This window comes from Coffea eugenioides, chromosome 5 (assembly GCF_003713205.1).
Source record: "Coffea eugenioides isolate CCC68of chromosome 5, Ceug_1.0, whole genome shotgun sequence".
In the NCBI taxonomy this organism is placed as follows: Eukaryota; Viridiplantae; Streptophyta; class Magnoliopsida; order Gentianales; family Rubiaceae; genus Coffea; species Coffea eugenioides.
Window position 1 is genome coordinate 13,503,347 of NC_040039.1, and position 72,089 is coordinate 13,575,435.

The 72,089-nt window shown below is 37.7% G+C and overlaps 2 protein-coding genes across 2 annotated transcripts; one reads left to right on the forward strand and one right to left on the reverse strand.

Annotated features, from left to right (window-relative positions):
- Positions 1-1,482: 1,482 nt before the first annotated feature.
- LOC113771196 lies at positions 1,483-1,959 on the forward strand. Its single transcript, XM_027315808.1, has one exon. The coding sequence runs from the start codon at positions 1,483-1,485 to the stop codon at positions 1,957-1,959; it is 477 nt and encodes a 158-aa protein (XP_027171609.1).
- A 16,400-nt stretch (positions 1,960-18,359) lies between these two features.
- Positions 18,360-19,790, reverse strand: LOC113771197 (anthocyanidin 3-O-glucosyltransferase 2-like). Its single transcript, XM_027315809.1, has one exon. It carries the CDS (start codon positions 19,788-19,790, stop codon positions 18,360-18,362), a length of 1,431 nt encoding a protein of 476 aa, XP_027171610.1.
- Between the last annotated feature and the right edge of the window lie 52,299 nt (positions 19,791-72,089).

Sequence of the window (72,089 nt, forward strand, 5' to 3'; positions counted from 1 at the left end):
AGTGGTAGTAAATTCATCGACTGATGTATGGGTATCCTATAGCTCGCGTTTTGTGTGTTCTATAATAGGAAATTCTACTCAGCATATCTCACTATAAATCCATCATCCTTTGATGGCCGGCCCTTTATTGTTTTCATTTGTACATTCCAATTGCTCACTGGAGGAACGAAGGGAGTTATGGTAGGCACTACTTGTTGATAAACCCAGTTCAATTCCTTGGTTTGCCTGTGGTGACTTTAATGCGATCATGGCTCCTCATGAAAAATGTGGGGGTCGGCCATTTAGTAGTTCAGAAGGCTTAGAGATAATGTCTTTTATGGATGAAGCTGGAGTTTTTTATGCAGGATTCTCTGGATCTAGCTTCACGTGGTGCAACGATCGGAGGGAAAGAGCAAGAATATGGAAGCGTTTGGACATGTTGCTAATTAATGGAGAATGCTCAATGATTACACCATCCTTTTCTGTGATCCATTTGACAAGGTACCTGTTTGACCATGCACCATTGAAGATTTCATTTGTGACTCGTTTGGATAACAAGCTACGACCGTTCTATTTTTTAAATGTTTGGGCTTCTAAGCAGTCACTCTTGGATGTGATTCGAAGTGCATGGAAATTGGATGTCAGTGGTTCCCCATTGCGAATGTTGTGTTCCAAATTATTGAATACTAGACGGGCAATTCAAGAGTGGAATAAGCAATTCTTTGGGAATGTGTTTGATGCTGTTCGAAGGGCGGAGTAGGAACAGTGATACGAGTGGAGAGTGATGATTTAGAGAAAGCTCAAGCAGAACTACGTCAAACACTTTTACTTGAAGAAAGATTTTGAAGAAAAAAGGCTCGAGTCAAATGGCTATGTCATGGTGATTGCAACTCCAAATTTTTTTCATACAACTATTCAGCAGCGGAGAGTGCAAGGGGCGATCCATCGGGTGAAGGATACGAATGGAGTTTGGGTGGAGGACGATGAGGGAATAGCAAATGAAGCAGTATAGTATTTTTCAGATTTGTTCTCGAAATATGTTGGCGTATCTTTGGAGATGTTGCATCTAATCCCAACTATTGTTATGGGGGAAGATAATGCAATTTTAGAGGCCTGCCTGTCCATAGAGGATGTGAAATGAGTAGTGTTTGAAATGGAAGGGGATAGTGCAGCTGGTTCAGATGGATTTATGGGTAAGTTTTTTACCTTTGCATGGGATATTCTTGCCTAGGATGTATATAATGCAGTGTTAAGTTTTTTCTGTGGGACAAAGTTGTCTCGTTTTATTACTTCCACATCCATTGTCTTGATTCCAAAGGTTTCGAATCCCCAGGATTTTTCTAAGTTTCGGCCAATTAGTCTATGTAATTTATTTAATAAAGTTTTGTCTAGAATTTTGGCCAACAGAGTAGCTGTTATTTTGCCAAAATTGTGTCTCCACAGCAGACGAGTTTCGTCAAAGGTAGAAATATAACAAAAAATTATTTGCTCACCTAGGAACTTATGTCGGGGATCGGGAAAAAGTCTAGAAAGGGTAATGTGGCTTTAAAGTTGGACATGTTGAAAGCGTATGATCGGGTATCCTGGTTCTTTACTGATAAAGTTTTGCATAAATTTGGGTTTGAGGAGCATTTTATTTACATGGTGTGGAGATTGGTTTCTAATGTTTGCTTCTCGATCCTTATTGATGGAGCGTCATATGGCTTTTTTAAATTGATCAAAGGTATTCGTCAGGGTGATCCGCTCTCACTAGCCTTATTTGTCATTGGAGCTGAGGTTCTATCGAGAAGTCTGAATAGTCTTAATTCACACTTTGGCTTTGTGGGGTTCAGAGTACCAAGGGGGTGTCCTCCTATGACCCACCTGGCTTTTGCTGATAATGTGCTTATTTTCGCTAATGGTTCTTCTTTCTCCTTAAAGAACATTATGCAGGTGCTGATGCTATATCAGAAATCATTTGGACGATTGGTGAACACCTAGAAGTGTGGATATTTAGTGCATCCATCAACGTCACCAACTCACCGAATGGTGATTGAACGTCTAACTGGTTTTTCAAGGCAGCATTTCCCGGTTTGTTATTTAGATTTTCCTTTATATACTGGAAGATGTAAATCATCTTATTTTGGAGTGGTGTGTCAAGCTATTACTGGAAGAATTCTCTCTTGGAAGTCAAGGTTTCTATCTTCTAGGGGTAGGATGGTTTTGTGAGAACCCGAAAAATTAGGTGATATTTATTTATTTCTTTAAATGCATTTTCTTACTTTAAATTATTGCCTTAATTTTTTAGATATTTTTATAAGTGAGTCAAGCTTTAAATCATTTTCTTGGTATAAGTTAGTACACGTTAAGATTGAAGTGCATTATGGACATGGGACCCACTAGTGCGGTAATTGCTATAAATTTTTGACGACTAGGTGGAATTTTGCATGAAGGGATATTGTTTATAAGGTGCTAATGGATAATTAGATGTTAGCTAGATATTTAGCCTTTGGAAGACAATAAGATAAGGGTTAATCTTGGCTAAACATTTGTCTTAAAATTATTGGACTTTTGACCTTGACCAAGGACTTTCTTACCTCTTTAATAAAATCAAATTTTGACCACAATTCCTTCTATTTTGCTCCTAGCTTGGCCGAACCATTGAGAGGGAAAAAGGAAAGGAAACTTCATCTTCAACCACCAATTTCTTGCTTAAATATTGAGTTCCAACCATAGATTTTGCAAACCACTCTATAAGAAGTGATATTTTGGTGATCCTCAAGCTTGTGGTGGAAGGAATTAGAAGGCAAATCTCTTGTTCTTGCACAATTCTTTTAGGATTTTGAGGTAACTTTGGTCAAGAAACCCTCTTTCTTTTATCTTGCTATTGGGAGGATTTAAGGCATGTTTATGCAACTCACTTGGAGTACTATCTATTTGGTGTGCTTGATTGTGAAAATTTCAGCTTTATAGTGTTAATTTGCAAGACTTGACTTGAGAGTTATGGCTATGATTAACCTTGATATGTCGTGTTTAAGCTGTGGTATGAAGTTGATGATGATTATTGAGGCTTTAGTAGGTGATTTCTTGTTGTTTTGCATGAAGTTGTGTAATGTGACCAAAGCTGGTACGAAACAGGGTAGCTAGAGCAGTGTTGGGAAATCTGTTGTATCTTGGTATAGGAAGGTCAAAATTGAGTTCTGTTTAATGCATTTGAAACTAGATTCATAGGGCTATAAACTGTTAAAATTTCAGACCCTGATTCTGTCTGTGTGATTTATGGTGATTTTGTAAAATTTGATAAATTTCGAGACTGTTCTGCCTTAGTTTTGTAGTTGCTGTATTGTATAGTTAAAATCTGACTGATTTGTGGTCCGAATCTTGTAAAGTGACCTTCTAGATATATGTACCTCTTCAAATATACTTTCTTGTGTCAAAATGTGGTGATTTTTGGACTTACAAAATCCCTGTTTTGATTTTTCCAAAGTTGATTGCTGGAGTTGAAAACTTTCTGTTCAGAGAGGTTTTAAGAGCCATTTGAGCAGCGAATTTGTCCATTGTTTAAGCCAAACCAGCTCTTTCTCAAAACATGAAAGGTGTAGAGTATTGAGCCAGCTTTCTACCTGCAAAATTTTAGATCAGTCAGATCATCGTAGCCTCTGAAATGACCAGGAAACCTTGCCTGCAGTGAAAACCCTGATTTGCTGTAATAATTTTCCTTATACTTCTGAAATGTTCATTTTTGACCCCAAAGACGTCTGATTTTGAACCTGATGTCTTCATAAGAAATGTAGTCATGTGTCTTAGCTTCAAAATGATATAGAAATGATATCAATCGGATTTCCATAGCCTCAGTTATGATCAGAATACCAACACATGACAAAGCTGTCACCTATACATTTTCTCTTTAGTATTTCCTTTCTTAGTTTTCTTGATTCCATTCATTTTTCTTAGTTCAAATTAACATTTGTACTCCATATTACACTCAAACCCTTGTACTTGATGTTTCCTTGGATTTAAATGAGAAACCTTAATGTTCTTTATTATGCTTAACTCTTGACCCAGAACTTAATTTCTCATAGTTCCATTCTTATTTTTGAACTTTGAATTTGAAAAGGCTTGATTCAAGGCTATAACGACTCGCTTTATTCTTTAGTATACATTTGGGAATTATATACCAACCTCTTGTTTCTTTACTTCTTAAGTGCGAAAACCCTAAGGTTTTGTTTTTCACTTTCATATAAACTTGTTGGTTCTTACCTTAGGACTCGAGGGTAATCAAGCGTGTTATCCAGGAACCGAGACATATCGCACGTAACAGTGAGTGTTCCTTGCATGTGTATGTGACTTGAATAGTTTTGCTACATGTTTACTTCATATTTATTGTGTGTTTAAGTGTTAAGTACTCCCTATAATTGCTCCTATGTAATTTTCCACCATTTTAAAGCGAGTGTATACTTTATCACACTCGACCTACTAAAATAATAAATTTCTATCGTTTAACCGTGAATTTCTACCATTTACTGGTTTATTTGATTATTTGCGCATGTTGTAAGCTCTTAGCTGAACTGGGCTCTGCCCTTGGTTGCTAACCTGCTCGAGCCAGGACTGGACTCGGTCAGGTAGGTTGGAACCCTGGGTCACCGTTTCGGTATACTCGAGTATTACCATTAGAGGAATAAGGTGATGGCCAGACAAACCGAGGGAATTATTGGAGTTATAAGGTGAAACCGACCGAAATAGTTCCACGTGAACACCGTATCCTTTTAATGTGTGTTTATTTCTGTAAAATGATAAATGTCTCATTTTAATGTGCTAATAACCTTGAACCATATGTGCGTTATGCTTAATTTACTTGATTTATTAGAGCTGCTTGTGTGTTTTGGAATCTCACTGGGCTGTTTAGCTCATTCCACTCCTTTGTTTTCCTTAACAGGGCCCTCCTAGTATATTCTATCAACTGGGGTCTTAAACTCCTGTTTTTCAGTAGACACATGACAATACGCCCTATAAATAGGTGAGCTCCTAGCTCTTAGCTACAAGAAAGGACCGCTACCCCCCTCGCTTCGCTCTCCCCCTCGGGAGGAATAGTAGAAGGTCGGCCCTTCAAGACCGAGAGTGTTCACGAATAGTACTAAGTTATTTTTTTTGGAGATTTTAAGTTGTATTATAGCAAATGATTGTAGTACATATTCTTTTGGGTTGTATTTAAGCTTGAAGGTTAACTAATTTTAGGTATGAAATGTTTTGGAGTACTTTAAATGTATATTGAAAATATTTGAAGTATTTCCAGCTTTTGAATTATGGATTGTAGTGAGTCTCGGCCAGAGTTGGGCAGACAGTTCGCTGACCCCTCTGGTTCGCCTTTGGGGAAAGTGGGGCTGTCACAGGTTTTAATTAGGCATGTACTCTCTTCTATTCCAATTCATCTCTTATCTGTTGCGGTGTTACCAATCTCTGTTTTCAATGTTGCAGAAAAGGTCTATTCCAATTTTTTGTGGGGTTCTTCCGATAAGGTCTCTAAGTATCATTAGATTCGTTGGTCCGATTTATATTATCTAGTTGAGGAGGGAGGAGTTGTTTTTGAAATGTTAGGGATGTATATACTACATTTTCTTATAAGTTCTGGTGGAATTTTCAAACAAGCTCGTCTCTTTGGTCGACTTTTATGTGCTGAAAATATTGTAGTGAATTTATCCTTGTCAGGCAGACATTAACCCGTATGCTTCAGTAACTTGGCGACGCATGGTAAATGTTAGTCAACAAGTTGAGCTATCTATGTTGTGGATGCTACATGAAAGGGCGTGCAGTTTTGGTATGATAAATGGTTAGGCAATGGAGCTTTGTTCCTGAGACTTCCTATTGTTCTGAATCTCTCCTTTGTGGATTTCATATTTAATGGGAGTTGGGATGGTCAGTGGCTATCTCAAATATTGCCTCCAGAAATAGTTTCCTTTGTGGTGTAAATGCCGGTACCGGGAGGTGGGTGAGAAGACAAGGTTGTTTTGCCAATGAAGTCTGGAGAATTTACTTTATCAACTGCGTTTCAAGAGGTAAGACAGGCTTGCAATAGCTCTATTGTCTTCTCCCAACTTTGGCATTCTCGCATCCCATTAAAAGTCTCATTTTTCATGTTATGATTGTTGACACATAGTCTGCCTTTAGATGATATTCTAGGTGAAATGGGTTTTCATTTACCTTCCAAATGTTTTGTTGTTCGTGGAGGAGTCAGTTGATTATGTCTTTTGTATGGGACAAATTGCTTCAGAGGTCTGGAACTATTTTTATTGCATATGTGGTTTAGTTTCTTCAGCTTCCAATTTAAGGGCATGCTTGGTTCCTTGGTGGTTTTCCTCTACTTCATCTGACAAATGACGGTTTGTGTTTACAATTCCTCCGAGCATCATTTGTTGGAATATTTGGAAGGCAAGAAATAAAGTAGTTTTTGAAGGTATCAAGCCGCAAAGTCAAGATATTTGTCATGCAATTTTCTAGGATGTCAAAGTAGCTTTCGAGATTTAGTTTAAGCAGGAGATTGAAGTGCAGACTTTTCCTCAATTCTATGATGTAATTTCTCACTCACCGAGCTTATATGATTTCAAAATTTTGCATTGGAAAGTAGGCACAGTTGGAGAGATGACGCTTAATACTGATGGGTGTTCTAAGGGAAATCCTGGAGCGTGTGGTAGGTGTTGTGCTCAAGGATTCTAATGGACACTTGGTTGTAGCATTTTCCAGTCTACGCGCAGAAGCTCTGGTGGTTTTGCTAGGACTTAAACTATGCTTTGAAAAGGGGTTTGATCATGTTTTTGTGCAATCTAATTCTTTACTCTTGGTTGGTATTCTTCAACGGCTCTTTCACTATCCTTGGAATATTCGAAGAGAGGTGGAACAAATATGGCAAATGGTGTCGGATGCTTCTAGATTCTTGCATTGTTTAGATAGTTGCATAAGGTTGCAGATATATTGTCCAATGTGGGCGTTTCTCAACCCTAGGACCATGTTCGAGTCTATGATAGTTTGCACACATTACCTCTGTTAGCTTGAGGGGAAATCTGATTAAACAAATTAGGAGTGCCTTCCATTACGAGGATTAGGGTTGGCTAAGGCCATTGCTTGAAATAGGAGGGCATAGTCCCTTGGTTTGTCTTGTAATTTGGTGATCTATAAATAAATTCTGAAGTGACATCCGTCCCTGAGGTTAGCCAAAAAAAATAATCATGGCATACCAATGGTCTAACTGAAAAGAAAAAGTATTCTATGAATAAACTTTCATGAAAACAAGCAGGTCATCAATTCGGGGAAAGAAAAGGGACTGTCTTTAACAAAAAAAAGCACTTATATACATACATACACATATACATAAATATATATAGACACATACACACACACATATGTGTATATATATATATTTTTTGTCTCTATGTGTGTATGTCTACATGATAGGAGTGGTGAAGTTTCTTTGTTTGTTAAAAAATTATTTTTTTTCATGGTTAGTTTAGAAAATTTTGGATGTAAAATGCAATTACATTGTTCTATTTTTACCGATAATGCATGTGCAAGTTTTACATCAAAGATATGTTTAAATAGATACCATATCAACTTAGATAGAAATTGTATAGGGCCAAGACATGCATATCTCTCTAAAATCATTAATAGGAAGTTCTCAATATATTTATGAACCCCAACAAATGATGTTTTGCAAAACGTTAATTGTTTGACTCCCATATTTGTCTTATTCATAACCTATATTCGTGTACTTTGTCCAAAACTTGATATTTTTTTATTAGTAATTTTTGTGCTTCTTAGCCGTTTGAATACTAAAATGATGGGAAAGACAATCTTGGTGCTTCTTTTAGTCGTTTTAGTACTGAAAAGATATGAAACAATTGAAGGTTGTGACAATGGGCATTAGTTTTATCACCCTATACAGAAATAACATTTTTTTTCTAACTTAGATCAAGGGACATAAAAAATATGTTAGATAAAAATATGTGGACTAACATTTTTTTGAGTTTCTAATTGACTAAACAAAACCACTTGTGCCATATATTCAATGTATTTTGTCCAATCTAAATTAATCTTGTTGTTAGTCTCTTGAACTCAACTTCATAACATGAGTAACTCGAGAAACTATTAGTAGAATAAAAATAATAAACTTTTGAATGGCTATAAAGAAAATGCATATAATTGATGTACGTATCTTTGTATTCTAGTGGCAATGATGATTTCAAATAAATTTTGTAGAGTGCAACATCACGCTTGTATTAAGTTTTAGGAATAGCTCGTTTACTACACGAGGTCGTGTTTATGTTATCTAACCAATTAGTTTTTCTACTATCTTTTGTACTCTCTCTTTTACTGATGAAATATTTTGGTTTTTTATTTTTGGGCAAATTACATTTTAGCCCCTTGTGGTTTTCGCAAAAAATCACATAACCCCCCCTATGATTCAAAACGCTATACATAAACCCATGTGGTTTGGGTTGAACTGTCAAATAGACGGAAATCACCAATCGTAAGGATTCGTGGGCAAAATGTCCAAATTACCCTAATATAAATACAAAAAGGAAGCATATGAAGTCAGATTCTCCCTTGCTCAGGTCTTTGTCGTGAGAAAGAGAGGGTTATCGGCTTTTACCTTTAGAGTTTGGAGAGGGTTCGGTGACTGGTGGCCAGTGATAAGGGTGGTGGGGATCTTGGCTTGCGGAATTTGGCTGCTTTGGGGATTTCTTCATACAGCTCCTTTCCTTATTTTTGTATTATTTCGCTTTTATTTTTTATTCCCTCCTTTTGAGTTTTGTGAAGGGGTTTGTTATTTATGTGTAGCATGAAGAATTGTGTTGTGAAAAGAATCTGTCAGCCACCGGGGAGATATGGTAGGACGCAGCCGAAGGACTTAACAGCTTCTTCTTCTTCTTCTGTGTCTTCTATTTTTTTCAAATATTTTTTTCCCCTGTACAGAAATTGGGTTACTTTACTTAGCAGCTGTAGAGGAGGAGCACGCAGGAGGGGAAGGAGTCCTCTTTGTGTTGGAAGATCTATATATTTTCTGACTTCTGTTTCGTGCTTGTTGTTTATGGTGAATAAGGCAATCTAGCCCACACCCACGCAAATCTTCATGACTCCTAAGCTTTCTTCAATGAAATCAAAAGGAATCGGGAAGACTAAGAAGACTTGTAAATCGGTTCAGATTTAGTATTCCTAAATAAAGGACCTGCAATGGCAAAGACTATTTAAGCTCTGTCACTCCGTTAAATAGTTACTATGTTCGGAATCATAGCAGGAAAGACAAGCTTAAAACTCCTAGGCCAAAAGTGTATTTGCAGTAACTCGAGGAAAAAACCATTCACCTTTCGTTCCCATATGCATCGGCTTTTTCTAAATCGACATATCTAGCCCAAGAGATTCCTTTCTTTCGAAGTGGCATTGCCAAAAGTAGAATAAAAGGCTTTCAGGGGAGCTCCCCTTAGCCCAGTAGGGAAGATCACAACTCTTCTTTCTCCTCCATTGAATCTTCAAATCTCGACTATGGCTCCAAAGAAGAATCACACCACTCAAAACAAGAAGACCTACAAGGTTCTTCTTGCTCCCAAGGCTACTGTTGATGCTTACGTCAGTCCTATAACCTGTAGTCAGTCTAAGGCTCTTGCTGTGCAAGCCGTTCAACAAACCATTGAGGACGTTTCCATGACTAAGGCGACTAAATCAAAATTTGTAATCTCACTGGAAAGACTCAAAACAGACAAAAGTCTTGTTGCAGCAAGGCATTCTGCCAAGTCTTCAGATTCCTCAACTGGGGGCAAAGCTTCACTCTCACTCTTTGACGTTCTTTCGCAAAGTGACTCGACTCCAATAAAAAGCAAAAAATGGAATTACCTGGCTGAGCTTCCCCAGTTCAAATGGTTGACCCGGAACCAGAGGAGAGATTCTTGGTTCCTGGTCCGGGTTTGTTCTGATCCACAGGTAAGGGATAAGGAAGGCGAAAGCATGCAGTTCATCAAGTTCAGAATTTGAGATCTGTATTTCTACATCCTCTCTTTTGAAAGATTCGGTGCATCGCCAATTCCAATTCCATCGCCAATATAAACCACCATCCATGCGCAAGCCTTCCAAATCTGAACTATCAATACTTTCGGAAGCTAGAAAAAGATGAGGAGCACAGAGCTAGGCTTTATTGGGTGCGTTAAAGTGGTCAGGTTAATATCGGAATGTTTCCTACTGATACCAGTAGTACAAGCGCGTTTTGCCCACGAATCATAATGATAAGTGCTTTCCGTCTATTTGACAGTTCAACCCAAATCACAGGGGATTTATGTATAGCTTTTTGAATCATGGGGGGTTATGTGATTTTTGCGAAAATCACAGGGGACAAAAATATAATTTGCCCTTTATTTTTTTATTTAGTCGTACAAGTGCAACTAGAAATTGGTGATTGCTTTGAATCCCCTTCTGAACTGTGATTCAGGTGACCAAAATGAGAGACACGTCATGTGTCGTGTGCAAGTGAAAATTGTACAACTCTGATCAATATTGCTTTTGCTGCATTGTCTATAACGTAGAATAATCTAAGAATTAATTCTTCTATAAGTTTTGACATTTTTTAAAGTTGCATTATTGTGGTAACACCTCTTAATTTCCCTCTCCTAAAGGGTAAAAAAAAAAACGAGCACTACTCTAATTCTATTACTTGAATACAGGGTTTTGGATCTTGGAAGATGTGCTGCACTAGAGAGTAGTAGGGAGATTCAAATAGTTCAAAATTGCTTTGACTAGGTATGAGAAAGTGAAAGGACTAAATGATCTGAACTAGATTACACATCTAATTTGTACAATATTCATGTTTCCAACAAGATGTGATAGATTATATTATATGTTAGTCGAACTCTTCATTCACTGATTATTGCAAGTACAACGCATACATCCACAACTAGTTATCTGTACACAAATTCTGATCTCAATGCCGTAATAATGTTGTCTTAAGTTGGTCCGCTTCTTTTGACTTCAGCACTATAACAATTCCTTATTCTTTCCAAACTGCGGCAATTTAATTTTCACCGCTGATTTTAATTCTTGCCCCTAAATGTGAAAATTGCATGATTTGATAAGACATCTATTATTTCCGTGAAATTGCTTTTCAAATTGTCACAGATTCTTGCTTGATTGATCAAGGCTTATGAAAAGAAAAGCAAGTCGAGTGTCATGAGTAAAATCTTGGAAAAATTGCAGAAACCTCCCTGAGGTTTTTAACACTTGCACTCACCTCCTCTATGATTTGAGAAATAGCACTGATCTCCCTTGAACTCACTGATTCTTTACATATTCAGTCCAAGCGATTAAAATATTATTTTAGGGAGTGAACTAATAAATTTGTGCCAGATTTGTCTTTTGTGCTACATGCCAAGTAGTATTAGTAAATGAATGACAAAATACTACAAATCAATTAACAATTAATAAATTTTAAGGGGTGTAGTTTATGGGTAAATAGGCATTACCTATTCAAAGTATCAGCTCTTTATGAGCATTTTACTTTGAAACATTTGATTTATAACAAATACATCAATGTTTGTAAGTAAAATTCAAAAAGTATTACAGTATTATTCTTACAAAAAGGAAACCGGTAGGTTATATATTTAATATAAATTAAATATTTTTAAAAAAGAAATGGCCTATAAAGTATTAATTTTTTATGACTTTCCTCCATTACATGAACAAAGCATTGGCTCTTTATGGGTATTTTATTCTGAATCATTTAATTTATGTTAAATACATAAATGTTTGTAACTAAAATTGGAAAAATGTTACACTAATATTTTTACGAAAGAGAAACTAGTAGGTTTTGTACTTAACAAAAATTAAATATGTAAAAGTAAATACAAATTTAAATAGAGGTTTCAGATTTTGAGGCCATATCATGTGAATAGAGGTAAAATACAAATCTTTTTTTAAATTTAAATTGCCTGATAGAGGTATCAAATTTAAATTTGTATTTACTTTCACATATTTAATTTTTGTTAAATACAAAACCAACCAGTTTCCCTTTCGTAAAAATATTAGTGTAACACTTTTTCAATTTTAGTTACAAACATTTATGTATTTAATATAAATTAAATGATTTGGAATAAAATACCTATAAAGAGCCGATGCTTTATCCATGTAATGGAGGAAAGCCATAAAGAATTAATACTTTATGGGTCATTTCTTTTTTTAAAAATATTTAATTTATATTAAATAGATAACCTACCGGTTTCCTTTTTGTATGAATATTACTGTAACATTTTTTGAATTTTACTTACAAATATTGATGTATTTATTATAAATTAAATGTTTGAGAATAAAATGGCCATAAAGAGCTTGTACTTTGAATAAGTAATGCCTATTTGCCCATAAACTACACCCTTTAAAGTTTATTAATTCTTAATTGATTTGTAGTATTTTATCATTCCTTTACTAATACTACCTGGCATGTAGTACAAAGGGCAAATTTGGCACCAATTTCTCATTTCACTCCCTAAAATAATATTTTAATCGCTTGGACTGAATATGCAAAGAATCAGTAAGTTCAAGCGAGGTCAATGCTATTTCTCAAACTATAGGGGAGGTGAGTGCAAGTGTAGAAACCTCAGGGGAGGTTTCTGCAATTTTCCCTAAAATCTTATGTCCTTCCTCTCAGGAGTCTTGTCAGTCTGCATTTTTTATTGGGATAATTTCAGAAACCTCCCCTGAGGTTTCTGACAATTTCAGAAACCTCCCCTGAGGTTTCCACAATTACACTAACCTCCCTTGAGGTTTCTGATTTTGTAACAAAATCAGCCCATGACCACAAAAGTAAACATAAAAAAGTGTTTTTAGGAAAGAGAGGAAAATTTGTTCCCATAAATGCCCTTGAGGTAGGTGTACAAGTTATATTAATGAATTAATGAAAACTAATAAAAATCAGAAATAAATAAGAAAAAGTGAGGGGATGTTAGTGAAATAAGAAAAACGAGTGGCATTAACACCAGAAATCTGATCGAGATTCTCTTGCTTCCATTTGACATAGTCTGTGCGGCTGAATTTGGTGAATTCTAAATGGCTTGCTAATAATAATCTTTTGGCGACCAGGAAACTTGAACCTGGCATGGCTCAAAGCTGAGATGAGCATGGTGGCTGTTAGCATCCTTGCAGCATGCAAAGAGAGTCCCTGACCAATAGCAACACGAGCACATGTTCCTTATGGCTTCCCAAAAGCACCCCTCATACCATATTCAAGCCTATCCGCTCCAGCAAATTGAAAACATCTTGTTAATATGCAGGACATGGAAAGGATGAACTCTAACCCTCAAATAGAATGTGTCCTTCCCAGCATACTTAGTCACGTACTTGTTGCAAGCAATACAAACAGCCTCAAGTGCTTCACAGGAGACATTCTTCTTTTCCCAACTAACCAAGTGGACATAGAATGGGAAGTCATCAACTCCCTTCTTCTTCATGCGAACATCATAGATCTTGATCTTTGGATCTGGAACACCACGGCAGTAACTTGACTTTGGATAGGATTTGTTTTTTATTTTCAACATATTATGAACCAGCATTAAGAAGTGCAGAAACTAAGAAGTGAATTGAACAAGTTCATGAGCAGTGCAGAAACTAAGTTATTTGTCACACGCTGATGTTGCAACATTCAAATCCATTAAATGAAATAAGAACTAAAATAGTCATTTATAAAACCTTAACAGTAATAAGGTGCAAACCAAAACTGCAATCCAAGAGTAATATCATTACAGATTTCATAACCATACATTAAATAAATAGAAATGCAATCCAATACTATCCAAAACACCATCTGCCTTAAAGCAATTCAGGCAGAGGGTAAGGATTGCAAAACCATTGTTTAGTTATAGTTATAGTTTCACAAAACACCGTATACAAAAGCATGAGTAAGCAGTATATTAATGAACTATACTTCACAAAGCACCACTAAGCACAAAAGAAGAGAAATGTAAGCATAACAGTAGCAATTAGAAATGCAGGCTAAAACTACTGCTGGTGCCAATATTGGCAGAGTTCAGAGTTGCAGCTGCATTCATGCTAACAGATGTAGTAGCTTGAGCATCACCAGGGGCTTGAACAGGAGCTGTTGACAGATGATTAGTTGGTTGAGCAAGTTCTGGTGCAACTCTTCTGCGAGAACCTGTTGCAGCATTTGTCGAAGTAGCATTTGAAGGCCTTCCTCTCTGCAGTTGTTCAAAATAGAAGAGTTTGTGCCTTATTGAATACATATGTAGTAGCACTAGATTGGATTTCATAATAAAAGAGCCCATACCTTTCTCTTAGAGGCAATTGTACGTGTCCGTACATTAACTTGAACATTTATGGCAGCATTTCCAGTAGAAGGATTTGAATTGCTACCTATACTTGAATGCATAACAGGCACATTCCCATGTGCATGATCCTGTCATAATAAATTTACATGTTAAAGTAATATGATTAGGTAACACTAAGGACTAATTGCATAATTGAAACATGATTTATACCCAGAGAACAGATCCTTGCAGTCCTAAATTTGCAATTCCTCTGCCTGGTTTCCCTCTTCTAGTTGGCATCTGTCATGAAGTAAACAACATAAGCAGTTGATGAGTCAAGCAAGAACATTTAATTTGTACAAATATGTGTATGATGATACCTGTTGAGCATGAGTATTAGCCGGATTCTTTCTTTGCACAGGAGCTCTTTGACATGTTCTCATGTTGTGACAAAACTGACCACAATTTCCACACTTTAAGGTACTAGACCTTTTTGGCTGAGATGAAGGTCCTTCATCAGGTTCTTTTCTTCTGTTAACTCTTGGTCTACCAGGAGCTCTTCTCAAAGGAGGGGGCAACACAACCTTAGGGGTAACTTCATGCATAGGAGGCCACATCTTTTCATGAGGTATAGGGTGAATCATAGAAGCATATGCCTTCAGGTAAATGTCTTTGGAGAACCAATGATCACAGTAATCTTCCAACTTTTCCCTTTTGTAGATGATGTCAAGTGCAGCATGTTTGCAAGGAAGTCCAACTAATTGGAAGACACCCCAGTCACAGGTCCTCTGGTTTAAATTGACTATGAACGATATGTCCATATCACCAACCTCAAATGTATTATCACTTGCCATAGTCAGGGTACAATGCCTTGATGCTTGAGCAATTTTTTTGAGCTTTTCAGCAAATTTTGGGGTGATTCTGTTAGTTAATGTGCATCCCTTTTGGTATCTCTTATGCATTTTCTTCATGAACTTCCTTCTCAAACCTTCAACAAGGGTAAGTATGGGTTTGCCTCTGAGATCACCAACCCATGAATTAAGCGATTCAGTGAAATTATTTGTGACATGGTCACATTTAATTTCTTTTAGAAATGCATATCTACACCAGGCTTTCTTGGGAATTTTGTCCAAATATTTCCAAGCCTGTATGTTGATGTCTTTAATGGTTAACATTGCTTCATTGTGGCTTTTGTGATCAAAACTCTTTGCTGCCTTCCAAAAGAAACTATTAAGCAGCATGCCTGGAAATTGCTGCTTGAAGTTGCTGCAAATGTGCCTGCAACAATATCTGCCACTAGCATTTGGAAATATCTCCTCATAAGCAAGGTTGAGCCCCTAAAACAGCATAATTCATGAGTCAAAAAAGCTATTTCAGATCCTTTAACAAGTCCAAGCAAATAGTAGATTGTTCTGAGCATTACCTTTTGCCTATCACTCATAAAGGTTAAAGGTAAGTGGCTGTTGAATGGTCCAAAAAACTCCTCAAAAAAGTGAAAGAACCAGCTCCATGTTTCCTTGTTTTCACATTCGGCTACAGCAAATGCAATTGGAAATATACTATCATTGCCATCTAAGGCCACTGCTGTGAGCAAAACACCACCAAAAGGACCCTTCAAGTGACAGCCATCAAAGCCAATGAATGGCCTGCAACCTTCAAGAAAACCAGTTTTTTGTGCTCTAAAACTAACAAATATTCTTAAAAATCTGGGCTCTACAAGGAGATTTGGCCTATCATAATGTATTTTGCAAATGCTTTGTGGATTATATTGTCTTAGAAGTACAGCATACTTTGGTAATTTGCTATAAGAATCAATGAAATTTCCTTGAATCTCCTCTTCTGCTTTCTTTTTTGCTCTAAAAAGTTGCATGTAACTCGGTTTAAGACCATACTTTGTTATCATCTCTGCTTCTATGCCCTGGCTAGATATGTTAGGATGAGCTCTCATCAAAGGCACCAACTTATTTGCAATCCAATCTGATGTGGCTTCTACATTACTTTTATCCATCACACAAGTATGTTCAGGTTGGTAAGATTTAATCATAAAGGTAACAGAATCGGCCACCGGACTCGCATGAATTCTCCATTTGCAGCCATCTATACCACAAATAGCTATCACTCTAGTTTTCTCATTCTTCAGTCTTACTATTGGAAATCCCTTTTGAATGACATAATCCTTCAAAACTGCTCTAAAGGAGTCCACATTGGTGAATAATTGGCCCTTCTCAAACTCAATGTCCTCTCTTGGGTTGTACACCCACATTTTTTATCTCATCACTTCTCTCATAGGATCAAGTTCCTGATCAGATTCGGAATCAGGAACCACATCACAATCCTCATTTTCTTCAAAATCAGAAAAATTAGTGTCACTGAAGTCACTACTCTCCACTGAAACTCTGTCATCATCTATATCACCTTCATTATCACTATCAAGCATATGTTCCCATGACTCGCCAGAGCTAGAGTCCTCAAATTCATCATCAGAATTTTCAAGGTCAACAACCACCCTTTCATAAGTTTGTTCAATGCCTAAATTCTCTTGGGTGTTCTGAACATTGTTATGGTTTAAAGGTCCATCAGGCTTACTTGGAATAATTTCCATATCATACACATGCAAATTGATTACAATTCCAGATTGATGCATTTTAAACATCTCAACTACTGCATTGTCATCATTAGCATCACGCATTTCACATGTTCCAGGAATTTCATGCCTCATATGTATCATCATATTCGCATTTCCAGGCATTTCACTCAATGCTTTTTCAGCGACATCATATAGCAAGTTAATGTACAAGTAGCCATTAGGATCAACATTCGGAATCTTCACTTTCCTTCCCTTGTAATGCACAACTATGTCATAAGCACCATTATTCACCATCCTACATTATTAACATTAATAGATCAGCACTAACAGCCATTAACATGATTCTGTGATGATGAAATACTTTTACTCAATAAATGAAGAACAGGGCACAACTCAAAGATCTAAAACTATATTTGGCAGAATAGACAATTTATCTAACTTATTGCAGATTATCAAGCATTCAACAACCATGGTCAACATAACAGATGATGAACGTAACAGGTCACTACATGTACCAGTGATCACAACTTGTCTAACTACATCATCTATTCAGCTTATCAAGCATTGAACAACTATGATCAACATAACAAATGATGATTTTTGTCATGCTTTTGACTTTAACATCTAACTAAGTTCATGGTTTTGACATACTCCCTCTTTTCTCTTTCAAATTTACATGATGAACTCTGAAAATTTATATGTTCTGGAAGTAACAGGTCACATTCGATCATATTACATTAACAGATAACAGAGCTTGCATACCTTTTTTGTTGTTATTTTTGTGATTTACAGCATTCAAAATCTCAGAATTTTCCTTCCATACTCCCTCCTTTCTACTTCAAAATCATGAAATTAGAATACTATCATCACTGCCTCACCAGTTGAATGAAAATTGCAGGTTTGTTCAGCTTCTATCTTCACTGCATTTCTTCTTATTTTTCTTTCTTCTGCCCGATGCCTTCTTCACAATATGTAAAAGACTGATTTGTTGTCTTGTCCCTGATGTCAATCAGCAAAATGGCGCCATATTGGTGAACGAAATTGGCGCCAGTTGCTTATGCAATTTTTATTAGCAAGATTCCAACTGTTAAGTTGGTTAATGAAATTGAAAGTTCTAATTTGATCCTAATGACTTAATTATCAGATTTTAGTCCTATAATAACACAAAATGTCTTGGGTATAATAGTAATTTCGCATTATATGATGTCAGCAATTGGGTCCCAAGTTCTGCCAGGGGAGGTCAGTGTAATTGTGGAAACCTCAGGGGAGGTCAATGAAATTGTCAGAAACCTCAGGGGAGGTTTCTGAAATTATCCCTTTTTTATTTTCCTTGGTGGGCCACTTCCCCATAATTAAAATATGTATTAGAGCTACAAACAACAAAGTAACATGTAAATGACTTGGATCGCGCAAGAAAAGATCCGACACGCCTAAGAAGCAAGCGCAGAACACAAACTTGCAAATATTTACTAATTATAGCTGAGTTGATAAATTTTAGACCAATGACAGATGTCAGATCGGGTAAACAGTCATTGAATATAATGTATCACATCATCTAGGAAACTTCCCAACGAAGCAGAGGATGCTCCACCTTCATTGAGTGTCAACCTGCTCCTCTCTTTCATTTCCTTTACCTTCTTTCTGATTTCGTTCTCAGGATCCATCAGATGTTTAATTGCCTTTTCAATCACATCTGCAGCCACAATCTCAGTGCTTGGCTCGAGAAATTTTTTTTTGAAATCCATTTTGATCTCCACAGCCATCCCTAAGTCTTTCAGCATCTGGAAGGCATTCACCTGCTGCTCAGCATGAAGTGGCCATGTTGCCATTGGAACGCCATACCAAACGCTTTCCAGTGTTGAGTTCCAACCACAATGCGAGACAAAACCTCCCACAGCAGGATGGGACAAAACTGCAGCCTGTGGTGCCCATCCAATAACTATTCCGACCTCTGCAGTTCTCTGCAAGAACCCATCTGGCAAGACTTCTTCCGGGTTCTCGTACTCACCTGGAGACTCAAACTTTCCTTTAGGTGGGGGCCTTCTCAATGACCACAGGAATGGATATCCACTGCGCTCGAGTGCATGGGCAATTTCCTTCACTTGGTCACCATCAAAACAACCTTCACTGCCAAAGCAAAGGAAAACAACAGAACAGTCAGGCTGAAGATCAAGCCATTTCATAATTATCTCAGTTTCTTGATTTTGGCCATTGCTTCCCTTAAGATTCAATACAGGTCCTACTGCATACACTGGTGGGATGGTTTTATCATTGGATAAAGCCTGTATTGCATGGGATTCTAACTCAAGGAAAGTGTTAACTATGATTCCTTTGGTCTCCCTGTATCTTTTAGCCTGATTAAGGAACATGTTGCCTCCTTCCTTGTCGAACAGTCCAGATGGCAAAACTTTAACTGGAACAAGATTGATGTAAGTCGGGACAGCTAATTCAACTTTGGAATTCTCGAAATCAGTGACATCTTCTTTAAAATCATCTCTCAGACTTTGCAAATGGAATACAAGACCAAGCATTGCAGCACCAGAAGTATAAAATACATAGGAGGGAACCCCAAATTCGTTGGCTACATCAATCATGGAGGTGCAGAACATGTCTATGACGATTCCAGCGAGATCAAAGGAGGCCGAACTAGATATTTCAGCAAGGACATCCCTCACCCTGTTTTTATGATCTTCAATAAACTGATACAAAAACAAACTAGGAGATGCCGTTTGTGAAGCAGACTCATCTTTTTTGAGCTCAACAAACCTTATGCGAGAATCTGAAGCTTCTGCCTGCGAATCTGTGTTGCTAATCACCTTTGTTTCAAAGGGAAACTTCATGATCAGAACTGTGATCGATAAGTGTTCATTATGATCAATAAGAAGCTTTGCAAGCTCAACAGTTGATGCTAAGTGGCCCATCCCTGCTGAAGGAATGAAAACCAGCTCTGGTTTCTTCATTTCTCGCCTCTTTTCTGACTTGACTTCAGTAAATTATTTGATTGAAGATGGAAATCAAAACTATGTAAGAGGCTTTCCACTGTCCACCTAGCTTTTGATACAAGTGTGTGTTGAATATTTTATCCTTGTACTCCAAGGCTTGGGTTTTATACTTCTATCAATCCACAGAAGTCCAAGGGAAAACTATAATATTTTGACCTGGTAATAAGCAAGTGAAGTCATGGCTCACATCACCTGGAATCGAACTGCATGTGCAAGCTGAAATGATACCGTCAATTATCATCAACAACGAAAGGAAAGGTCAAAAAAATAAAAAGTAAAAATTGGTTGCCGTGTTTTGCTGGGTTTGACTAGATTTCATCAAAAACTTGCCACGTGTCTCTGTAGTGGGCTACACTTGCCCCACTATCCTTTAGTGGGCCAGGGCTAGTTGAAGCAGAACAGATCTTCTATTCTAACCCGTATCTCACTCTCTATTCCACTCCTTCTTATTGTATCAGTGTCCTTTAATAAATCAATCTTAAAACTCTTAGAGCCACATAGCCAACCAAATAACCAAGTGGAGAAACAGAATCTATATAATCAAAACCCATTAACATAAAAATCCTCCAAAAATCAGTATTAAAGAAGAGAAAAAAAATTTCCCAATATCATGACTAAAAAAAATAAAAATCCTAACATCCTTCCCTTCTTCTCTTTTTCTCTTCTTCATCTCTTATATCCATTGCAAAAACAGCCTCCTAAAATCAATTCAAAAAAACTAAACTATTAAATTTCGATGTGCAACTTAATGAATCACTTAGGGTCTGTTTGGTTGGAAGTAAAATGTTTTCCTTGGGAAAATATTTTCCGTGGAAGTAATTTTCCATAAAAATCATTTCCCTTTCATCATTTTCAGGTGTTTGGTTAGTTTATTGAAAATATTTTCTTACTTCATTTTTTTGGTATTTGTTTAACTTTTGAAATATTTTCACTTTTATCTCTATCTTTACTTTCTACACATTATAACTACATACTTCTTCCCATGCAAAATAGAAAATTTATCTCATTGTTTAACTTTAAAAAATCTTGGAGAAATGTATATATGAATAAAAAATATCTCCTTAAGCAATAAACAAATTGCTGGCCATTTAGTGTCAAATATCAATCACTTGCAATACTTATTGTGACATATATCTTGCACTCTCACTGCTGAAAGTTTTTCTAGAAAAGAATTGCCAGGATTCAGGACAGGGAGTTCTCGAGTGTTTACACTTACTACAAGATGTTTTCACATACTATGCAGTTTCGTTTATACGATGAGTGAAAATATTTTACCAGTTTTTGTGCAATTAGGAAAATATTTTCCTGGAAAACATTTTCACCCGAAACAAACGGACCCTTAGTCCTCTTGTTTTTCTTACAATTCTTGTTCAATCCCTCTAGGAATCATCAAAGATGGCAGTTTTCTTCTTGTTTTAGCCAGGGCTAATTGCCATTCAGGACATTCTCGATGCTTGTCACATTATCAGTTTGTTTATACGTTTTCCATTAATGGTCAATCTTCATTCTATTTTTTTTTGTTTCATTTTTTGCAGTTGTGAAGTTCGTCACTTTGTTGTGCATATTCAAAATTTGCCAGCGTTTGATCCATACTTTCATTTCTTGAGGTTTTCAATTTTGACCATGCTTTTTAATAGCTTTTTTTTTGGAGGAAATGCGTATGACTGATTTTGAGGATGCTATATAGTAAAACCAACTAAACTTAAATTGAGAAGGATTGGATGAATTGCATGGAATGTTTTGGCTTTTACTTAAAGCATTAACACGATCCACTTGAAGGTAAGAATAATTGTCATATCTTGACTCTTCAATCTTGTTATGCCTCACTTGTGGTAATAAGGGAGATTGTGAGGTGGGAACTCAACTGTGAGTTTCATGCATTGATAATGAAGGAAAGAACCGCCTCTAATGAAAGTGCTCTTTGTCTCGCATTGATATGTTGTGTACGCAATGCAAATTCTTTTTCCCTTCTTTGTATAATACCCAAGTTAATTGAAATAGGCTGTCCATTTAGAGAAAAAGGAATGAAACTTTTGTTTGATTACTACTTCTCATAACCTATTCTTCTTGTTGTGTGTGCAAAATGATTCTTTGCCTAATCAAAGTCTATTACTTTCTTCTTCTTCTTTCTTTTTGTTATCAATAAAAAACTATGACTCCGATGATGAGTAATGCTTTAGATCCTGATTAATGTTCACGGTTTGTAGTTTTTTGCTGAATATACCTCAAAGCTGCAATGATTTTGAATTCCTTTGTGGCTACGTATTGGACAACAAGCTTCGAAAATGGTTTACCTGAAAAATTGAAACAGAGGAGAGAAAGAGAGTTTAAAGATTGTATATGATGAATCATGCCCATTAAAAAAAAGTATATGATGAACCACAAATCTAATTTGCGGTTGTGCCATATATGATTATCTAATTTCTTTTGCTGAGCCTTGTTCCATGTCTTTTATGTATTAATTTGCAATGGAAATATTAATCATAGCATTATGAAGGGCTTTACTATGACATATTTAATTTTGATTTGCCAATTCACTATGGTATTTATTAGATGTCAATCCGATGTTGTTTGTGTTGATTGACAATCATTTTTGTGCTTACTTAACAGTTTTGTTTGGAAATTTTTATGCCCGTTGGAAGTTGGATGCATTAACTTACCGGTATTTTCTTTAATGTATGGAATCTCGTCTGATGATTACAGATTCGACAATGCTTAGCCACTCTTATGTGATACGTTTAGCTTCTTGGTAGGGATCACTATTAGTGTTTCATTCCCAGTTAATAGTCTTTGTATCTTTTGGTCTTGAAATTGACTGTGGATTGTTCTTTCGATATGTAAATTTGTTAACTTTCTACCATGAAAATGTTGAAGATCCCTGTTGCTACTTGAACGAAGGTCCTCAGATTTTGCCAGAAATGTAATCCCCTCCATCCGGAACAGCGCATACTTGTAATCTTAACCAAGTCACAACCAAAGAAGATAACTTCCAATGATGTTCAACGTTTTCCTTCCTCTGCTCCAGTTCCTTTTCACTCGGTTCCACTGCCAAGTCAGGTCTCCTAATCATATTAAGCATCCTGTCAGCCAATAACGAAGCAAGGATTTTTTTCTTGGGCAAATTTTTCCCAACAAAATTATTTTAATATGTTACGCTCAAAATAATTTTCATCTATTTAAATATATGACATCTAAAAACATCAAATATTAATTTTAATTATAAAGATAAGTCTATTTCATAAATATGCAGCATAGTTATAATGAAAATTAAGACAAGAAATAACCTTTTGATTAAATATCTTTTTTTTTTTGGCAAATCCAATGCACGGCTTTGGGATGCCAGCTCAAAATTTTATTCTATTAAAACCGTACAAGAGGGGATAAACCTAATCTCAGAAATACCAGATAATATATGAAAGGATGAAGAACCATTCATTTAACTTTCGATCTTCTGACCGACGGAAAAGCTAATTTGTCTAGTCGAGATTTGCCCCTAGCCATCTTTGGTAAATCCGCAAATCGATGTAAACACAAACCAAAGATTCAGAATTAGCATAACCTTGATTCGCCAAAATATCCGCAACCTTGTTTGCTTCACGTAAGCAATGTTGGATCAAGGCTACCCCATGAGAAATGTCAAGAATTTGCTCCACCTCACTACATATAGACCAGGGGCACTGACAAGTATGTTTTAAAATCTGAACCAAGACCGTGGAATCTGATTCAATAACAATCCGGTTACAACCTTTTTGCACACATAACTGCATCCCTAACAACAAGGCTTTAGCTTCAGCGCGTAAACTAGATCCGAAGCCAAAAAATCCAGAAAACGCAAAAATTAAGTTCCCCAAAGATTCCCAAAGAATTCCCCCTGCACCATTCGATCATGGGTTTTCCTTTCGAACAGCAATCAATATTAAATTCACACATTCTCAAGGGCGGAGCTTCCCAATGCATGAGCCTTGTTACATGTACATCAGCCCGCTTATCAGCCAAGTCGAAAAATTGAAGCCATGACTCCACTGTCTGAAATTCCCTAAACTTGACCCAGTACACATCCCGTATATCAATAAAAATGGGTCTGCAGACAGCACGGAAATCAACAAGAACACCTTGGAAAACTGCTGCATTCCTTGCTTTCCACAAATTCCAGCATACAAAGATAGGTAACAGGCGGAGTATAACTTCATTCTGGCAGTCTTTGCAGGTTTGTACCACCAACTGGCCAAACACACCCTTAGCAACCCTCCAGTATGATGAATTTGTTAGGGTATCAAACCAATTATTTGAAAAGGAAAAGACCAACAATTTAATAGAAAACAATATCTCGCATGAACAATGAGCAACGCACAAGAATTAACGTGGTTCGGCTTAATCACCAAGCCTACGTCCACGGAGAGAAAAACTTGTTCTTATTATGAGAGAAAAGCACCACAAGATTACAACTTGATTCCCAAACCCCAACTCTTGTATAACCCTCTCACCCACTAAGAACTCTCTCATTCCTTTCTTGTGTCTTTGTAGTATGCCAATCTACCTATTTATAGATAACATTACTTGGTCAAAAAATCAAATAACAATTGAAAACCAATACTAATTTCTAAACTCATATAGAGTAGGAAATAACATCTAATTCTAAACCAAATAGGACTTTACTTAACTACTACTTCAAGTAACTAAAACTAAGTAGGAAACTAGTTACTTTCCACACCAAATAAGGATCTTGACTAAAAGAAATTAAGCCAATTTCCTAACAAATCTCCACCTTGACGAATATTTCTTTTAGCAAACATAGCAAACCATCCAAAAAATTCCATTTGCCTTTTTCTACCGAATACCTTGGTGCCTAACTACACACCCGAATCAAGACGGTCTTGTTTTCCGCTGATTGAATCGGCAAATGAACGCGTGTAGCTAACCGAGTCCAACATCTAGTTGACTCGCGAGAAAGGCCTCAATTCACCCTCTCCTATAGTAGGACTTTTCCTCTCACCACCATTTGTAATTTGATAGCATTCCTGGATCCCCTTCCGCTCCCAATCCATTGAGGTATTCAAATGGTACAAATTTCCATACTTTTTCCCCATCAACAAGACCGTCTCGCCATGTGTGATTTTCAAGACTCCACCTGCAGCGGAAAAATGGTAGCCCTCGGAGTCTAGCTGGCTTAAAAAAATTAGATTCCTTCGTAACTTTGGGACATAAGCCACACTACCCAAAGAACGAATCTCTCCATTCAACATTTTGATTTTCACCACTCCAACACCTTTGACTTGACAAGTAGATCCATCACCCAAGGACATAAAACCTGTCTTCTTTCTTTGGAGAGTATCAAAATAGTCTAACATGGAGCAAACATGTGAAACACATCCAGAATCTAAAATCCAACCGTCACGAGAAGAAGTATTATTACCTTTGGAGATTGTGAGAATATCTCCACCCGATACATATCCAGCAACACCATCATAGTCATTCTCATCATTTTTCTTTTGATGAGGGCAATATTTTTTTATATGGCCAAACTCATGACTATCAAAACACTGGACTCCACCCTTTCTCTTGGTCTTTGAACCACCTGCCTTAGATTCACCACCAAATTGTTTTCCTCTTTTATTCTCACCTCGAGCAATTGACGCAACTTCTTGTATCACATCTTGTTTTGCCTTCCTTTGTTTTTCATGATCCAACAAAAAAGACTGCACATTCTCGAACTCTAAAGTATCCTTCCCATACAACAGGGTCGTCACAACACTTTCGTAAGAATCAGAGACTGAGGTAAGAAGTAAAAGGGCCTTATCTTCTTCCTCAATATCTACGCCAACCTTTTTGAATTGATCCAAAATTCCGTTGAACGTATTCATGTGATCCATGAGACTGCCACCCTCCACCATCTTTAATGCATAAAGTTGCCGCTTTAGATGCAACTTATTGGATAAGCTTTTAGCCAGATAAAGCTTTTCTAATTTTTTCTAGAGGTCTGCTGCAGAATCTTCCTTATCTATCACATTATTTATGATGTTGTCCACCACATAGAGCCAAATCTTGGTCGCACACCTTGCGTCCAACTCCTCAAACTCATCATCCTTCATGCTCTCTGGTTTCTTGTTCTTTCCATTCAACGCTTTTGCCAAACCTTGTTGAACTAGAACATCCTTCACTCTTCTTTGCCAAAGAGTGAAACTTGTAGTTCCATTAAACGGTTGAATTGGAAACTGTATAGTTCCAAACCCTATGGTATACACCACCCACTCAATTTCAAATAATTAACCAAAACCCTAACGGAGCTCTGATACCACTTGTTAGGGTATCAGGCCAATTATTTGAAAAGGAAAAAAGACCAACAATTTAATAAAAAATAATATCTCACATGAACAATGAGCAACGCACAAGAATTAACGTGGTTCGGCTTAATCACCAAGTCTACGTCCACGGAGAGAAAAACTTGTTCTTACTATGAGAGAAAAACACCACAAGATTACAACTTGATTCCCAAACCCCAACTCTTGTATAACCCTCTCACCCACTAAGAACTCTCTCACTCATTTCTTGTGTCTTTGTAGTATGCCAATCTACCTATTTATAGATAACATTACTTGGTCAAAAAATCAAATAACAATTGGAAACCAATACTAATTCCTAAACTCATATAGAGTAGGAAATAACATCTAATTTTAAACCAAATAGGACTTTACTTGACTACTACTTCGAGTAACTAAAATCTAAGTAGGAAACTAGTTACTTTCCACACCAAATAAAGATCTTGACCAAAAGAAATTAAGCCAATTTCCTAACAGAATTCCACATACAGACCCAAAAAAATTCCCAAACAGCCATAACCAAGTCCCCTTCCATCAACACATGCGATATAAATTCAGATTGAGACTTTGAACAACAAAAACACTTCAATGGTAAGTGCAGTTGGAACTTAGATAATACATCATCCATTGGCAACCATCCCTTCCATAAACTGTAACATAAAAAAGGACACCTTTAGAGAAACTTGCGAATGCCAGAATTGTTTTAGCATAAAAGATGAATGTTTCACCTCCCGTAACTCATGGTACGCTGATGACAAGGAGAATTTGCCAGAAGTAGAAGCAGTCCACACCATAACATCCGGCGAAGACTTACACGGAACTGGGATCGCCAAGACTTTATGAACAATATCAGCCGGAAGAACTTGATATAACAACCGTATATTCCATGCCCCGTTCACCATAAAACCCTGGAAAGATAAACTTTCTTGTACTCAACTCTAATATGTAAAGCACCTGAGCCAACCCAATTATCACACCAAAAATTGTAGCTTGGCTTTTAAATTTTCTAGAAAAAATAATAACTTAGCAAACCCCCTAGCATCCAACATCCATTTCCATATAGCAGAACACGTAGAAGAGATGCGAGCCTGACACGGGTGGAGTCCATGGCAATATTTGGCCTACAAAAATGAAGCCCACAAGGACACACCACACCTAAAGTTCCACCATAGCTTATAGGAAAATGCCCTGTAAATGTCGTGAAGGGCCCGAAACGCCACCCCACCTTTCTCTACCGGAAAACACAAGTGTCTCCATCTTATAATATCACAAACCACCCAAGTTGCACATTATGAGAAGATGCTCCAATATGTCATTTGTGTGTGTATATATAACTATGGAATATAAATATAACTATTTTCAATTAAAAAAAATAAAAGTTATGTTAACATACCTTGAAATTTCAACCATTTTTCTTAAAAGAAAATTGAGCTTTACATTCTTTCATAAAACTAAATTCATATATGATTGTATTAGCGCCAAATTTTCCAACAACTTCCTTTTCTATGCATTCAGTTAGGCAATCATTTAAGAAATTATTTTCTGTCTTGTTTCAGAATTTTGTCTTGTTTATCTTCAGAATTGAAAATACCTACTCTATAGTTCCAATTGATAGAAGAAGAGTGAGAACAAGTCTAATCAATTGGGCAAAGTTGTACATTTGTATATAGCCCAATAAAGTAATTATTTTTGTTTTAGCCCATTGATAATTATGACGTGGGTTTCTTTATTATATTATATCACATTGGGTCAATTTACTATGGATCATCAAATTATATGTTTACTTTTTGAAAGTTAAATAATTGGCATAATAAAAACTAATAACTTTTTTGAAGAAAAAATTAATTCAAAGGTGGCTAATTCATATAAATATGTATGTGTGTGTGAGTGTGTGTGTTTATGTATGTATGTATGTATGTATACTAGAGGTGGCAAATCAACCCACTTAACTAAATTTACCCATACCCGTCCATGAATAGATGGGTATGGGTATCTTAAATTTTTGTATATGGGTATTAATGGGTTACCCAATAATGAAACCTCAAACAACTATATACCAATCAGCCTGCACTTCTTTTCTATATTCTCGGTAGCATGGGTCTACCAATGGAAATATGAATATGTGCAGCAAACACAACTCCCACCATTATTAGTCCGACAAGGATATTCAAAATGGTGGTCAACATTCAACAAGGGTTTCATTCAACCAGCAAACATCCAGGCATGGTTTTAGAAGAATCCCCGCTCAATAAAACCTGGGGACAACCAAACAAGCCAGTTTTTGCAACAAAAGTCTATCTCAGCAGCAAAATTGGCATCAATCACTGACAAACAAGAGTATATCAAACAACTTAAGGATATACTCTTACAGCTAGATCAATCAAAAGAAGTTTCAAAAAAGAAAGAAGCCTCCAATCCTAAGATAAACCTGGGCGAATACGTAGGCCCAGACAATGAAGACGATTGTTATGGAATTTTCTCACAAATTCCATAAAGAAAGAAACCTAAACTGAAACACCGAAAGAACTGTAGCAATCCGGCAAGATATTGTGCAAACACGGTAACAAAAAACAAACGTTGCATTGGAGCGCGCACTGTAGCGGTACTGTAGCAAACACTGTAGCGGGTACTGTAGCACTACGGAAAAATTGCTATAAATACCCCTCAAACCCAACACATTCCACACACCATTCTTACACCAATTCTTCAAAGCTACTTCTCTCTCTAGCTTGAAGAATCCTTATGCTTTGAAAATGGATAAGGCTAGCTATTTTGTAGAAGAAAAAAGGGTTTTGAAACCCATAGGTTGGGGTTGTTTATTGGGCCTTGTATGGTAACTCAATGGCCCAAACTGTTTGTAAAAAGATCCAAGATTTCTTCCTTGGGGTTGATCTTCCGTCGGATTGGGAAACCAGTCAGCTTGTTGGTTCTGTTCACCAGTTGTTTCTTTCCAAGACTTAATCTTCTTGTATTGGGTTTCAAGAAGGCCTTTGAAGAAATCTTTATTGTGAACTTTGTTTCTGTCTGATTTCATCAGGAGTATGTATTGATATCTTCTGGAGCTTGGGAATAGTTTTGATGAATCCTCTTGGATGACTCCAGAATCATCATCAGATGTGATATTGAATAACATTGTTCCTGGCAGGATGTTCCCATCTTGTAGATCAGATTCATCCCTGTTGGTTGTGACTAGAATATTGTGGATAATATCTTTATCTTCAATGATGAGATGTTCCTCCCACCATCCTTTGAATTGCCCAATAAATCTTATGAATAGGACATGAACAATCAGTTGATTGCAGCCATGCAACATAACTGCGGATGTCATCCGTTGAGATGTCATAGGAAGATTGTATCTGAACATTTCATCTATGCTCCATTCATAGATGTCTTCCTTATTGTATGAGTGTTGAAGGATATTGAGTTTTATCTTGAAAATATCAGAATGAAACATTTGGAGGTGGTATAGACTTTGGTTGGGAGTATTATTATTTCTTAGATACTCCTTGTATTTGAGGTTGTTCCTTTAATTTGTTGAAGATCCATGTCTCCTCTGTTTGTCCCTTATGTTTACTGGATAACCATGTTTCTTCTGTATAAGACTCCACCTTGAGACTTGGGTACTCAATATTAAGTACCTCTATCTTATCAAGCTGCAACTGTTTATAAGTTATAAAAGAATATATAGATAATTTAGGAATTTCTTCCTGATTATTGTTTGAAGGAATTTCTTTTGAATTTCTTTGATAAATATGTTCATTATTTGAAGGGATATTAAAATCACGGAATAAGTTTGAAATAAATATTTGTAAAGAATTTTGAATTATATCTTTAGTTGACTGGGTTTCAACTAACTGGTTTTCTTGTTTAAAGGAAATAATCTTTGTTGGTGAATTTCTAATAACCATTGTTTTGGAAAAAGGTTGAGAGGGAATTTCAACAGTTTCTTGTTTAATAATTGATTTGAAGAAATCAATTTTTGTTTGAACATTTTTATCAGTTATAGGTTTGATACTAGGTTGATTCTTAGTTAAGACATTTATTGAGGAATATCCTATGTCTAAGGAATTTCTTATGTCTTTTCTAATATCAATAGTAGAATTAACAGAATTATCAATTGATTGTCCGGAAATCAAAAGTTTAGACGTTTCAACAGACTCTTGGTTTGGTAAATCTACTGGGTTTGATAGATCTTCGGGAGTATCTGGTAGATCTATATCTACTGGGTTTATATAGTTTGATTTTGATGGATCTATGACTTTTGGCTTAGTTTGAATTGGATTTACGGGATCTAAAGTAGAACCCTGAGGTTTTGACATAGAGGATGCAGGTTTTGAAATGTTTTGAACTGGATTTTTGAGTTCTGGAGCAGACTCTTTAGTTGTTTGAGACTCATACCAGTCAAAGAAATGAATATTTTGTTTTGTTTTTGTCAAAAATTCATAAAAGTTTTCTTGAATATTTTTTCGGGCTTCTCCCTTATATCTGTCAAAAAATTATTTTCTTTTAAAATGGTTGTGGTTTGCAAAGAATTCAGATTTAATGTGTTGTTCATTAATCTGGAATTCAGAAGGGTTGTTTTTAAGTTTTCTTTGAATAAGAATTGACTGCTCAATTTGAGCAATTCTAGTTTGAAGTTTATTCAAAGATCTATTGTTTGAAGAAGAACTAGAATTTATGAAATAAGCTTTAACTGGAGAAGTCATTAAAAATTAAAATAAGAAAATAAATAAAATAAACAAACACTTAAATGATTTTGAAGACTTATAATCCTCTTCCCTTTGGCACAGAATCCTTTGGGATCCATGGAGGATAAACCATTTTTCTTAATCAGATTATAAAGGATAGTGTGAAACCTACAAGAAAAGATCTAGCCTTTTGAGAAGAATTAACTATGCATGACGACCATATTTCCATCATATTAAAGATAGTAAAAATAAACCTACGAGAATAGATCTAAATCTTTTGAGAAAGATTAACTATACATGACGACCATATTTCCAAACAAAATCATAAGATTGATAGTAAAAACTCATTTTCCCTGGATCTGATCTTGTGACACTTCCCCGTCTTGGAGTACGTCCCAAGAACCTCAACGCCCCTACAGAGCCAAATCCCATGGTCTGACCTGGACCGGACGTTGGCACTTACTGGATCCATGCCATTCAATCAGATCCAAAGTCATGAAATCAGAACTATCAAAATTATAATAAGTTTGAATACATTAGATGGTAATCACGAAGTTAACCAGTCTCATCTAATAAGATCTAAACTTGTAGATCTACACTATCAGTAGCATAAATAAGAAAGATGGTAATCACGAAGTTAATAAATTTCATCAGGAAGATATAAACTTGTAGATCTACACTACCAACATCATAACAAGTAAAGAAAGATAGAAGATTCTTATAATCTATCCAGAAAAATACCTTTTCAATCTTTTTACCCTATTCATCCAGTTTGAGAAGTAGGTTTTTGGAAGAGAAGTTTTTGGGATGAATAGGGTAAAAAGATTAAATGGGTATTATTGGGTAACCCATCAAACCCAATTAACCAATTTAAAATTCTCTTCCCCTAAATCTCTTCTTTTTCCCCACCCATTTTTTTTTTCAAATTTTTCATTTTCTCATGATGTTAACTACTTTTGTTTCATTATTATTATTATTTGTTGGTTTTATTTTATTATTTTGTTTTCTCTTAGTTTGTTAACTTGCTCATTTTTCGGCATTACCAATTTATGATAAATTTGAGTCTCTTTTCTTATCTTTCTAAAATGAAATTTTAAATTTATATATGGAAAAAATGTTAGGGGTTAAAAATTTTTGGATTAAATTTTTATATTAACTTTTATAGTACTTAGTTCAAATTTTTATATTCTTATCATTCAATTATTAAATAATATGTAATTTTGTGAAATAGAGTATAAATGAAAAAAATTTGGTAATTAGGCTTATTGAACATTATAAGTAAATATTTAAAACTAATGATGGGTACAAAGAGCGGTATAAATTGATAACTTAGTTTGCAAAAATGAATTTAAATGAATTTACAAAAAATTAAAATAAATGGGTTATAAATGGGTAATTGGGTTACCCAATTCATTTTTTGACTTACCCATTTATACCCATCTAATTAAATGGGTATAAATGGGTTGACTCACTTATACCCATTACCCATTTTACCCAACCCAAACCCGCCCAAGTCACCCATTTTGACACCTCTAATGTATACACACAAACACACATAAACTCTCATAATATAAACTAAAATTATAAAAATTAGGGGAGGCCCAACTTTGTTTTACACATATTTACACACTGAATTAAAATTTTCAAAACTTAGGAGGGGCCATGGCTACCCTCAACCCTCCCTTGGCTCAATCAGTGCATTATTCAGCAAATCAATCCAGTATATCTACCCCTCCAACTGAAAATGCTAATGTGGACGGCACTATCCCTTTTAGAAAAGTACGAAAGAGAGGGGAATTAAAATGTTAACAATCCTTCTCCAAAATGTGCAGTCAGTGAAAAGGTGCAACGACAAGAATGCAATGGGAGCACCAATGAAAGTGATGGCAAGAATTTTGTAGGGAAGGAATAGCAGCATAGTAGTTTTGATTTGAAGGCAACTGGAAAATGGTGAGTTTTGAAGCATAACATAAAGAGCAGCAAAATTGAGACTTAGACTTTGCACACCTACAACAGGGAATGGGGAAGGGTGTTAATCTGTACTTAGGTTAACACCTCTACTTGCTGTTGCATATTTCTTGTTTATATTATGTCGATTTTCAAAGATTGTTTATTAGCTAAGGAGTTCATTAACTTAATTAACCGTAGTTCCATCTCATGGACAATATTCTAGCTTCTAAAGAGTTTTAGGGACCGAATGTATCTAAACAATTTTTACCTATTGAATAGCACTTTCAAGATTTTCCAGCGAAGTTGTACAGGTTATAAATATTGCCCTAGCTTCATAAATTGAAAAACTGATTTCAATTGAATGTTTGGAATTGGAATGATGAGGGGATAATACCCAAGCCCAACAAGAATATTTATCCTTTTTCTCCTTTGTAGTGGTTAATTTATAACTTGTATGACAAAAGATCGTCAAACTAGCTAGAATTTGTTTCATTGTCAATCCAAACACATGACAAAAGATTGTCAAACTAGCTCTTCATCAGAATAATCTCAATGTTGGAACATACGGAAAGCTCACATTTCTCTGTACGTGAAAAGAGAAAACAAAGTATGATGAGATGAAAGGTTCCAAATGTTAGCAGAAATTTAATCAAAAAGATTAATGTGAGCTGAAGTATAGCAAATCCATTGAAAAGCACAAAGTGATAATCTACCAAGTTCCACTAACAGGCATAACACTACGATCATAATCTCATTGTCCATTTCTTCAAAAGCATCAATCCATGACCACAATCTCACTGTTCATTTCTTCAAAAGCATCAATCCATGACCACATTCTCATTGTCCATTTCGTCAAAATCATCTTCATTCATCCTTTTTTTTTGAGCAAAGTGTAAAATTTCTATTAACATCCGCAATGAGTTTATACAAGAGAGTTCCTCAAGTACATATGTGCATCTCAATGGCTATCCCTAACAAGGTCTATACACAGCTAACACAAGCATCATGAATTCCCTACTCAACTAGTAAGCTCCAATTCTCCTGATTCCTTGGTACTTTCCCCTATGAAGTCACCACATACTGAACACTAGTAACAAATAGTTTCCAGAATCCCCACAACATTTTCCTTAGTGAGTGAAATCTCCAAGCATTCCTTGCCTGCCATGCAATGTCTCTTACTTGAATGACATGTTCGTTTGCTTGAAATACTTGTTCTTGTTACTCTTGAACTGTTAATATTGGGACGAGGATGTACTTTATCATACTCTCTCCTTTGTGACTTAATATTGATATGAGATGAATTGCTTTGCTTGTACTTGACTTGTTGGTCGATTGGATGGTTATTCCGTCGACTTTCTTGAGTGCTAGGGGCCCCAACCCCATTGGCTAGTTCGTTGGGTCGAGCCGACAAGGGTTTGGTCAGCACGATTGATGAACCATGGGTCTTGTCACTTGTCACATGAACTTGAACTTGTACTTGAACTCTTGAACTTGAACTAGTATACTCGAGTATTACCCTTCTTAAATTTTGATGTGTGGGTCCGGTAGGGAGTTGAACGGTGGTTGGAGAATGACATGAAGTGGTGAAATACTTGTTAGTATTTTGGGAAAAATGTTGACGAAGTGTCAACGGAATTTTGATCAAGCTACTTGAATATGCTCTTGAGAGCCCCATATCCTTTTATATGGCAATGTAAATTCTTAATTGTCAGGTATCCGATGTGTACTTGCATTGTGGTTGTGAACTATGGTTATGTGGCGTGAATATGATATTATTGTTGCATGACTTTCTTGGAACCTCACGGGGCGAAAACTTACCGTTTAGATTTGTTTTCCTTACAGGGAGCGAGCACCTGGGCGAGTGAATAGGAAGGGCTAGGTCCTGTCGGAATCTTTTGCTGTAGCTTAGTTGCACCAACTTTCAGTTTTGTTTTCATAAGTTGGGAACTCAACTTTTGTAAGTTGAGCTAATAGCATTTTTAAGATCGAATCGATCACAATCTGTTGTATATAGCCAGGGATCTTTTGTATAGACTATGTAAATGTGACTTTTATTTTGAAAGGACTTGTTATTTAGTTAATGCTTGAGTCCTGACAAGAGTTGGGCAGGTGACCCGCCAAACCCTTTGGTTCGCCTTAGGGAGAGGTGGAGTCGTCATAGTTGGTATTAGAGTCTAGGTTAGAAATGGCTTGGGCGAAATAGAAATTTGATTCCAAAGAACTTAGTGTGATGTGTTAGAGTGTCATTGAGTATAATTAACCTCGCCTAAGTTGTAAACCGTGTTTATTTTTTTAGGTCATGGAAGGAAGCAATGGAGAGGGTGCAAGTGAGCCGTCTCGAAGGCGCTTTCGAGTTATTGATTATGAGGAAAGGCCAAGAGGACCGATCCGGCGTTGGAGTACCACTAGTTAGACTAGACTATGTAGTCGTTGCCAAAGTTACTCCTTTGCCGACCATGTGGTCTTGGCGGTACTAGATGAGAGGAGAAGGCTTAGACTTGGCCGTGATAGGGACCAAACTGAGATGGTGAGGATGAGCGGCCGATAGGATGCAGGCCGATAGGATTTGGGAGCTCCAGGAGGACATATCGATGGAGCAGGAAAGGACGAATACTCTTAGAGAGCAGCTACAGGTGGTTAATGACCGCCTCACTAGGGTGGTCTGCGAGATTAGAGATCGATCTTGAGGTATCATTGACGAGTGTGAAACGCTAATCCAGGGAGTGATTGGCGCTAACGCACTTGTGGAGGTTTAGGGCGACGGAGTCCCTACAGAGGGAGATGCACCTAGTTCTACCCATGAGAGAGAATCCGTTAGCTCAGTTGGAAACTAGGTTAGAGCCCCTATGAGTCTTCTTTTGACCCCATGTGATGGGTAGTTAGAAAAGCTCCTAGTTGGATATTTTTGTACTTTTGGCATAGTTTTTGTACATTGTGCTTTTGTTATGACCCCGCTACTATTAAAGGGGATTGCTTTTGCTTGTATCTGACCGCTACTGTGTGACATGTATGATAAAGTTGTGTTAAATATACCTGACCTTTTGGCTTGTTTATATTCTTACTTTTACTCATGCATCTATGAAATTTTAACCTTTGCATTTACATTTCGACCCTAGACTTGTTAATAACCGATGGAGGGTAGGTGTAGTGGACGAGGACGAGGCCGTGGGCGTGGGCATGGACCTAGGCAATCCCAAGAACAAGGGAGTGATCGAGAACCCATAGGTAATCAAAATCAGGGACCAAGGGCTGAAGTGGGAGACCAAGTGGCTACAGCCATTAATCGTATGACTGACTTGCTAGCTCAGTTGGTGGATCGTCAGGACCAAAATCCTCTTAATCAACCTAGAAACTCTGAAAATCCTGCAGAAATGGAAGATAGAGCCTTAGAATGATTTCAAAAATATTCTTACCCTAAATTCTTGGGTGGACCTGATCCTAAAGCTGCCAAAAATTGGCTTGCTAAGTGATCGATATTTTCACGATTTTAAACTATCCAGAAGAGAGGCAAGTAAACTTTGCCACCTTTCAGTTTGAGGAAGCTGCTCGAGCTTGGTAGAATGTTATATGAGTTAGTTGGGAACGGGAACAAACTCCTAGGACTTGGGTAAACTTTACTCTGGAATTTAATGAAAAATTTCTCCAACCCTTGATCCAACAGAAAAGAGAGGTTGAGTTTATAAAGCTTCGTCAAGGATCTCAAAGTGTAGCCGAGTATGAGACCCAATTTACTAAGTTGTCGAAATTTGCTCCTGAACTAGTAGTAACGGAGCAGAGGAGAATAAGGCATTTCGTGCAAGGCCTTAACATGGAAATTCAAGAGGCCTTAGTAGCTGCTCAAATAACTACCTTTAGGGAAGTACTTGAGAAAGTTCAGCGGGTTGAACTTGCAAGGTCTCAAGTAAAGGCCTTTCATGCCCGAAAGAGAGGTCCACCAAGTACTAATTTAGGGCAAGGTGATAGGAGTGCACCTTCGCCCAAGGCGGGAAGAGGGGCAGGAGGAGCGAGAGTTCCAGGGGCGCCAAAAACATCCCTGTCTAGGGGAGCCTAAAGTGGGCAAGAACAACCGAGAACCACCCCATTCGGAGAGCAAGTGTCGGCTCCTTGTGTAACTTGTGGTAAGCTTAACCACACTGAGGAGGAGTGTTGGAGAAAGGGACAGAAATGTTTGCAGTGTAGAAGTACAGAGCACAGGATTTGGCAGTTGTCCGAATGTGCATCAAGAAGGGAGTAACACCCAGCGGACGGATAGGGTGAACCCTAGGCAATCAACTACAGGAAGGAGCAGGCCGAGAGTGCCAGCCAGGGTATATGCGATCGACCAATATCAAGTTCCGGATTTGTCTGAAGTTGTCGAAGGTACGATTCCTATTTTCCATCGCCTGACTAAGATCTTGATAGATCCCGGTTCAACTCATTCTTTTGTGACCCCTACTTTCATGTATAGAATTAATGTTAAACCTAAGCAATTACCTTATGACCTGGGATCTAGAACCCCTACAGGTGATCAACGTATAATTACTAACACCATTTATAAGAATTGAGAGATTTGTGTTGGAGAGCGCAAATTGTGGGTAGATTTGATAAGTTTGGGTATCAAAGGGTAAGACGTTATATTAGGAATGGATTGGTTAGATCGATATCATGCTCGACTGGACTATAGGATGAAAGTAATGGAATTTTATATACCTGGAGAGGCCACCCTAAGGCTAGACGTAAGGGATATTTTAGCCTCATCTGCTCTTATCTCGGGAATTCGGGTTAGAAAATTGTTAAGTAACAGAGTCCAAGGATACCTAGCTTTTCTCATTAATACCCCAGGGGATAAGTTGGAGGTCAAAGATATGTCGGTAGTAAGAGAATACTCGGATGTTTTGCCTAATGAGCTAGTATCACTACCACCAGAGAGAGAGGTGGAATTTAAGATTGATTTAATGCCCGAAACAACACCCATTTCAAAAACTCCCTATATAATGGCACCTGCCGAGTTGAAGGAATTAAAAGTACAATTGCAAGATTTGTTAGAACGAGAATTTATTCGAGAAAGTGAATTTCCGTGGGGAGCTCCAATTCTATTTGTTAAGAAAAAAGATGGGAGTTTGAGGTCGTGCATAGACTATGGGGGTTGAATAATGTTACAATAAAAAAAAAAGTACCTGTTTGTCGCGCCCCACTTTTCGAATGAATTGGGTATGGTGTGTGGTGTGTAATGTGTGAACGTGTGCAAAGTGAAAAGTAAAAGGCCATGGGACTTAGAATGCGACGATTTGGCCAAGTGAAGTTCAAAAGGGTTTTTTGTATCAAAAAATGGAGTCGCCACTTGGTATAGAGTTAGGGTGTACCAAGTCACCCAAAAATGATTTTGTTTTTGAATAAAAAAGTAAATAAACCCTTTTTGAAAACTTTTGGGTCTGCGTAACCAAAAGAGGGATCGGGGGTCACATTTGACGAAGGGGAAGGCAAGGATAAAAAATTCAAGGCACCCCTTCGACCTAGCCAAGGCTAGTTGCGTGACTTAAACCAATTTTTCCTAATTTTTCTACCCAAGGTATGTATCGCATATTGGATATGTCTATATGAATGCAAAACCCTAGACCTAGGGGTATTGGGGGAAATTTCTCTTCAAAGGTTGAGTGGTGCCAATCACATTAATTGTGAAGCCCAATAATGACCCTTTTGGAGAGGTCACACCTAAACCTAAATGACGTGAAAAATGAGTGGAATGCATGCCATGTGAAAGTGTGAGTTTGTGTGAAGTGAGAAAAATGATAAAAGTAATAAGATATAAGTGAAGGTGTGCGAATGTAGATGAAAGTACTCGTGTGCGAGTGAAGATAAAAATGTTCATGTGCAAGTGAAGATAAAAAAGTGTTCGTGTGCAAGTGAAAGTGATAAAAGGGTGCATGTGTGCAAATGAGACAAAAGTGAAAGTGTAATGATAGAGTGGATTGAGAGTGCATGAGCCTAGGGAATTCATGCATATTGGGTACGGGGAGACCTAAATCGTGACTCAATTTGCCCTTTGATAGAGGGAATACAAGCGTGCTAAGGCTTAGAAAAAGCCACACTCGTCTATATCCCATATTTAAGGGGACTCTTCAGGCAAATGAACCCTATGACTAGTATGAAGTGCAAAAATCCTAAAATGGAGGGAAAAGGGGTTCGAGGGGCATGCAAAATGATAAAACTAAGAAAAATGCATGAAATGTAGTGAACATGCAAACATATACTAACGAGGGGAAATCCCTAAGGGTCTAGCGTTGGACTAGCCCATTCTATGAATTCCGACTAGCGTTGGACTAGCGGAAACGTACATTCATTCATCACATTCATTCAGGCTATAAAAAGCGAGTAGACATGCCAAACACTTATAAACACATAGCACGTAACACTTAACATGCTCGACTAGATGCAAAACCTAATAAAGCAAGTAACACGTAACACAAAGGCATGCAACCAAACTAATGAACTTATTACATTCACTAACTAAAACAAAAGGGGAAGGGGAAAATGGACCAAATCGCTCGCCAAAGCCCTATCTATTACAAGCCAAGAGGTGTACACATACCCCATAAATGAAAGGAATTAAAGGAATTAAAGAAATGTAAAGAAAGCAAGGTAGACATGCAATTCGCTTAGCACATTGGATCATATAGGGAGATACACAAAAAAGATAAAAGAAAGTATACCGTCCCCTTTTGTGGCGCTAATAAGTTGGAAAAGGTTCTAAATTGGAGCTACAACCACTAAACAAAGGATCAATGCACCAATTTAATAGTAAATCAAACAACACAAATTCTTCAAAAACAAAAATTAAAGAACCACTGATAACTATGAAATTGAACCATTAGATCCCTTTAGATAATCAAACAAGTCCATATTCATCAAATGAAATTCCAAGTTAAAAGGGAAAGGAAACTCGAAGGACCCAATTGATTAATCTTTTCAATTGCTTAGGCCATGGTAGAATAAGAAGGGACTTGAGGGGTTAAAGAGCTATTATAAGAACTCTTTTCATGCAAAAACATGCAACCTACGAAGGAAACTTGTTTCTTTGGTATATAGAAGTCCTCCAAAACACACACTAAACCCCTCGGAATACAGATTTTCCATCAACAAGGGTGTCAAAAGAAAAAATGAAGAACCTTAACACCTCCTTAGGACCTTTTGAGAAGAAAATAGATGAAATAACATCAATAAAAAGTAGACTGCAATAGGTCCCTATTAAAATCAAGTTTGACCAATTCGCTACTGTGAGTCAAGTATCTTTCTCCACTACACTCAAAGGAAGCAGGTAATAACAGCAAAAACAAGAGACAAGGTGCAGCAAACATTTTTTCGGCAATTTACAAAATCCAGCTTTCAAACACAATCAAATCCAAACACGAGGCTTTAAACTAGGCGGCAAGCCATCATCCAAACAAATAGAAAGAAAAACTGAGCAAAATCCAGTGCAAACACAAATAAAGTACATTCAGCAAGTTGAAAAATCTGGAACATATAAAACTGATTTGGCAAGTTGAAATGCATTTTCCAGCAAGTGCTTGGGCATGAATCCGAATACTTTTTTTTGTTGACCCAAAGACATGAACTCAACACTAAACTTTCCACTTCTTCCCTTCCACACAGAATTAAGCATACAAGCTCAGAAAACAACCATGGAAAGAAACAGTAAGAAAAAAAATGCAGCAATTTTATTTTGCGTGCAAACACTCCAACAAGCTCTATCAATATGTCATTTACAGACCAAATGCAAGGAATTTGCCCTCCATTACCATCGAATGTCCCCAAACATGAAATTTCTTATAGACGCAAGCAAAGCCAATGAACAAAACAGGAGCAATGAAGCGCAGCTTTTCTTATTTCAGACAAGACTTCCGGATATCATCTTAATAGTAATCGCATGCATGACCCTCTTAAAATATTCTAGAGTGAAATCAACAAGTGTGGAATATTTTACAGCTTGTCAAACTTTAAATGGAACAATTTGGAATCCCAAAATTCCTAAAGAAAACTGGAAAAATCTTTTCTTCTTCACTCGGCTATACTGGAAAAATTTCAGCAGTTTCATTTAACTATTTCCAGTTCAATCTCCCAACATATCAAGAATTTCACATCTATATAGCTTACAAGACTTAAGACACACATATTTCAGGCATTTCTAAACATCATTTCCAAAGAAAATTTCCAAAAACAAGCTGCAATTCCAGCTTTACTCCCTCGGCACAACAGAAATTTTTTCAGCACTTAGTTGGTCATAATCCAGTTTTTTTTCGGCCAAAGCCCTGTATTTGGCACTCAAATCCAGCATGCAACTCCTTAACTAATTAATTAACGTTTCTAGTTCAAAAATCAGATTCGGACAACAGCCACATTCATCCGAAAAAAACCAGAACTTCTGTTTGCTACCTTCGGATGAGCTTGCATCCGGCCAGATTGTTTTTCATTCTTATTTTTCTAGCATAACCGAACCAAGGGGCTGCATGCAGAGCTTAATTACCTTGTTCTTAATTAGTTAAACGCATGTATCAGCTCAAACTACTACAAAGAGACAGAATTAAATCTGCATTTTCCAAATCACTCCCACGGCAAATTCCAATTTCTTCCTAATCAGATTTTCTCATGCTTTGGTTTCATCATCCGAGACACAAACACTTCATGCATGACCATAATTCACTGCATCTACCACTAGTGAGCTAATCTAAAACCAGAATCTACCTCAGCTGGAAGCTTAGTTCGCGCGTCAAGATGCTGCGATTTGTTCTTCCCCCTCGGCTCGCTGATGGGCTTGGGATTTGGTTGATTTGCTTGGCTGTTGCAGGCGGTGGAGTTGATGAAGAAAGTGATGGCTCTCGGTCCCCTTCACCAGCTCGCAGGTGAGACGAAGAAAACAACAAGTCTCTCTCTCTTTCCCTCAAGCTTACGGACAGGGACAGAAACGGAAGGCTCGGTTCTCTCTTTCTTTTTGCTCTCGGTTCGTGGTCGAGGAGAAAATGGTAGTAGGGTGTTGTGATGGAGGGGAGCTAGTGTAATGAAAATGAATATTGTGGAGATGAGCCGGTAGTTTATAAGATGTGGTGCTGCAGTGGAGAAATGGATCCAGCGAGGATGAAGTGTTGAGATTGAAGCTTGCACGGTTATCTCCTCTCTCACGCACTCTCGGACAGAACAGGGAAGTTGCAGCTCACCACTCGCATGGCTCTCTCTCTGGTTCCCCTTGTCGATGATACCAAGGCAGGGAAATGTTGTTGTGAGCTGAGGTAGTGGAATGGAAAATGAGTGGCCCCAGTTAAGAGCTCAGCTCACACGATGGTTTGCTGCAACATTTTCCTCTCGGCTGGCTATGGAAGTAAAGTATGGCTGGCTGAGTTTGGTTTGCGTAGGCTAGCTGTGAAGTTGGTGGGTGTGGTTGAGCTCAGCTGGTGGAGGTCTTGGAAGTGCAGAGTGGTGTCCGATTCTCTCCCCTCAGCTCACGGACAGAACAGAAACGAAGAGCTCGCAGTTACCTTTCCTTCCTCTCGGCTGTAAGTGCAGCTCTCACTCACTTGCTCTCGGATTGTGGCAGACAAATAAAACCGAAGTGCTCTCTTCTGCTGTAGTGAGTTGGGAGTAGTGTGCATTAGTGGATGATGGAACCGGCAATAAGGATGGAAGGTGCTGGAATATGAAGTGGAAAAATGGATTCGGCCGAAATGGAATTGTGATTTTTTCCTTTTTTGATTTTGATTTTTTTTTCCTTCTTGAAATTAATTGAATAAAACTGATAATAAAAATAGATAACAAACAACAAAAACAACAAAAAAAAAGTAATTTAATTAACATTGGGTAGAAACTAAATAAACTAGAATCAACAAAACACAATTTTCCATTTTTCATCAATTTTCATCATTTTCCTTTTTTTTCTTTTCCTCAACTTAATAATTTAACAAAAATAATAGTAAAACTAAATAAAAACAACAATTTTAACTACAAACACATCAAAGTAATCAAACTAAAATAACAAAATTACCATTTTCGATTTTTCTTTCATTTTCATCATTTTTCATCATTTTTCCTTTTTTTTTTCACAAATTTTACGTTAAACTTAAAACTAAAACTAAAACTAAAACGTGAACAAAATTAATATGACAAATAATTAGCAAATAAAAGACAAATAAAAAGATAACAACTAAAATGCAGACAATCTAAAACAAAATTATGAATTAGATGCAACATACAAATTATTTAAAAATTTGGTGTCTACAGTTTGCCCCTCTTTGTTTGAGTTTTGAAAAAACTTGAGACAAAGAAGTAGACACCAAATACTTACCTGTGGTATTTGGCTGCAATGGACGCTTCTGAAATGAGGATCGACTTTTTTAACACAATTTTTTTCCTTTTTTTTTTTTTTGAAATGGGATTGACCCAAACAGGAAATTAAAACGGGACTGACCCGAGCAGAAATTTAAAATTGGGACTGACTAGAGAAGGAAATTCAAATCATGGGACTGGCCCGAACAAGCTTTAATCGCGGGACTGACTGAGCTTTGAATCGTGGGACTGACCCGAATGTTTTGATCGAGGGACTTTTTTGAGGGACTGACCCGAAAATGCTTTTGATCGGGACTGACCCGAATGCTTTTGATCGGGACTGACCCGGAAATGCTTTTGAGGGACTGACCGAAAATGGAACTGACCCGAAATGCTTTTGCTGACCCGAAAATGCTTTTGATCTGACTGTGACCCGAAAATCGTGACCCGGAAATGTTTGATCTGACCCGAAAGATCTGACCCGAAAATGGATCTTTTGATCGATTGACGATCGAGGGACCGAAAATGCTTTTGATCGAGGGACTGACCCGAAAATGTTTTTGATCGAGGGACTGACCCGAAAATGCTTTTGATCGAGGGACTGACCCGAAAATGCTTTTGATCGAGGGACTGACCCGAAAATGCTTTTGATCGAGGGACTGACCCGAAAATGCTTTTGATCGAGGACTGACCGAAAATGCTTTTTGATCGAGGGACTGACCCGAAAATGTTTTTGATCGAGGGACTGACCCGAAAATGTTTTTGATCGAGGGACTGACCCGAAAATGTTTTTGATCGAGGGACTGACCCGAAAATGCTTTTGATCGAGGGACTGACCCGAAAATGCTTTTGATCGAGGGACTGACCCGAAAATGTTTTTGATCATCGGTCAGTGGGATTAAACCCGATCCTGCCGTGACGAAATTTGATTCGATTTTGGTTTTTGATTGATGATTTTTGCTTCTTTTTGACTTTTGAAAATCTTTCCAAAAAAATAATTTGCCCCAGTATGATGAATTTTTTGCAATGTGAGTCCAGAGTTGATTCTGTATTGCCATGCCGTTGCATTTTTTGATGAAATTTGCTTGCGACATTTTCAATCTGCCTTTGTTCATTAGGACTCTTTCCGACACCGATTTCAGTGCAAGGTGTGATTGTTTTCATCCATGCATGAAATTTCCTGCAAAAGAGAAAAAATAAAGGAATTGCCACCATTATTTGATCCGTTTGTCCTTGAGAATCGTGTAAACATGAGTCTTTGGACGCCTTCGTCAAAGTTGACCGTGGCATCTGACTTGGTTGGATTTGTCATTTCTAAACGTCTCTGATTTTTCCCGACTAACCAAGCGTGCATTTTGCCATATTGTGAAGCTTGCGTAACTGACCTTGCTGAATTTCAACCATTTTCGCAAGATGACTGAACCCAAGTATGCTTTGAATAAACCATGAGGTTATCATTCACCAAAATTCGATGATTAAAAAGTAATTTCACCTATCATGCAGAAATGAATATGTGAAAGAACGCAAACACAAACCATTTGTGCTTAAAGCCTACAAAAATGCCATGAATACAAGCAATTGAGAAAAAATGAGCTTCCTAAGAATGAATTTGCTGAAGAAATATTTTTACAAAACGACACAGTTTTGGCCAACGGATGTCATATTCGAGTCCCTGGATATCTTTGCTCTGGAATTCAATGTTGCCAGAGGTTTGACAAAAATGAGAAAAATCCGAATGAACCAGGTCACCAGTTGTTCCTCCTCGTGCTCGTCTGTTTGAAAAAAAACGCCTTGGCGCCCTTTCGGGTTTTCACCAAAGCTACCCCCAATCTTTTCTGCTTTTGTTTGTTTTTTTGTTTTTGTTGTTGTTGTTTTTTTCTTTCTTTGTTCTTTTCTTTTTTTTTCTTCTTCTTTTTTTTTCTTTTTCTTTTCCCTCTTCTTTTCTTCTTTTGAGGTGACCTTTCGGGTTTTCACCTAAAGACGCAAATGAAAGAGCTCAACCATGATCGACTCAGGAGTATGAGTTGAAGATTTCTGGCATCAGTAAAATGCACTTCCCTTAGAAGTTTAGGTGAAGGCATTATAGACATCACTTGCCAATTGATTAGCGAAATTCCTAATAGAAATACAGCAAGTGACGAAAGCCAGGACTTTTGGGCTTTTGTAATGAGGTCAGGTGGGGTGTTTTCAAGAAAAGTTAAGGCCTGAAAGCAAGTTTGATGAAAGGTGTGAAATAACCTGAGATTGCATCATTTTGAGATCATCTCCAAATTTTGAACAAAACTGAGGAGAATTTGCCCCAGTTTGATTGAATTCTTCTCTTTGTGCTTTTCATTGCATTTTTCATTTTTGCATTTTTTTTCAAAGCTGAATTTGCCCCAGTGTGGGGTTCTTTCTTCCTTTTCATCTCACTTTTAAAGATAAATTTGCCCCAGTGTAGAGCTTTCCCTTTCTGATCATCTCTTTTCAAAATGAATTTGCCCCAGTGTGGGGTTTGCAATCCTCAGGGGCTGCCAAACGAAAAAATTATTGTTCTGATAGCTCAAAAGGGACGACTAGGGATGAAATGTTTTGATTGGAAAGGAAGATGGCCTGACTTTTGCCTCGTCTCTTACATGATTTCCTAGAAGGAATTTGCATAACCAAGATAAAGAATTTCTTACACATGTCTGAGTTGATAGGTTGAGAGAATATCTGTCTATCCATGAATGCCCCGCCAGGTAATACCTTTTGAACACCCAATGAGCTTTGCCAATTTGAAGCAATTTTTGCCTTTGGCTTCATCACTTTAGCGCTTTGTTCCCTCCTTCAAAGGATCGGTGGCGGACCTTTTTGTTATGAACACAGGCCATGGGTCTTGGCAACATTTGGCCATGGCACATAGCATTCAACTATTTCTCATCAATCAAAATCAATCGTTGATGACGCTGCTTTAACCCATCAGCTTCCAACCTGGCAGGAAAGGGATTTTTCAATGAAGAATTTCTCAATGAAGGGTTTTCTCAATGAAGGCTTTCTCAATGAAGGTTTTCTCAATGAAGGTTTTTCAATGAAGGGCTTCATCAGATTCCAGAACAGTGATATTCAAAGGATCAAATAATTTCATCTTTGGCCATCTAAAAGAATTAAAAAAAAAATTCATGACAATGATCAAATAAACAAATAAAACCAATTGTGCATTTCATGAAACTCCAAATCAAAGCGAAAACAAGACAAAACTCAATTTGCAAAAGGCGCTTTCATTAAGCTATTCACACATGCAAGAAAAAGTTTTTGTGAACTTTAGCAAATGACAACCCCTAGATTTATCGAAATTCCCTTCGAGGGGGAAGATAGTCAGCCATTCAACTTGTGCAGAGCTCCTTTAGGATCTTCAAATTTCGTCATTGGAGGTGGATGCCTCAAAGGTGTCCTTGTGTTTAGGAAAAGGATTTGTACTTATGATCGGCCCTTGTCCACCCTTTCCCTTTAACACTATTTCCCCAGCCTCGATCATGTCTTGGACTTTGTGCTTAAGTGCCCTGCAATCGGCGGTTGAGTGGCCAGGTACTCCCGAATGATAGGCACAAATAACATGTGGATTGTACCCAGCAGGCATGCCATGAAGGTAAGTTGGAGGGGGAATCACGCCTATTTTGTTGGCAACCTTCAATTGCTCATACAATTGGTCCAAAGGCCTGCCTAGGTTGGCGAAGGTTCGGGTACGGCTTTGATTGTAGGTTTCAGTGGGTCGGGGATAGTTGTAGGTGGGTCTATTTGGTGGGGGAAATCTTTGGTGGTAAGGAGGCCGAGGACGAGCTTGTTGAAAGCTTGGTTGAGATATTTGGAAAGGGGTTGTAGGCGGGTTGGCATAATTTGAGCGAGGTCGAGGATGAGTGATATTGGTGTGGTAAACAGGATGAGGATTTGAATAGTAGGGGTAAGGGTTTGAGTTGGTAGGGTTTTGTCGGGGTCTGGGTCTTGGGACAGGGTTTTGATTCCAGGTAAAGGCAATTTCCCCCTCTTTCTTTTTAAATTGCGGGTTCTTCTCACTAGTCCCCGGTCCTTGCAAAGCATCCAACTGGGATTTGAGGGCAGAGACATTAACAATCTTCCCAGCTTTTACGAAGTCATCGTACTCCTCAAGTTTATTGACAATGGCGGCGAACGAGCATCCAGTCATGCGGAAAATTTCTTCAAAATACGGGGGATCATGTGCTTTAATGAAAGTGCGTATGATTTCGTCCTCAGTCATCGGTGGCTCGATTTTGGCAGCTATTTTCCTCCATCTCTTGGCATAAGTCTTGTGATCCTCGGAGGGTTTTCTTTTTGTTCCTTCCAACGTATTTCGTGTTGGAGCCAGCTCGCAGTTATACTCATATTGCCTTACAAAAGCATTGGACAAGTCAATCCAGGTTTTTACTTCTTCGGACTTCAAATTTGAGTACCAATCGAGGGCATCCCCCTCCAGACTTTCCGGGAACAACCTTAGAGGCAGGTTCTCGTCGTCTACAGGCTTTCCCAACTTGTTAACAAATAGTCGGAGGTGTGTCTTGGGATTACCCGTCCCATCGTACTTGTTAAACTTCGGAGTTTTGAACCCCTCAGGCAATTGCACATTCGGGAAAAGGCAAAGCTCATCATAGTCCAGCACTCCTTGTTTGTTCAGCCCCTGACTCTTCCTTATAAATTCATCAAAGCGATCAAGGCGCTTAAGTAACTTCATATCAACGGGAGCGGAAGATTCCCCCATTTCTGGCTTGGTTTGAAAAGTATGGTCCGGCAGGAATGGCTCAGCAGCAGGGTGATAAAAGGTATGTGGCTCAGGTGGTACATTTGAAGTGATTTGGGGTTGTGGACCTCGCATGTGAGTAAGAGAAAATGAAGGATGAGGAGGGTAAGTGTATGGCAAATTTGTGGTGGGATAGGTGAAAGTTTCTTCGGGTGCAATAGGAAATGATGGAGTAACGGTGGCGTGGGCCGAAGGTAGGACAAATGTCTCTTGCTCAGGCTGTCTGGCGGGTACAGGTTCGGGTTGAACTCCGCTGCTAATTAGCTCATCATTCAATTTCCTTTGGGCGGCCATCTCAGACGCCATCTCTCCAAACTTGGTAAGCATCTCAGTCAACTGAATCCCCGAACTTGCAGTCTCGGGTTGAGCGGTAGTAGCAGACCTATCTGACTGTTCCGGTTGTGAACTCATGTTTACACGACTCCTCTGGGCTTGACTACGGGACCGCGTTATGATGGGGCTTCGACGAGAAGCTATATTTAAATATTACCTGAGAATTTTGAAAGGAATTGTCTTTAGATTCAACCCTTGCTTAGATATTCCAATAAAAATAAAGAAAAGGAAAAGAAAAAGGCAAGAGTTAGTAACTATCCAAAAAATTCGGATGCATGTCCTATGGGGGAACCCTTTTTATGCCAAGGGTAGGCCTAGCATGAAAATGCAATCCTCTAGGGTAAGCACTATACCATACCTGACGGATCTGATCAACTCATTGAGTGAAAAATAATTTGAAAAATTTGACCATTGGAGTGACGAGGGATTTGTCAAAATGAGGACAACGTCCGAATAGATTGATCACCTTTGATTTGCAAAACGCATGGGTTTGACCTTGACGAACTCCTATCGAAGAGATTGGAATTTGTCGACAAATTTCCTCAGTGAAGCATGAGTCAAAAACCCAACTGATTAAATAGTTGGATATAATGGATGGTTTTCTCAAAAATTGACTAGATTTCCCAATTTGGAATTTGATATCGAAACCCTAATTGGTCAATTGACAATTTATTAAAAATTGACTGGATTACCCTAAAAGGGAAACAGGTCAAATGAATTAAATGAAATTTAATTTATCCAAAATTAATCAAATCACCCTAACAAGGGTAAATCGATCAAATAGATTGAACGAAACTTGATCTATTCAAAAATCGGCTCGGTTGCCCTAAAAATGGGTAAATTGGCCAAAAGACCCTAAAAAGGGTAATTTGGTCAAATGAATTGATAATTTATTCAAAAGCGACCGAATGACCCTAAAAAGGGTAAATTGGTCAAAAGACCCTAAAAAGGGTAATTTGGTCAAATGAATTGACGATTTATTCAAAATTGATCGAATAGATAGACTTGGTCAACTGAATTGAATGAAATTGATGATCTCTTCAAAATCAACTTGATTTCGCCCTAAAAATGGGTAAATTGGCCAAAGTGATGAAATGGAGTTAATGATTTATTTTAAAAATCGGCCAAATCCCTAAAAGGGTAAATTGGTCAAATGAATTGATGATTTGAATTTATTCAAAAATGATTAAATTGTACTAAAATTGAATGAATTGAAAAAAATGGATTGGATAAGATGGATGATTTGTTCAAAAATCGATTGAATTATTCGCCCACTGGGTGGTTTCAAGAAATCATTACAATGCCCTGGTCTATGAGCCTCTAAAATCAAAATTTGGCCTCTATATTTATCGTCTCAACAATGAGGAATCATTTGTGAATTTTCTTCGAATTAATGTCCTTTTACGCAAGGGAATTTTACCAATTTTTGATAAAATGGCCAAAAAGTGATTATTAGACGCTCATATTCCAAAGATCGCTCCATGAAACTGATCGGATCCTACCTTACCTTGTGCACTACCCCTTTGGATGGTACAAAAATGTAAACGTGCAAGTCTCACTGGATTAAGTATCCGAGACACAAGGCGGCTTATTCCTAAACACGGGATTCCCTATGTGGCATTCCCTTTCTATGGTTTATGCATGATGCCATTTATTAAAGCGATGTAAATATGTGACAAATACGGCCTAAAGGATACAAATAATGCAACGGGGGGAAAAGGTCTAAAATGAAGAGTATTTATTGGAAGCTAAGTGCAATAACTGAAATTTAAACATGTGAGTCATCTAGTGGGTGAGTCACTAAAAGAGTGCCAACGAGGCCTCTTATTGCTAAGGCACATGAATGCAAACCAAGGAAACAATGAAATGGTTAGTGCAGTTTGATAGTACACATAACACATTGGGAGCAATTAAGAAAAGAGGTACAATAAAACAAGTAAAAGGGGTGGAACCCCTTCCCTCGTGCCTAATGTGCTTAAAAGAAGGTGAGGCTGACTCTATCCTAGGGAAATGCTAACATGGATGCATGAGGTTGGGGTTCACTAATGCCTAGACTCGATAAAGCTTCGGCTCCCAAGCCTTCAGACCTAAAGGCAAAGGGTCATCACTCCCAAGGCCTTTGATCGGTGGCTCGAGTGATCCCTTAGGTAGCGCTATGGGCGCAGAGCACACCAGCCGCCTACCCAAGGCAATCGATCCTAATCCTACAAGGCGGTGTGGGAAACGCCCACGAAAAACACAATAAAATGGGATAAAAGCAAGTAAACGTGCACGTATGAAGTGCTCCCCTATTTTGAGGGAAGGGGTTGAGAACCAACGTGAGGCTCTAAAGGTGACACACACCCCCCCAAATGCAATGCAAGCGCGAGATAACAAGTAAACATTCATTCAAACATACATTCATGAGTCGAGGGATTGGTTTGATTACGTACATAAGACAAAAGGTCCTAAAAATGAAAAATGCAAGCCTAATATCCAAGTGCAATGCATAAAAAGGGTAAAAAAGGAAACGAATGGCTAAGTCAAATGCTTGGACCCACTTAGGAAGTCCCCAGTGGAGTCGCCAACTGTCGCGCCCCACTTTTCGAATGCGAGTGTGTATGGTGTGTGGTGTGTAATGTGTGAACGTGTGCAAAGTGAAAAGTAAAAGGCCATGGGACTTAGAATGCGACGATTTGGCCAAATGAAGTTCAAAAGGGTTTTTTGTATCAAAAAAATGGAGTCGCCACTTGGTATAGAGTTAGGGTGTACCAAGTCACCCAAAAATGATTTTGTTTTTGAATAAAAAAGTAAATAAACCCTTTTTGAAAACTTTTGGGTCTGCGTAACCAAAAGAGGGATCGGGGGTCACATTTGACGAAGGGGAAGGCAAGGATAAAAAATTCAAGGCACCCCTTCGACCTAGCCAAGGCTAGTTGCGTGACTTAAACCAATTTTTCCTAATTTTTCTACCCAAGGTATGTATCGCATATTGGATATGTCTATATGAATGCAAAACCCTAGACCTAGGGGTATTGGGGGAAATTTCTCTTCAAAGGTTGAGTGGTGCCAATCACATTAATTGTGAAGCCCAATAATGACCCTTTTGGAGAGGTCACACCTAAACCTAAATGACGTGAAAAATGAGTGGAATGCATGCCATGTGAAAGTGTGAGTTTGTGTGAAGTGAGAAAAATGATAAAAGTAATAAGATATAAGTGAAGGTGTGCGAATGTAGATGAAAGTACTCGTGTGCGAGTGAAGATAAAAATGTTCATGTGCAAGTGAAGATAAAAAAGTGTTCGTGTGCAAGTGAAAGTGATAAAAGGGTGCATGTGTGCAAATGAGACAAAAGTGAAAGTGTAATGATAGAGTGGATTGAGAGTGCATGAGCCTAGGGAATTCATGCATATTGGGTACGGGGAGACCTAAATCGTGACTCAATTTGCCCTTTGATAGAGGGAATACAAGCGTGCTAAGGCTTAGAAAAAGCCACACTCGTCTATATCCCATATTTAAGGGGACTCTTCAGGCAAATGAACCCTATGACTAGTATGAAGTGCAAAAATCCTAAAATGGAGGGAAAAGGGGTTCGAGGGGCATGCAAAATGATAAAACTAAGAAAAATGCATGAAATGTAGTGAACATGCAAACATATACTAACGAGGGGAAATCCCTAAGGGTCTAGCGTTGGACTAGCCCATTCTATGAATTCCGACTAGCGTTGGACTAGCGGAAACGTACATTCATTCATCACATTCATTCAGGCTATAAAAAGCGAGTAGACATGCCAAACACTTATAAACACATAGCACGTAACACTTAACATGCTCGACTAGATGCAAAACCTAATAAAGCAAGTAACACGTAACACAAAGGCATGCAACCAAACTAATGAACTTATTACATTCACTAACTAAAACAAAAGGGGAAGGGGAAAATGGACCAAATCGCTCGCCAAAGCCCTATCTATTACAAGCCAAGAGGTGTACACATACCCCATAAATGAAAGGAATTAAAGGAATTAAAGAAATGTAAAGAAAGCAAGGTAGACATGCAATTCGCTTAGCACATTGGATCATATAGGGAGATACACAAAAAAGATAAAAGAAAGTATACCGTCCCCTTTTGTGGCGCTAATAAGTTGGAAAAGGTTCTAAATTGGAGCTACAACCACTAAACAAAGGATCAATGCACCAATTTAATAGTAAATCAAACAACACAAATTCTTCAAAAACAAAAATTAAAGAACCACTGATAACTATGAAATTGAACCATTAGATCCCTTTAGATAATCAAACAAGTCCATATTCATCAAATGAAATTCCAAGTTAAAAGGGAAAGGAAACTCGAAGGACCCAATTGATTAATCTTTTCAATTGCTTAGGCCATGGTAGAATAAGAAGGGACTTGAGGGGTTAAAGAGCTATTATAAGAACTCTTTTCATGCAAAAACATGCAACCTACGAAGGAAACTTGTTTCTTTGGTATATAGAAGTCCTCCAAAACACACACTAAACCCCTCGGAATACAGATTTTCCATCAACAAGGGTGTCAAAAGAAAAAATGAAGAACCTTAACACCTCCTTAGGACCTTTTGAGAAGAAAATAGATGAAATAACATCAATAAAAAGTAGACTGCAATAGGTCCCTATTAAAATCAAGTTTGACCAATTCGCTACTGTGAGTCAAGTATCTTTCTCCACTACACTCAAAGGAAGCAGGTAATAACAGCAAAAACAAGAGACAAGGTGCAGCAAACATTTTTTCGGCAATTTACAAAATCCAGCTTTCAAACACAATCAAATCCAAACATGAGGCTTTAAACTAGGCGGCAAGCCATCATCCAAACAAATAGAAAGAAAAACTGAGCAAAATCCAGTGCAAACACAAATAAAGTACATTCAGCAAGTTGAAAAATCTGGAACATATAAAACTGATTTGGCAAGTTGAAATGCATTTTCCAGCAAGTGCTTGGGCATGAATCCGAATACTTTTTTTTTTGACCCAAAGACATGAACTCAACACTAAACTTTCCACTTCTTCCCTTCCACACAGAATTAAGCATACAAGCTCAGAAAACAACCATGGAAAGAAACAGTAAGAAAAAAAATGCAGCAATTTTATTTTGCGTGCAAACACTCCAACAAGCTCTATCAATATGTCATTTACAGACCAAATGCAAGGAATTTGCCCTCCATTACCATCGAATGTCCCCAAACATGAAATTTCTTATAGACGCAAGCAAAGCCAATGAACAAAACAGGAGCAATGAAGCGCAGCTTTTCTTATTTCAGACAAGACTTCCGGATATCATCTTAATAGTAATCGCATGCATGACCCTCTTAAAATATTCTAGAGTGAAATCAACAAGTGTGGAATATTTTACAGCTTGTCAAACTTTAAATGGAACAATTTGGAATCCCAAAATTCCTAAAGAAAACTGGAAAAATCTTTTCTTCTTCACTCGGCTATACTGGAAAAATTTCAGCAGTTTCATTTAACTATTTCCAGTTCAATCTCCCAACATATCAAGAATTTCACATCTATATAGCTTACAAGACTTAAGACACACATATTTCAGGCATTTCTAAACATCATTTCCAAAGAAAATTTCCAAAAACAAGCTGCAATTCCAGCTTTACTCCCTCGGCACAACAGAAATTTTTTCAGCACTTAGTTGGTCATAATCCAGTTTTTTTTCGGCCAAAGCCCTGTATTTGGCACTCAAATCCAGCATGCAACTCCTTAACTAATTAATTAACGTTTCTAGTTCAAAAATCAGATTCGGACAACAGCCACATTCATCCGAAAAAAACCAGAACTTCTGTTTGCTACCTTCGGATGAGCTTGCATCCGGCCAGATTGTTTTTCATTCTTATTTTTCTAGCATAACCGAACCAAGGGGCTGCATGCAGAGCTTAATTACCTTGTTCTTAATTAGTTAAACGCATGTATCAGCTCAAACTACTACAAAGAGACAGAATTAAATCTGCATTTTCCAAATCACTCCCACGGCAAATTCCAATTTCTTCCTAATCAGATTTTCTCATGCTTTGGTTTCATCATCCGAGACACAAACACTTCATGCATGACCATAATTCACTGCATCTACCACTAGTGAGCTAATCTAAAACCAGAATCTACCTCAGCTGGAAGCTTAGTTCGCGCGTCAAGATGCTGCGATTTGTTCTTCCCCCTCGGCTCGCTGATGGGCTTGGGATTTGGTTGATTTGCTTGGCTGTTGCAGGCGGTGGAGTTGATGAAGAAAGTGATGGCTCTCGGTCCCCTTCACCAGCTCGCAGGTGAGACGAAGAAAACAACAAGTCTCTCTCTCTTTCCCTCAAGCTTACGGACAGGGACAGAAACGGAAGGCTCGGTTCTCTCTTTCTTTTTGCTCTCGGTTCGTGGTCGAGGAGAAAATGGTAGTAGGGTGTTGTGATGGAGGGGAGCTAGTGTAATGAAAATGAATATTGTGGAGATGAGCCGGTAGTTTATAAGATGTGGTGCTGCAGTGGAGAAATGGATCCAGCGAGGATGAAGTGTTGAGATTGAAGCTTGCACGGTTATCTCCTCTCTCACGCACTCTCGGACAGAACAGGGAAGTTGCAGCTCACCACTCGCATGGCTCTCTCTCTGGTTCCCCTTGTCGATGATACCAAGGCAGGGAAATGTTGTTGTGAGCTGAGGTAGTGGAATGGAAAATGAGTGGCCCCAGTTAAGAGCTCAGCTCACACGATGGTTTGCTGCAACATTTTCCTCTCGGCTGGCTATGGAAGTAAAGTATGGCTGGCTGAGTTTGGTTTGCGTAGGCTAGCTGTGAAGTTGGTGGGTGTGGTTGAGCTCAGCTGGTGGAGGTCTTGGAAGTGCAGAGTGGTGTCCGATTCTCTCCCCTCAGCTCACGGACAGAACAGAAACGAAGAGCTCCCCGTTACCTTTCCTTCCTCTCGGCTGTAAGTGCAGCTCTCTCACTTGCTCTCGGATTGTGGCAGACCAATAAAACCGAAGTGCTCTCTTCTGCTGTAGTGAGTTGGGAGTAGTGTGCATTAGTGGATGATGGAACCGGCAATAAGGATGGAAGGTGCTGGAATATGAAGTGGAAAAATGGATTCGGCCGAAATGGAATTGTGATTTTTTCCTTTTTTGATTTTGATTTTTTTTTCCTTCTTGAAATTAATTGAATAAAACTGATAATAAAAATAGATAACAAACAACAAAAACAACAAAAAAAAAGTAATTTAATTAACATTGGGTAGAAACTAAATAAACTAGAATCAACAAAACACAATTTTCCATTTTTCATCAATTTTCATCATTTTCCTTTTTTTTCTTTTCCTCAACTTAATAATTTAACAAAAATAATAGTAAAACTAAATAAAAACAACAATTTTAACTACAAACACATCAAAGTAATCAAACTAAAATAACAAAATTACCATTTTCGATTTTTCTTTCATTTTCATCATTTTTCATCATTTTTCCTTCTTTTTTTTCACAAATTTTACGTTAAACTTAAAACTAAAACTAAAACTAAAACGTGAACAAAATTAATATGACAAATAATTAGCAAATAAAAGACAAATAAAAAGATAACAACTAAAATGCAGACAATCTAAAACAAAATTATGAATTAGATGCAACATACAAATTATTTAAAAATTTGGTGTCTACACTGTTATCGCACATTGATGAGTTATTCGATCAGTTACAAGGAGCAGTGGTGTTTTCGAAGTTGGACCTTAGGCAAGGACACTATCAATTAAGGATAAGGAAGGAAGATGTGCCCAAGACTGTTTTTAATTCAAGATATGGGCATTTTGAATTTGCCGTTATGCCTTTTAGACTGACGAATGCTCCAGCTGCCTTCATGGATTTGATGCATCAAGTCTTTAACCCCTATTTGGATAAATTTGTCATGGTGTTCATTGATGATATTTTGATTTATTCCAAAACTCATGAGAAACATGAACAACATTTGAGGATAGTTTTACAAATTTTAAGGGAGCATCAGTTGTATGCCAAATTTAGTAAATGTGAGTTTTGGTTAGAGAAGGTATCATTTCTAGGGCATATAATTTCAAAAGATGCAATCACTGTAGACCCGTCTAAGGTGGAAACTGTTGCTAAATGAAAACGGCTCGAGAACTCGACTGAGGTCCGTAGCTTTTTGGGTTTAGCAGGATATTACCATCGATTCATCCAAAACTTCTCTAGAATTGCAAGGCCTTTAACCGAGTTAACCCAAAAACATGGTAGATTTATTTGGGATGCAAAGTGTGAGGTTAGTTTTCAAGAGCTAAAGAGACGATTGACCACTGCACTAGTTTTAGCTTTGCCAAAAGAGAAGTAGGGTTTCGTGGTATATACAAATGCCTCAAGAGACGGGTTAGGGTGTGTATTGATGCAAAAAGGAAATGTGATTGCCTACACCTCTAGGAAGCTGAAACCCTATGAGCAGAACTATCCAACTCATGATTTAGACCTAGCTGTTGTAGTTTTTGATCTAAAGAAATGGTGACATTATTTATATAGGGTAGTTTTTGAGCTATATACAGATTATAAGAGCCTTAAGTATCTCTTCTCCTAAAAAGAGTTAAATTTGAGGCAATGTCGTTGGATAGAATTTTTGGAAAACTATGAATGTACCATTAACTATCACCCTGGAAAGGCTAATGTGGTGGCAGATGCCTTAAGTCGAAAAACTCAAGTGGACAGTTTAATGGTTAAGGAATGGAATTTATTGGTGAAAATCAGTGAGTGGAACCCTCGCTTTGAAAGACTAAAGATAATTTTTGAAAACATTACGGTGAGACTTACTTTATTAGATCGAATTAAAGAGGCGCAAGCAAAGGAACCTATGGTACAAAAGTGGGTGAAAAAAGTACAAAAAGGAGAGATACCAGATTTTAAAATTGGGCCCGAAGGGATTCTAAAATTTCGAGATCAGTTAGTAATACCAAAAGATGCGGAGTTAAAAAGGAAAATTTGTCTTCTTGTAGAGCTCCTCATCATCCAAAACTAGGGGTGGCAATGGGGCGGGGGACCCCTACCCCACCCCCACCCCCGCCCCGTTGCCTATTAATTCCCTCCTGGCCCCGTACCCTGCCCCCGGCATCCCCCACCTCGCCCCGCTTCCCTCGCGGGGGCACCTGTGGGATTAAAAGAATTTTGTTATATAATTTCATTATAATTAAATTTTAGCAATTAATGAAGTACTAAAATATCAACACATCACCAAATTATTATTTATTATAACTTCACAATTGAAACTCATAAAAATAATTAAACAAAAGTTATTTGAATACAATCTAATATGATAAAACAAATCTAATTAAAATAATCAAGTTTTCACTTTTTGTACAAATACAATCACTAAATTATTATTGTGTTTTTTTAGAAAAAAGTGTTATTGTATTAAGTGTAGTTAGGAATTTAATATAAATGTATTAATAAATTTAGTATAAATAATTAATAATTTTTATTAATAGACATGTATAATTAATAGTATAATTGATAATATCAATTATATTACATATACTAATATACATTACATGATACATATAATTAATAATATCATTATTATAAATTTATAACTAATTAAATTAAATATTATATATATATCTATTTTTTTTCAAACGGGTAGGGGGACAGGGGGTGGGGCAGGGGAGTATACCCCCGCCCCGTTTCTAAACGGGGGGAGGGGGGAATGGGCGAGGGGGAATTTCCCCCCCCCCCAAATTTAGAAACGAGGTGGAGGGCGAGGGTATACTCCCCCGCCCTAATAGCCCCCTGCGAGTACCCGTCCCCATTGTCATCCTTGTCCAAAACTCCAAAAATGTTGTAGCAAATGGGGCGGCCTTCGCGATCAACCCCATTCATGTATGTAATAGATGCAAGATCAGCCCCTAAATCTTCATCCAAAACCGAATCAATGTTCAACTCTTTTCTCCATTAAAGAGTTTTCTTTAGCATCTCAAGTGCCTCATTGACTTTGAAGTCGCTAGCCCTCAAAATTTTCAAGAGAACCACATCAGTTCCCTCGTACCTTTTACTAGCCAAAAGGGGCACTGCCCAAATGGAGGTATCCTTGTCAGCTTCAACATCTACGTCAGCCTTCTCACCCTCCTCACTATTTTCACTACCCTTTTTTTGGTATTTCCTTCAGTTTTCTTCTCTTCATCACCTTCCTTTTCCTCCTTTCCATCTTTCTTCTCTTCACCTTCTTTTGTAGCCTCCTCTGTTTCTTCTTTCTTCTCTTCACCTTCCTTTTTTGGTGACTCCTTTGGAGCCTCTTTAGCCACTTATTTCTTAAAGAGCTTGTTCCCCAGAATGGCTTCTACCAGGTTCGACTTCAAATCATTCAAAGCCTTCTTCTCAAACTCTTTGAGATCAGAAGGGAAATTACTTTCTTCCCTATAAGAAGAACTCTCCTCAACCATCTTCCCTTCTTTGCATTCATCACCATCAATCACATCATTCACTTGCTGCACTTTCTCCATCACCTTTTCTTCCTTCAAAACCTTTTTCTTTGTAACAACCACTTCAGCCACCACCTAAGTTGCCTCTGATTTCTCCTCAACAGTCATGGTAACAATGCCTAAGATGAACGCAAAAACACCAAAAAAAAATGAACAAAATCGTTTAATAAATTAATCAATTACAAACCAAATATGTAAATTAAAGAAAGCCCAACTCACTTTTACTTCTGATTTTGCTGAATTTCTATCACAAACTCTTCTCTTGCTTCTTCAATCGCTACTGCTGGTTCTTCTTTGGCCCTCTGAAGAGTTGAGAGAAGGAAATCAAGAATGGTTTGAGAGGAAGGGGGGAATTTTACTTATGATTTGCCACTTTTACCCTTTAAAAATTGGGTATTGCATGCGGACCCAGTGAGTTCCGGCCAAAATTTGTTTGAAAAATTGAAAAGGGATTGAAGGTGATCATTTTTTGTTTGTTAGGAATTAAAACTGATCATTTTTGTTCTGAGGGACTAAATTTCACATTTGTGATATGTGAGGGATGATTGGTGCAGTTCTCCCTAAACATTATATTTTGGCATTTTGTAATATGATGGATATGCTTAGCTATTAATTAGCAGGCCTTTTTATGGTTATTCTGATTCAATGAATTATTTTTTTTGACACTCGACATTTGTCTATCTTACATCTATACCTACTCTTACTCTATCCTATTCTAGGGTGGGACCCAATTGGGTCTATGGAGAGGGTCGACATGGACTGAACCACCATTGGATTAGACGGGTGCACTACACACCCGTCTGGATTTGGAGAGCTACACCTGTAGCAATTAGTGGGAGGCAAGGTTCACCCCACCAAGACTTAAAGGTTTGATGGTGGCCAACTCCTCTATTGAGAGTTGGTTGATTCAATGAATTATTTGATTGTGTACTTTTAGGAAAACCGTCTATATCATACGTCATAGTGACAATGACAATGCATTGGCATTAATCAAATTTCTCCATTGACAATAAAAGTCGTCACTAATTAAGATGTCTAACCCAAATGTATATAGTGATGACAAAAGTTGTCAATAATGAGCAACTTTTTAGGTACGACTATGCATAGTTGTTGGTAACCAATCAATGCCAATGACAACTATGAAAGGGTTTTAGTGACGACATTTCTACAGTATCATTGACAAGATGAAAAGTCATCACTATCTACGCAATTATTATTGACAAAAAATGTTGTCACTGAAGAGTTATATTTACTGACGACATTTAGTGTTATCACTGTGCACCTTTATCGATAGAGATTTACTGATGGCTTTGTGACAACTTAAATTTTGTCAGTAAATGACTTTAGTGACGGCTTTTACATTTTCTATGACAATAGTTGGTTGTCAATGATGACCAATATTCTTATAGTGATAGGTTAAGTGATATTCGCTCAATAAGCAGCAACTATTCCTCTGTTGGATCATATAATTATAGCATTACATATGACAAAACATTTTCGCACATCGCATGCAAGAATATTCAAACAACATTAAACTGGCAACATACATTATTAATGAGTGGAATGACAAGTTGCAGTTTAGTCCATCCATAATCATACATAAGAAGCAGTACATGTAATATCCAACTTTTGAGTACTCAGTTTAGAGATTAAACCCCTTCTAGGAGGGTAACCAAGAGGTTTCTTGGTTATTGCTTGATCACGTAATATAAGTCAATCGGCCGGACTCTATATTGACCCCATGACTAACATAACATAACATGCCAGGACTATAGTCCCTACTATCTATTTCATGACTGTTAAGAGTTTTTCTCATCATAAATTCTTACATCACATGCTCTTTCTTTCGTTTCATAAAACATGACACTCAAATTGTAATTTGTAGCGTGTCAAAACATTACATGATCCATCTTCATATAACAAAATAAAACTTGCCTTTAAGAAAAATTTCACTTTAATATTTGAAAACTTAGAGAGGTAAGCACCACTTACTTTTGACTGACTGCTCAAGTGGAATTACCATAGGACTTCTTAAACTTGTATCATATACCTATCAAATACATGAATGTCCTAATTAGTAATATTTCTTATATATATAAGATTCTGAGTAACCCTAAAATTCGTGTCTGGACAACAATATAAAGTATGAGTACGTTTCCTAAAATGGAAGTTTCTATTTTTCGGAAACTTTCCTAATTTGGAAAGTTCCTCTTATGACGCCCCCACCTCTCCCTAGAACGAACCCTAGGGTATTAGCGGAACACTTGCCCAATTTTGGTCAGGACTTACGCACTCGTTTAAACTTAATAAAGAGTCACAAATCAACCATCGACTTAATTAAAAAATATTTCGAATATATAAGGGCAAAACTCCAAAGGCTAGCATTTACAATTACAATTCAGAATCTCCAAGTATAACAAAATGTTCACTTCAAATGTCTCCCATAATATACAAAAGATATACTAACTTCCACAAAAAATCGCTAGTCTAGAATCACCAACTTCCACCTCCAAGTCCTGTTAAGGAAAACAAACTTAAAGGGATGAGCTAGCGCTCAGTGAGACCAAGAAAACTTAAGCAAGCAAGCAAGTAGCACCAATCAATCAAATAACATACCTGAAAGCAACTTTAAACATGAACTTTCATTTAAGTGCACAAGTAGGAAATAAACACACATGGAAGGATATAGGAGCTCTCAAGAGCTATTTCCACGTCTCGACCGATTCAAACCATTTGTGGTTGACTCTCTGTCAACTCAAGTAGTAACATGACCGTAGCGCTCCACTTACTTCCTCCATCCAACATAACACCCACTCGAATCCGAAACAAAACATTCATGTAGTGGCGATATTATTCGAGTATGCCAAGCGAGATTTCAAAAGATCAAATTATATCATTTCTCAAGGTTAACTAAGCTTCTCGACCATACCCTTGCCGGTTCGAGTTTTGAGGTTAGCCAATGGGTTGGGGTGTCCCCACAAGTATAAGTGGTCGATGAGACAATGCTCCAATCGACTAAGAATTGTTCATGGTTCTGAGTCGGTATGAGAGGCACCTCCCACCCGAATAGGGTGTGGTACATGCTACCGCTCAGTATTCACGAGTTAAACATGTTCGAGTATAAGTGCAAATCATACACATTCATGTAACAAGTATCATTTAATCAAGAGAGAGAGAGGACGAGGGTGGTAAAGTACACCCTCGCCTCGGCAAGTTCACGTATCAGATAGCACTTGTACAAATATCATTTCAATCATAGTAACATTGAACATGCACTTGACACTCACCAAAAGTCAAGGGCAAAACAAGAGCAAAAGCCAAAGATCAGACAAGCTCCTCGGCGTCCACGTGACCACCTGAGTGATGCACAATCACGATTACCTAGGTACTCGACCAAGGCTAATAAGAAAAATATTTTCTTGCTATCCACTCTCAAGGTCACAAGTTCGAGTCAAGTTAAAGGAGCTTTTCTCGCTAAATCATTGAAATAATACTCAAAGGAAACTCAAAAGTCATTTTTGAGTCAAGTCTTGGCAAGAACTCTCAATTCCAAAAGAAAGTACCATGTTTAACTTTCGGCATGAAAATCGAGAAAATGGAAGATGGTTTTTGTGACGACCCCATCTCCCCCTAAGGCGAACCAGAGGGTTCGGCGGGCCGCCTGCCCAGCTGTCGCCGGGACTCAGTCGTTCACTACAGTCCTCAAATGAATTACGGGATAAATCTCAAATATACATCAGAATATCAGTAATCAAATCGGTTTAACAATATTTCATTTCAATGATGTCATAAATCAAATGATAAGTCCAGAAACAATTACAACATTTACAAAACATTAAATATGGAGTATCAATAATTCAAGAAACATTTACAATGGAAAGCGATAGTAACATTCATTAAAAGGATACGGGCTCACATGGAGCTATTCGTTTGTTCGTTCGTTCCCTTGACATTCCCCCTTATTCCTCCAATCGTTTGAAAATACATTTTTTTGTAAGTAGAATCCCTCGTTCATCCTTTTGTTCGTTCATCCCCTTTTCCGGACGTTGACCGGACTCCGCCCATCCGACCATTGGCCGGACTCCACCCATCCGGACGTAGCCGGACTACAAGGTAATACTCAAGTATACCAAATTCACCCAAGGTCACCATATCGCCCGACCGAGTCCGCTTCTGGCTCGAGTCGATCGGTAACGAAGGGCAGGGCCCAATTCAGCCAAACGGCTTACATTCATGCGCAACTAGCATTTAATCATTAATCATTGAAACTTTCAAATTTATTTAGGTCGAGTGCGATAAAGTACACACTCGCCTAGAAAACTCGTTTTAACAATCATTGAATGCACTTAACACATTATCAATTCATAATAACAAGCCAAAGTCAAGGAAATATAACAAACAAGGAACACTCTCATATAAGCACGCATGATATGCAAGAAAACAGTTCAAAAGTAACTTTGGAAACAGTTCAAAAGTAACTTTGGAAACAGTTCAAAAGTAATTAATGCAAGAAATCAGTTCAAAAGTAACTTTGGAAACAGTTCAAAAGTAAATAATGCAGGAAACGGTTCATAAATAACTTTAGAAATGGTTTGAGGTCACTCACCTCCATGGCTCAGAAACCATCCATCAAATATCATTGCCTTACTCAAATCCAAGCCTTAGATCACAAACGCAAAGCAAACAAGTCCTTTAAAAGTTCGGACAGCACTTCCTCTGAATTTGCTTACTTTTCCAGCCATCATGGCTTCATTATTTCCTCATTCCAACCCAAAGGTACACACACAACAACAGGTTCATCCAATAACCATTCAGCAAGCTCCAAGTAGTACTAGTACAAGTCAAGCTAGGGAAAAGTTCAGAAATGAAAGTTAAGCTCAAAATCAGAAAAACAGTTTTGACGTCATTTTACGGTAATGGCACCAAAGGAACTACGATCATCGGATGAAGGTGAAAGACCCACCGTTTCGAAGCTAAGAGATAGGGCTACAATATTACAGAAGGTCACTCAACCCAGTTTCGAGTGTAACCAGGTCAAAAATGCAAGATACTATACCAGAATCACAAAAACAAATTCACAGAACGCATTCTAGCGGAAACATCATAACTCAGGCTCTCCAAGTCCAAATCCAGAAATTTTAAAACCAGATGAAAGCTAAGAAACAGGTATAAATTTTATCAGAAGACCCCAACAACCAATTCGGAAGCAATCCTGACCAAAACAACCAATTACAGGCGCAATTCTTACATTCGGGTAAAACCAGAACAGCAATAGTAATTTCGACTTTTCTCATTCCACACTACTCCGATTGACCTGAAATTTTGTAGGAACCTTTACAATATCATTCCCTACAACTTTCATGTTTTAAGACAAGGCCAATTCTGCCTCTATCTATGAGCTATAAATTCGGACAGAATGTTCCTTCACAAAACCGAATTTTCTGAAATTTCTTCCAAAACAGAAATTGATTGCAATTGTCCACTTTTTCCACCTTCTAGAATCATTATAAACCATTTCCAATCATCATACATGACCCCATAATCATATTCATATGAAAACAGAAAAATCCCCAATAATTATAAAACTTCACCAATTCAACCAAAATCAAGATATAATCCATAAAAGTGCATCTTATACCACCACCAATCATGAATTGAACATCATTAGAGGAAGGAGAGTGGTTCTTCACAACTCACCTTAGCAATACAAGAGATATAGCAACTAGTCACCTTAGCTTTCCAAACAACTCCACAAAACACCTCAAGATCACTTAGCAAAGAGATTTTATGGAATGATTTGGAGTTTTATTGGTTGGATTTGAAGATTGAGCAAGAAATAGAGGGAAGAAATTGAGAGCATTTCTTTCTTTCTTGAGCAAGAACATTCGGCCAAGAAGCTTGCAAAATGAAGTGAGTTTTGGGCCAATTTGAATTAAATGGTAAAGTTATGAATAGTAGTCAAACTCAAGACTAAATCTTATGGTCACACTTGTCACCTTTAGGTGTAAAACTTATCTTTTTGTCTCTCCAATACAAATATCTTAACACCTTGTAATATTAATATCACTTAATACAAAATTCCAACAAGTTGTCAAAAATATAATGCATTTACCGCACTAGCGGGTCCCACGTCCAAAATACGCTTTTAATTTCTCAAAAACTAACCGATACTAGAAAAATCATTTTAAAACTATTTTTGCTCATAAACTTTATCTGGGGAATTTTCTAATAAAGAAAATGTAGAAAAGGCGGGCGATTAAATAAGATAAACCCTTGAAAATTAGAAAATTTTCGGGTTCTCACACTCATACTTTCGGGGCGTCACAATCTCCCCTCCTTAAAAGAATGTCGTCCTCGACATTCCATCTTGTACCAATCAAGTCGAGACATCCCGCAAGAATCACTAATATTTCAAACCAAACCCACAGTCCGGCATCCTAAACTTCAAGCCTAAGACACACTACAGAGATCTGAAGCCTAAGCTCTGATACCAACTGTGACGACCCCACCTCCCCCTAAGGCGAACCAGAGGGTTCGGCGGGCCGCCTGCCTAGCTCTCGCCGGGACTCAGTCGTTCACTATAGTCCTCAAATGAATTACGGGATAAATCTCAAATATACATCACATGGTCCACAAATATACATCAAAGTCTCCAATAATTACATGTCATAAGCGAAGCGGAAATGATTCCCAACTATACATAAAATGATTCCACATCCAAACGGTACAAAATATAACAATTCCAACTAAGCCATCCAACCACGTGAATAAGCACAACAAGTCCTTCCTTCGCCTTGAGCCCTGTGGAGGGGAATAAAATATTTTTGGGGTGAGCTAGAAGCTCAGCGAGTAACCAGTAAAATCAGTAATCAAATCGGTTTAACAATATTTCATTTCAATGATGTCATAAATCAAATGATAAGTCCAGAAACAATTACAACATTTACAAACCATTAAATATGGAGTATCAATAATTCAAGAAACATTTACAATGGAAAGCGATAGTAACATTCATTAAAAGGATACGGGCTCACATGGAGCTATTCGTTTGTTCGTTCGTTCCCTTGACATTCCCCCTTATTCCTCCAATCGTTTGAAAATACATTTTTTTGTAAGTAGAATCCCTCGTTCATCCTTTTGTTCGTTCATCCCCTTTTCCGGACGTTGACCGGACTCCGCCCATCCGACCATTGGCCGGACTCCACCCATCCGGACGTAGCCGGACTACAAGGTAATACTCAAGTATACCAAATTCACCCAAGGTCACCATATCGCCCGACCGAGTCCGCTTCTAGCTCGAGTCGATCGGTAACGAAGGGCAGGGCCCAATTCAGCCAAACGGCTTACATTCATGCGCAACTAGCATTTAATCATTAATCATTGAAATCGAGTGCGATAAAGTACACACTCGCCTAGAAAACTCGTTTTAACAATCATTGAATGCACTTAACACATTATCAATTCATAATAACAAGCCAAAGTCAAGGAAATATAACAAACAAGGAACACTCTCATATAAGCACGCATGATATGCAAGAAAACAGTTCAAAAGTAACTTTGGAAACAGTTCAAAAGTAACTTTGGAAACAGTTCAAAAGTAATTAATGCAAGAAATCAGTTCAAAAGTAACTTTGGAAACAGTTCAAAAGTAAATAATGCAGGAAACGGTTCATAAATAACTTTAGAAATGGTTTGAGGTCACTCACCTCCATGGCTCAGAAACCATCCATCAAATATCATTGCCTTACTCAAATCCAAGCCTTAGATCACAAACGCAAAGCAAACAAGTCCTTTAAAAGTTCGGACAGCACTTCCTCTGAATTTGCTTACTTTTCCAGCCATCATGGCTTCATTATTTCCTCATTCCAACCCAAAGGTACACACACAACAACAGGTTCATCCAATAACCATTCAGCAAGCTCCAAGTAGTACTAGTACAAGTCAAGCTAGGGAAAAGTTCAGAAATGAAAGTTAAGCTCAAAATCAGAAAAACAGTTTTGACGTCATTTTACGGTAATGGCACCAAAGGAACTACGATCATCGGATGAAGGTGAAAGACCCACCGTTTCGAAGCTAAGAGATAGGGTTACAATATTACAGAAGGTCACTCAACCCAGTTTCGAGTGTAACCAGGTCAAAAATGCAAGATACTATACCAGAATCACAAAAACAAATTCACAGAACGCATTCTAGCGGAAACATCATAACTCAGGCTCTCCAAGTCCAAATCCAGAAATTCCAAAACCAGATGAAAGCTAAGAAACAGGTATAAATTTTATCAGAAGACCCCAACAACCAATTCGGAAGCAATCCTGACCAAAACAACCAATTACAGGCGCAATTCTTACATTCGGGTAAAACCAGAACAGCAATAGTAATTTCGACTTTTCTCATTCCACACTACTCCGATTGACCTGAAATTTTGTAGGAACCTTTACAATATCATTCCCTACAACTTTCATGTTTTAAGACAAGGCCAATTCTGCCTCTATCTATGAGCTATAAATTCGGACAGAATGTTCCTTCACAAAACCGAATTTTCTGAAATTTCTTCCAAAACAGAAATTGATTGCAATTGTCCACTTTTTCCACCTTCTAGAATCATTATAAACCATTTCCAATCATCATACATGACCCCATAATCATATTCATATGAAAACAGAAAAATCCCCAATAATTATAAAACTTCACCAATTCAACCAAAATCAAGATATAATCCATAAAAGTGCATCTTATACCACCACCAATCATGAATTGAACATCATTAGAGGAAGGAGAGTGGTTCTTCACAACTCACCTTAGCAATACAAGAGATATAGCAACTAGTCACCTTAGCTTTCCAAACAACTCCACAAAACACCTCAAGATCACTTAGCAAAGAGATTTTATGGAATGATTTGGAGTTTTATTGGTTGGATTTGAAGATTGAGCAAGAAATAGAGGGAAGAAATTGAGAGCTTTTCTTTCTTTCTTGAGCAAGAACATTCGGCCAAGAAGCTTGCAAAATGAAGTGAGTTTTGGGCCAATTTGAATTAAATGGTAAAGTTATGAATAGTAGTCAAACTCAAGACTAAATCTTATGGTCACACTTGTCACCTTTAGGTGTAAAACTTATCTTTTTGTCTCTCCAATACAAATATCTTAACACCTTGTAATATTAATATCACTTAATACAAAATTCCAACAAGTTGTCAAAAATATAATGCATTTACCGCACTAGCGGGTCCCACGTCCAAAATACGCTTTTAATTTCTCAAAAACTAACCGATACTAGAAAAATCATTTTAAAACTATTTTTGCTCATAAAATTTATCTGGGGAATTTTCTAATAAAGAAAATGTAGAAAAGAAGGGCGATTAAATAAGATAAACCCTTGAAAATTAGAAAATTTTCGGGTTCTCACACTCATACTTTCGGGGCGTCACAATCTCCCCTCCTTAAAAGAATGTCGTCCTCGACATTCCATCTTGTACCAATCAAGTCTAGGACACACTACAGAGATCTGAAGCCTAAGCTCTGATACCAACTGTGACGACCCCACCTCCCCCTAAGGCGAACCAGAGGGTTCGGCGGGCCGCCTGCCTAGCTCTCGCCGGGACTCAGTCGTTCACTATAGTCCTCAAATGAATTACGGGATAAATCTCAAATATACATCACATGGTCCACAAATATACATCAAAGTCTCCAATAATTACATGTCATAAGCGAAGCGGAAATGATTCCCAACTATACATAAAATGATTCCACATCCAAACGGTACAAAATATAACAATTCCAACTAAGCCATCCAACCACGTGAATAAGCACAACAAGTCCTTCCTTCGCCTTGAGCCCTGTGGAGGGGAATAAAATATTTTTGGGGTGAGCTAGAAGCTCAGCGAGTAACCAGTAAAATCAGTAATCAAATCGGTTTAACAATATTTCATTTCAATGATGTCATAAATCAAATGATAAGTCCAGAAACAATTACAACATTTACAAACCATTAAATATGGAGTATCAATAATTCAAGAAACATTTACAATGGAAAGCGATAGTAACATTCATTAAAAGGATACGGGCTCACATGGAGCTATTCGTTTGTTCGTTCGTTCCCTTGACATTCCCCCTTATTCCTCCAATCGTTTGAAAATACATTTTTTTGTAAGTAGAATCCCTCGTTCATCCTTTTGTTCGTTCATCCCCTTTTCCGGACGTTGACCGGACTCCGCCCATCCGACCATTGGCCGGACTCCACCCATCCGGACGTAGCCGGACTACAAGGTAATACTCAAGTATACCAAATTCACCCAAGGTCACCATATCGCCCGACCGAGTCCGCTTCTAGCTCGAGTCGATCGGTAACGAAGGGCAGGGCCCAATTCAGCCAAACGGCTTACATTCATGCGCAACTAGCATTTAATCATTAATCATTGAAATCGAGTGCGATAAAGTACACACTCGCCTAGAAAACTCGTTTTAACAATCATTGAATGCACTTAACACATTATCAATTCATAATAACAAGCCAAAGTCAAGGAAATATAACAAACAAGGAACACTCTCATATAAGCACGCATGATATGCAAGAAAACAGTTCAAAAGTAACTTTGGAAACAGTTCAAAAGTAACTTTGGAAACAGTTCAAAAGTAATTAATGCAAGAAATCAGTTCAAAAGTAACTTTGGAAACAGTTCAAAAGTAAATAATGCAGGAAACGGTTCATAAATAACTTTAGAAATGGTTTGAGGTCACTCACCTCCATGGCTCAGAAACCATCCATCAAATATCATTGCCTTACTCAAATCCAAGCCTTAGATCACAAACGCAAAGCAAACAAGTCCTTTAAAAGTTCGGACAGCACTTCCTCTGAATTTGCTTACTTTTCCAGCCATCATGGCTTCATTATTTCCTCATTCCAACCCAAAGGTACACACACAACAACAGGTTCATCCAATAACCATTCAGCAAGCTCCAAGTAGTACTAGTACAAGTCAAGCTAGGGAAAAGTTCAGAAATGAAAGTTAAGCTCAAAATCAGAAAAACAGTTTTGACGTCATTTTACGGTAATGGCACCAAAGGAACTACGATCATCGGATGAAGGTGAAAGACCCACCGTTTCGAAGCTAAGAGATAGGGCTACAATATTACAGAAGGTCACTCAACCCAGTTTCGAGTGTAACCAGGTCAAAAATGCAAGATACTATACCAGAATCACAAAAACAAATTCACAGAACGCATTCTAGCGGAAACATCATAACTCAGGCTCTCCAAGTCCAAATCCAGAAATTCCAAAACCAGATGAAAGCTAAGAAACAGGGATAAATTTTATCAGAAGACCCCAACAACCAATTCGGAAGCAATCCTGACCAAAACAACCAATTACAGGCGCAATTCTTACATTCGGGTAAAACCAGAACAGCAATAGTAATTTCGACTTTTCTCATTCCACACTACTCCGATTGACCTGAAATTTTGTAGGAACCTTTACAATATCATTCCCTACAACTTTCATGTTTTAAGACAAGGCCAATTCTACCTCTATCTATGAGCTATAAATTCGGACAGAATGTTCCTTCACAAAACCGAATTTTCTGAAATTTCTTCCAAAACAGAAATTGATTGCAATTGTCCACTTTTTCCACCTTCTAGAATCATTATAAACCATTTCCAATCATCATACATGACCCCATAATCATATTCATATGAAAACAGAAAAATCCCCAATAATTATAAAACTTCACCAATTCAACCAAAATCAAGATATAATCCATAAAAGTGCATCTTATACCACCACCAATCATGAATTGAACATCATTAGAGGAAGGAGAGTGGTTCTTCACAACTCACCTTAGCAATACAAGAGATATAGCAACTAGTCACCTTAGCTTTCCAAACAACTCCACAAAACACCTCAAGATCACTTAGCAAAGAGATTTTATGGAATGATTTGGAGTTTTATTGGTTGGATTTGAAGATTGAGCAAGAAATAGAGGGAAGAAATTGAGAGCTTTTCTTTCTTTCTTGAGCAAGAACATTCGGCCAAGAAGCTTGCAAAATGAAGTGAGTTTTGGGCCAATTTGAATTAAATGGGTTATTTGAATTAAGTCAAGACTGAATAAGTCTTCAATCACTCAAGACTAAATCTTATGGTCACACTTGTCACCTTTAGGTGTAAAACTTATCTTTTTGTCTCTCCAATACAAATATCTTAACACCTTGTAATATTAATATCACTTAATACAAAATACCAACAAGTTGTCAAAAATATAATGCATTTACCGCACTAGCGGGTCCCACGTCCAAAATACGCTTTTAATTTCTCAAAAACTAACCGATACTAGAAAAATCATTTTAAAACTATTTTTGCTCATAAACTTTATCTGGGGAATTTTCTAATAAAGAAAATGTAGAAAAGGCGGGCGATTAAATAAGATAAACCCTTGAAAATTAGAAAATTTTCGGGTTCTCACACTCATACTTTCGGGGCGTCACAATCTCCCCTCCTTAAAAGAATGTCGTCCTCGACATTCCATCTTGTACCAATCAAGTCGAGACATCCCGCAAGAATCACTAATATTTCAAACCAAACCCACAGTCCGGCATCCTAAACTTCAAGCCTAAGACACACTACAGAGATCTGAAGCCTAAGCTCTGATACCAACTGTGACGACCCCACCTCCCCCTAAGGCGAACCAGAGGGTTCGGCGGGCCGCCTGCCTAGCTCTCGCCGGGACTCAGTCGTTCACTATAGTCCTCAAATGAATTACGGGATAAATCTCAAATATACATCACATGGTCCACAAATATACATCAAAGTCTCCAATAATTACATGTCATAAGCGAAGCGGAAATGATTCCCAACTATACATAAAATGATTCCACATCCAAACGGTACAAAATATAACAATTCCAACTAAGCCATCCAACCACGTGAATAAGCACAACAAGTCCTTCCTTCGCCTTGAGCCCTGTGGAGGGGAATAAAATATTTTTGGGGTGAGCTAGAAGCTCAGCGAGTAACCAGTAAAATCAGTAATCAAATCGGTTTAACAATATTTCATTTCAATGATGTCATAAATCAAATGATAAGTCCAGAAACAATTACAACATTTACAAACCATTAAATATGGAGTATCAATAATTCAAGAAACATTTACAATGGAAAGCGATAGTAACATTCATTAAAAGGATACGGGCTCACATGGAGCTATTCGTTTGTTCGTTCGTTCCCTTGACATTCCCCCTTATTCCTCCAATCGTTTGAAAATACATTTTTTTGTAAGTAGAATCCCTCGTTCATCCTTTTGTTCGTTCATCCCCTTTTCCGGACGTTGACCGGACTCCGCCCATCCGACCATTGGCCGGACTCCACCCATCCGGACGTAGCCGGACTACAAGGTAATACTCAAGTATACCAAATTCACCCAAGGTCACCATATCGCCCGACCGAGTCCGCTTCTAGCTCGAGT

Excerpts from the sequence above, each read along its gene's own strand:
- LOC113771196 (XM_027315808.1), top strand. The coding sequence starts at position 1,483 with ATGTCGGGGATCGGGAAAAAGTCTAGAAAGGGTAATGTGGCTTTAAAG.
- LOC113771197 (XM_027315809.1), bottom strand. The coding sequence starts at position 19,790 with ATGAAGAAACCAGAGCTGGTTTTCATTCCTTCAGCAGGGATGGGCCAC.